Below are 61,593 nucleotides of genomic sequence, written 5' to 3' on the forward strand. Positions count from 1 at the left end.
TCGAGGGAGCGCCCTCTATCGGTGGATAGTATAATTACAATAGGTATGGTTCAAATGTGGTCAAGGGACCTGCTCGCTCCCAACGCTTGTGGAACCAACAATTTATTGATATTTGGAAATTGACCCGCGGGTCGTACTGAGTGAGGACGGGGGCCGAATGCGGCCCGCGGGCCGCCAGTTGATCTCCCTGAGATCTGAAGTCTGGAATCACACAAGCTCTCTTTTTGTTTCTCCACCTCCTGTGTGCTGTCTGATTTGTACGAGGTTGCAGCAAGGAAGGACTCGCACACAGCACAAAAAAAAGGGAATTCAGACTGGAGTCTGGTTTGTAAATATTTCTATTTGTTGCATAGCAGGGCTGTATAGACAGTGGAAAAAATGTGCAAATGTGAATAGAGTGCAAAAGGGCAAACGTTTCAGTCTATGTTAGGCTTTCCTCAGTGCAAGAAGAGCAATGTTGGACTGAATTATATGACATCATCTGAGATTACTATTATTTCTTTCAGGTGCTTAAAGAAAAAAAGACCAGCTCAACCAAAGACACAGGTTGGAAACTAGTTATCCTACTCTTTACTACTATACTATACTATACTATACTATACTATACTATACTATACCATACCACACCACACCACACCATACTATACTATAATATATGCTATACTATACCATACTATGCTATGCTATACATTACATTACACAAAACTGCAATCTAATTCTTTCGGACATAGTTGGTGGTGTTTTGCTCTGGGATTTCTTTTTTTCATTTTGAAAATTTTGCTGTTGCAAAAAAAAAGGTTGGGAAAAACTGCTATACTGTACTTCTTATACCATATTTGCCTGTATTTTGCAATGCTATGCAATATGATGAGATTTGTATCATAAGAGAATAGATTCACATTTAAGGTTTAAACCCTTACTGATGCTTTGGCAATCCAATTTTACAGGGCATGATGTGAATACGTAGAAGGATTTAATTTCTTTATGAAAGTCCTGTGGTCCATTGGGAAATTCATTCTCTGCACTTGACCCATTTATTTATTTATCTAAAAGGGTCCCCATTAGCTGATGCCCATGGCACCAGCTAATCTTCTTGGGATCTGAATCCATTACATCATATTCATCATATACATATTGTAGCGAATTCGGGGGACAACGCAACCACAGGAACTGCCGCGGTCGGGAAGCGAACCCGCATCGCCCGCACCGCAGGAGACATCGCTAACCGCTCGACTAAAGGGTCAGACCCGCCAGCCAGCGGCCAGCGTGTCTACTAATCCATGCACGTTACAATATGCAACATCACATTTGTGTTACCATGTGCACCTCTAATTGTATTACATAAGAAAGAGGTCGTTCGGGCGTCTGAGTAGTGTAGCGGTCTATTCCTTTGCCTGCGGGGATCACCGGTTCGAATCCCCGTGTTACCTCCAGCATGGTCGGGTATCCCTACAGACACAATTGGCCGTGTCTGCAGGTGGGAAGCCGGCTGTGGGTAGATGTCCTGGTCGCTGCACTAGCGCCTCCTCTGGACGGTCAGGGCGCCTGTTCGGGGGGAGCGGGAACTGGGGGAATAGCGTGATCCTCCCATGCGCTACGTCCCCCTGGTGAAACTCCTAATTGTCAGGTGAAAAGGAGCGGCTGGCGACTCCACATGTATCGGAGAAGGCATGTGGTAGTCTGCAGCCCTCCCCGGATTGGCAGAGGGGGTGGAGCAGCGACCGCGACAGCTCGGAAGAGTGGGGTAATTGGCCAAGTACAATTGGGAAGAAAAATTGGAGAAATATGAAAAGAAGTGTTCGTTCAAAATTTCTGAAATATTCATTCCGATGTACATTCATTTGTGACTCTGCTTACGCAGTGAGCAGAAGGTTGGGTAAGAACAAATTAGTCTCAATTAGTCTGATGAATAAATCTCAGGATTAGTCTCATGAATTGGTCGCAGTGGCCCTCACCAGAGAAGAACAAGAAGCTATACATGACCAACACTGGACTATTGATCAGCTGCTTAAGTAATGTATTCTTAAATGGTATTTTTAATGAGGATTTGGTATTAGATTGACATATACAAAGGGGGCAGCTATTCCAATGATTGATGGCCCAGTAAATGGCTGTCTTTTTTTAAGGCACTAGATTTTAGGCAAGGTAACAGGATTTGGCCATCACCTGCTGGTTTAGTGAAATGACTGTGAAAGTTACTACGTTTGATAATTTGACTGTGTAAAAACTCGAGTTTATTAGAATTAATGCTAACGCTGAAGAATGTGACTGTGCTTAAGACAAGCCTTATCTCTAACCATAAGTGTTTACAGTGCATGCTGTCTGTGTTCTTATGGGGCAGTGTAAGACTAGTCTAGCAGCTCTGTTCTGGGCAATTTGTAGTTTCCTCTGTAAACTTTTTGATGCAGATGACCATACAGGTGAGCAATAGTCCAGGTAGCTTAAAATCAAAGATTTAACCACTTGCCCCAGAATGTGTGCTGGAACATACGGGAGGTATTTTCTTGCAGTAAAGATGCTGTTGCCCATTTTCCCAACAATTGTGTCGATGTGTTCTACCCATGACAGTTGACTAGCTATCATTACACCCAGTAATTTAACCTTATCCACCTGTTGTATAAGTTCACCAGATGAGTACAGACTCAGTGTTGGCATTGATGACAATTTATAACTAGATACCAGAATAATGGATTTGGTCTTTGAGATGTTTTATACCAATTTATTTAATTTTATCCAACCAAAGACCAAATTTAGCTAGGAAGATAAATCTTTGTCTAGATCTCCAGTAATATTTGCTGCATAATACAGTGTAGAATCATCAGCGTTCATTTGTATACTTGCTTTTCACAAAGCAGATGGCAGGTAATTTGTACAGATGGAATAAAGCAGTGGTCCAAGACAGCTACCTGTGGCATACCACAGCCCGGCCCTTTAAATTTAGACATGCTGCAATTGTCTTTGTGTTCTGCATGAAAGATAACTCTTCATAAATGAGAAGGCACTTGGTCTAAATCCATAGCATTTTAGTTTTCCAATGAAAAGGTCATGATCTATAACATCAAATTCCATGATAAAATCCAGTAACACTGCACCTGTTATCTTAGAGTTATCCATCTCCTTTAACCAGTCGTCTGTCATTTGTGTAAGGGTGGAACAAGTGGAGTGGTTGTGTCTATAAGCATGTTGAAGTCTTGTATTTAAACCATTACAGTCAAAGTAATCTTGTATTTGCAATGGACTATTCTCTCTATCAGTTTACTGAGTACTGGGAGAATAGTATCCTATCCATCCTATCCATCCACCACAGTTTGGCACCCGGGGACAAACTTCCAAATTTTGTGACCAGAGGCATTGACAGGGGTGCTGTATATCTAACAATATTTATCAATATCTGTTTTTTGTTTTGTTTTTCTTTTATGTGGAGAAAACTGGAGCATCCACAGAAAAAACACAGGAACACAGGGAGGACAAGCCAAGATCCCACAGTGAGGCCACAGGCCAGGACTCAGACCCAGACATTATTTATACAAAGGTGACAGTGCTAACTACACTGCTCTGCCACCCAATCTATATAAATCTATTCAAATCTACTCAGTACTCATGCACTAAACAAACCTTCCATTATGTAAGCATAATAGATGCAATGCTTGTGACCCGATCAAGCAAAGAAACCCCAACAGATGTTTTAAAACATCCTGTGAAACAGGACCTGTCTGCCAGGTTCATTACCTCTAATAGCATAAGCACTCGGGCTTCAGGGCTATATATTTACGAAAGAGGAACAAATATATTTCCTCTCATTGATATGCAAATCCAATCTTGTCATGGCTTTATAAACAGGGCAAACCACACAGGTATATTTCCCGTCATTAGGCAGCCATGATGGACATTGTGATCTGTAGCGAGAGTAGGGTGCAGGTTGAGGAGAGCCTGGAGAGGTGGAGGTATGCACTGGAGAGAAGAGGAATGAAAGTCAGTAGAAGCAAGACGGAATACATATGCGTGAATGAGAGGGAGGACAGTGGAATGGTCAGGATGCAAGGAGTGGAGGTGACAAAGGCATTTGAGTTTAAATACTTGGGGTCAACTGTCCAAAGTAACGGGGAGAGCAGTAAAGAGGTGAAGAAGAGAGTGCAGGCAGGGTGGAGTGGGTGGAGAAGTGTGTCAGGAGTGATTTGCGACAGAAGGGTACCAGCAAGAGTTAAAGGGAAAGTTTACAAGATGGTTGTGAGACCAGCTATGTTATATGGTTTGGAGACAGTGGCACTGATGAAAAGACAGGAGGTGGAGCTGGAGGTGGCAGAGTTGAAGATGCTAAGATTTTCATTGGGAGTAACGAAGAAGGACAGGATTAGGAAGGAGTATATTAGAGGGACCGCTCAGGTTGGACGGTTTGGAGACAAAGCAAGAGAGGCAAGATTGAGATGGCTTGGACATGTGTGGAGGAGAGATGCTGGGTATATTGGGAGAAGGATGCTGAATATGGAGCTGCCACGGAAGAGGAGAAAAGAGGAAGGCCAAAGAGGAGGTTTATGGATGTGGTGAGGGAAGACATGCAGGTGGCTGGTGTGACAGAGGAAGACGCAGAAGACAGGAAGAAATGGAAACAGATGATCCGCTGTGGCGCCCCCTAACGGGAGCAGCCGAAAGTAGTAGTAGTAGTAGGCAGCCATGATGAGCTGAAATCTCCATGTGATTCAACTAATCACGCTTTCATCTCAAAGGTCTTTCTATTACTACTATTTCACCAGAATGAATGCAAGCATAGCGTGGAGTGGGAGAAAGATTGGTTGAGGTAGGTTTGGTGGGGTCAAATGATGTCCATTGCTCAGCATCATAGATGACCAGCAAATAACAGAGGCAAAAGTTAGAAACACAGATTTCTGACTGGGAAGGTATCCATATGAACCTTTTCACAGACTGGGGAATAATCCGGATAAGTGGATGAAGTTACAAAGCCCAGTTTTTCACGGCATTTCCAGTTCACACGTCCTTTGGTTCATTTTCCCCCAGGTCCAAGTGGTTGAGAAACTGCCAGACAAACCAGCACAAGAAATCCACTATGGAGAGATTGACTTCAAGATGAGATCCCAGCCCTCGGACTTGGGGAAAGTCAATGAAGCTGAACAGGACACAGAGTACGCAGAGGTCAATGTGCCACGGCAAGCAAAACGCCCACATGTAACACAGATGGGGGGCATTTATCCAAAAATAAACAACCGCTGAACATATCGACATGTCCCCGCGATTATGCCATCATTATATTTTGTGATATGTATTAAAAAAGAAAAGAAGCTAGGTACCCAGGTTGTTTCACGGCAGTGATGTCCACGGTTGAAAGGAGAGTATTTGGTGGGCCGCCACCCACCCATATCTCATTTTATGATTTTCAATTTATAATCTCAATTCAAAACCTCCCCTTTGTTGTGTCAGCTTGAGCTCTTTGCAGGAAAGTTTTTGACTCGATAAAATCTACCGCAATCATTGTTAGTCTCCACGATATTCAATATAATTCTATTTTGCATTTTCTTCACTCTGTTTTTCCTTTATATTTAATGTCTAAATCCGTCTGTTTTTATCTCTTTAAAATAAGGTTAGGGAAACTTTTTTAAAATCCTCAGTGGTGATTATATCTTCAACCCAAAACTGGGTCCACGTCTTATATATTAAGCGGTTGAGTGACTTCTTGGACAATGTTAGCGTGGGTTTGAGTCCCAGATGTGGAAGGAATACACAAATAGAGTAAAGAAAACACCAGCCGCGGGAGTCCGGGTGGCGTGGTGGTCTAGTCCAGTGTTTCTCAACCGGGGGTCCGCGGACCCCTAGTGGTCCGTGGTGTAATTGCAAGGGGTCCGTGAAAATAAAATATCTTAAAAAAAAGATCCTATGACATTTATAGAAATAGGATTATTTTACTCAAATGTGACTGAGACCTTTATCTACCTAAACTATAAAGGGTAACAGGACTTTTTTCTCTAATTACATCTGTTTCACAAGTGTAATTTGTTGTATTTTAATAAGAGATCTCGCTCCCGTTTGCATTGTTAAAAGTTACTGCATAAAAATTCTGTTGTTACATATATCTGAAAGTTACTGAATACATATTCTGTTTTGTTACATATATCTGAAAGTTACTGAATACATACTGTTTTGTTAACTATATCTAAGTTACAACTGAAAGCTCTTATTTTTGCCCCAAAGAGTGAATAAATGCTATAATGCTATAATGCTATTATAATGCAGTTTCTACTGTTTCTATCAAATTGCAACCCCCCTCCCCCAAGATCAGGTGGAGGGGTCCTCAGGGTAGATCAAAAATACGCAGGGGGTCCAGGACCCCAAAAAGGTTGAGAACCACTGCACTAGTCCCTTTCTTACCAACACAGGGATCGCTGGTTCGAATCCCCGTGTTACCACCGGCTTGGTCGGGCATCTCTACAGACACAGTTGGCCGTGTCTGTGGGTGGGAGGGCGGATGTGGGTATGTGTCCTGGTCGCTGCACTAGCGCCTCTTCTGGTCAGTCGGTCGGGGTGCCTGTTCAGGGGGGACTAGGGGAAATAGTGTGATCCTCCCGCACGCTACGTCCCCCTGGTGAAACTACTCACTGTCAGGTGAAAAGAAGCGGCTGGTGACTCCACATGCATGTGGTAGTCTGCAGCCCTCCCCGGATCGGTAAAGGGGGTGGAGCAGCGACCGGGACGGCTCCGAAGAGTGGGGTAATTGGCCACATACAATTGGGAAGAAAAAAAGGGGGGGCACCAGTGGGGGGGGGGGGTGACACCAGCCGTATATAAAGCATATGGTTTACTTTACTAGGAAAATATCTGTTTTCAGTTAACATCAGGCCTTTCTATTCTTGTCTATAAAGAAAGAATTCCCTGGGGGGGGTTTTGTTGTCTTTTCTAATTTTTATCTGTACACTTTAACTTAATGTAAAGCATGGTGTACCGCTTCGTAACATGAAGCGTGCTATATGAAGTTGGGTTGATTGATGGTGACTGTGAGACTAGATTTATAGTTATTCTTAATTGGTCATGATTGCATCTGCGTAGAAGTTTTCTAAATCAGAAGTGCTTCACAATCAAGGTAGGCAATAGATGAAGCCACAAGGTTATACAAGAAAAAAGTCTGCTGGAATAAACAAGTCATAAAGTTGGGATTAGTTTGGCTCGGGTCTGGTGCATATAAAGTGTAATGTGCTGATGGATCATGGTGGGGGTAGGATACCTGCCCAGGCCGGGGGGAAAGGGGGGGGTGTGGTATTTGACCTCCAGAACATGAAGAGCCGACACCATATCTGAATTTACTGTTATTTATTCATTGCACTGTAATAAAATCCTTTAACACCTCATTTCTAATAATCTGTCTTTCTTATTGGTCCTACATTTTACATTATCACTTGTTTGTAAACATTACCTGAAATTAAACATTGTCATCAGAAAAAAATACAAAAGGAAGTTGCAAAAAAAAGTTGCATATTGAATTTCTAAATTATTGTAATTCAGCGAAAATCTTCAAACTATATAAGTATTCTTACCCGAGCGAATCCTCAAGCAGTGTTTTGGGTGTCAGTAATAATAATAATAATAATAATACAAATGAAACCAAGGGGCATTTCAGAAGTTCATAGTAAATAATCAGTGCTCATATTTAATTAAAACCTTTCTATGGGTAAAATCCTGTGATACAGTTCTTTTGGATAAACATCAGCAGCCTGGACACTATCGACAAATGTCTTCAAGGCTCTACAAAGGCTAAACTGATTGTGCTTTTATCACTTTATTAGGGTTGCATACTTATGCAAATTAGTGGACACTGGTAATGACCGCATTCCTTCTGCAGTCCTACAAGACAACAGGTGTCACATGACATAAATAACGGAAGCTTCATAAAAATCAAGAACTTCAGGTTGAGATGTGTGCAGTCATACTTCCACCTGGAAAAACTGACAACTCTGTGCATGTCACGCTTCCTTCCCGTTTCCCTCCCCCAGCTGTCACGTTTAACCTACTCCCCGACCGTTAGCCCTGCACCACTCTCACAATATTTCAGCATCAAAGTGAAGTAGTGTCCCCTACCCCCCACCCCACCCCAATTTCATTCCTTATTTATCTGCATAACAAATCAGACTCACTGCACTTAAAGGATTCTGTTGCGGAGGTAACTATAGATCAGCTTATGTAGTGATAATTTTCAAGAGTTTGGTTCATGAGAAAAACAACAAAAAGAAAAGAAAAAGTTTTTCATAGATAAAAGAGTTTGGTCACATTAGCTCTGCAAATCCTGCTCTTTGGTATTGACTGTGTACTTTTGAGACTAAACAGCACCTGATATTCTCATGTTGGGCATCCCACAGTTAAAATCAGTCATTGTTGCTGCCATTTGCAGCAAATATGAATTCATATGTCAATCTATATCTTGTACAAAGAGAGCCCACAATAAAATCAGGTTGAATTACCCCTGGGTAAGGCTGTGCCCTAATGGCTGAATCTTGTGTCTACAACGACTTCTTCTCTACTCCCATTACCACCCCCACCCTCCCCCCTTCCCCCTTGGGGGGCGTTTTAATTCTGCACCCTGACCTCCAAAGCCTTAAGCTCGGCCTCCACCTGGGGAGGCAGATCGGCGCCGACCTGCTGGGTGAAGTATGCTCTCAACTCCTGCGTCTCCTTCTGCCAGAAGGGCTTGGGCAGGTCCAACAGGGCACCCATATCCACCTTGCTGCCCAGACCCTTTGTGTCGATAGCGCCATCTTCTGGCAGCCAACCAATGATGCTCCTCTTGGCAGCCTCGTCATCACGTTCCCGGCTGCAGCGCTTGAAGATCCACTCCAGTACGCGGGCGTTCTCACCAAACCCGGGCCAGAGGAAGGAACCTGTGGCAGGGTCCTTTCTGAACCAGTTGACATGGAATATCTTGGGCAGCTGCGTGGGGGCTTTGCGGCTCTCCATGCTCAGCCAGTGTGCGAGGTAGTCACCAAAGTTGTAGCCGAAGAACGGCCGCATGGCAAAAGGGTCGTGCATGATCACCTTGCCTGGTGGGAGAAATTCATTTCACTGAAACAACTCAACGAAGATGGTGCAATGCTATAATCCACAGCATGACAGTGTGGCTCCGTTTACAATCGGTGTACCACTTCATTATCTTCTCACTCCTCTAAACACAGTCAACTTAACCCCAAAGGATGCATTACAAAACAAGCAGACAAATAAAAGAAAGATTTCATTTCATTCCAGGAGTGTGACTCAGTGCAATGTATGTAATAACATTGTTGTCTTTGTACTTTACCATATTTTTGGAAATGACCGGTAGAACATGCAATTTTTTAAGTTTTGTGAGTCGGTACCTTTATGCTCAGCAGCTGCCGTCGACTCTGACCTCATGGCGGCTCCAACGAAGACCCCATGGCGCCAATTAAACGTCTCATACACCAGAGGAACACCTTAGAAATGCACAGAGTTGGGGTTTTAAAGGGTTAAAAACATAACAGAACGGGACTCTTACATGAGGAAACCAACGAAAATTCAAATCCTCTTTATCAAACACATCGCCATTTCTTTCATCAAAATTGTCGCTTGTGATTCAGTTAAAGTATATTTCACTTTTTTAATAGGTGAGTGACTATCTCAGTTGGGGGGGGGGCTTGTATGGCAAATTATAGGTCACAGCAGCACTCACCCTCTGGCCTCCTGCCACCAAAGATAATGGCGTCGATAGGGACCCCCTCCTCACTTTCCCACTTAGGGTCGATGATGGGGCATTGAGAAGCTGGGGTGCAGAAGCGGGAGTTGGGATGGGCGCACAGAGTTGAACTTCCTGTTGATGCAAAGACAACAAAGACATTGTACAGACTGCAATTTCAGTTAAAATGTGCTTCAGTTTCTGCAGTCCTCTCCTTTAGGAACAGCCTGCCAGAGCATATACAGATATTGCTCAGATATTTCTCATTTGCATCTCAAGACTTTTTGGTCTTGATTTTCCTTAAGGAAGCACTCTTTTTTTGGGGGGGGGATAAATTCCCCCCCTTTTCCTCTCCAGTTGTATCAGGCCAATTACCTCACTCTTCCGACCCATCCCCATCCCCATCTCTGCTCCACCCCCTCTGCTGATCTGGGGAGGGCTGCAGACTACCACATGCTTCCTCTGATACATGTGGAGTCGCCAGTCGCTTCTTTTCACCTGACAGTGAAGAATTTTGCCAGGGGGACGTAGCGCATGGGAGGATGACGCTATTCCCCCCCAGTTCCCCCTCCAAACAGGTGCCCCGAGTGACCAGAGGAGGTGCTAGTGCAGTGACCAGGACACATACCCACATCTAGCTTCCCACCCACAGGCACGGCCAATTGTGTCTGTAGGAATGCCCGAACAAGCCGGAGGTAACACGAGGATTCAAACCGTTGATCCCCATGTTGGTACACAATGGAATACACTGCCATGCCACCCGGACACCCAGGAACCACTCTTCTTGTATGCTGTTAAGTGCCAGGAGGATTGTCGTGACTTGTACATCGGGGAAACCAAACAGACGCTGGCCAGGAGGATGGCACAACACAGAAGAACTAACGCGTCAGGCCAGAACTCCACAGTCTACACCCATCTATAGGCCAGTGGCCATCCTTTCAAGGATGAGGATGTGCACATCCTTGATAGGGAGGAACATTGGTTTGAACGGGGAGTCAAAGAGGCCATCTATGTGAAGAGGGAACGACCATCCCTAAACCGGGGGGGGGGGCCTAAGAGTACATCAGTCATCATCTTACAGTGCTGTGATTGTAACTATTCCCCAATCCTCTCGAATAGTACACATGGCCATTGTAACTCTAGTTAATGGGTCACAGCAATTTGCATATGAAACTGATTGTTGGTTCAGTCGTTATGCCACTGCATTGTTTATAAGGGTGGGGATACCTGCAGTCACTTGCAACTGACGAGGTCACGTAGATGAGTGATGAAACGTTTCTCCCACTAAATGTTGTATCCAGATGAACTGATTGAATTTTCTGGGATTTCCTTAACTGGATTACTGAGCATGCATCAATACTTTCTGTCCAAATTCAGGGGTTACCCGGGTTCTACACTGGTCTCGGAGACAGAGACCTCGGGGCTAATAAATTCTATGGGTGTGTATGAACAAATTTGTATGTACGAACGACTGATGAATGAGGCCCATTGTGTTGCAGTCTTGCATAAGTGTGTTTTATGAATAACACTTGTTGTTACTGTTGTTGAGTCATTCTGTTCTATCGCTTGATTTCACTATGGTGTGTAAAAATAGTTTGGTGCAGTTATTGTGATTATACACAAAAAGGTGACTGAAATAGTAGCAATATTTAACAGCGAGTACCAAAAAAGTATCAGCTCAAGAATACTGTATGAGCATCCATGCCCAGCATGGATGACAGGAGGGTATCTCAAGGAAATTCACCTCAGGGTCATATAAAAGAAGCCTATTGGTGTACACCTACTGTGATTATACTCTAATAATAATACATACAATTTTGTTAGTCTGATCAATGCTAAAGTAAGTACCTTCAGTCTTAAAATAGAAAGACATACAGTAGTAACCATTTAAGCACAATGTAGCCTTCTGCACCTTTGTTTCCAGAGGGGCAGTCATCGACAGGACAGATACACCGATCCAAACCAGCAGCACCGTGCCCACTGGCTTCAAGTTCACCCTTGCCATGATAAGCATCAGATTATATTGTAAGAAAGCTTATATATTTGCACCACTTAATATCAGGAAGATTACTGTTGAATGTGCGACATTCATAAGAAGCACTTGTTTGACTTGTAAGTAATTTTATCATATCTAAACACTTTCAGGTCTGTCAAGTTTCGTGAGGAGATGAGTCAAGGCCAAGTTGTCAACTCTGACATTAAGAGGTATGTAAGCTAAAACTGCCAGGTCTCTCTGATGTTGTAGTGAGCGTGCATATGTAGTTATGAGATTCACATGTCACTTTTTTTTTTGTATTTTCCCCCAATTTTATCCGGTCAATTACTCCACTCTTCCGAGCCGTCCTGGTCGCTGCTCCACCCCCTCTGCCGATCCGGGGAGGGCTGCAGACTACCACATGCCTCCTCCGATACATGTGGAGTCACCAGCCGCTTCTTTTCACCCGACAGCAAGGAGTTTCGCCAGGGGGACGTGGGAGGATCACGCTATTCCCCCCAGTTCCCCCTCCCCCCCGAACAGGCGCCCTGACCGACCAGAGGAGGCGCTACTGCAGTAACTAGGACACATACCCACATCCTGCTTCCCACCCGTAGACACGGCCAATTGTGTCTGTAGGTACACCTGACCAAGCCGGAGGCAACACGGGGGTTCGAACCAGGATCCCCGTGTTGGTAGGCAACGGAATAGACCGCCATGCTACCTGGACGCCCCAGTTGTCACCCCTGAAACAGCAGGCAAGGAAATTTCAGACTGAAACAAGGATATCAAATAAAACTGCAGACTGCCGTTCACGCAACTTATAGCCGGAATAAAGTGCCATTCTGTCGCTTTTGAACTATAAAACAGACTAAATTCTACCTTCTTAAAGCAACCTGCTGTCATCGTTGTAAAACAGTTTTTGACTCGTCACTACCTGACTTCCAAGTTTTGCCATGCCAGTCGGTGAGGGTGACACCGGATGCAGGGGGGTCCAGGCCCTCCCACCACACCCCTCCATCACTGGTCTCCCCAACATTTGTAAACACTGTGTTTTTGGAGATAGTAGCCATAGCGTAGGGGTTGGTCTTGGCCGAGGTACCGGGGGCCACGCCGAAGAACCCATTCTCTGGGTTGATGGCCCTTAGTTTACCTGGAGGAAGACAAAAGAAAAAGTCCATCACTATGGGGGGTTTCTTAGGATGAAGGATGAATGTTTCCGTAAAAAGAGAGTTCTCGGTCTCAGAGAGAAGAAAGCTTTACTACCTTAAAAGAGAATATTTGAATTGAATCGAATTGAATTAAAAGAGAATAATGGAAAATATTTCTTACAATCAAGTTTGATGTGAAACGTTACCTAGTGTGGTTGTGATGTAAACAGCGTGAAGCTGCTCGTGGTATTTTGACAACAGCGGACAAGTTAACCCTACAAAATGACCCTGATTAAGATCAGCGTTGCTACTCGGGTCACACGCTGCTCCACCAAGATGTGAAAGTTCAGCGGTAAACTCAACTTGACTTTGTGAGATTGGCATAGCGTAACAATCCTCAGTTGTGTGAGTCGAAAGGATATGAGTGTGTGAGAGGGAGTATAGCCGTGTAAGTGTGTGTGTGTGTGTGTGTGTGTGTGTGTGTGTCTTCCTCTACCCTGGCTGTCAAACTTCATCCATGCAATGTCGTCGCCCACACATTCAACTTTCCAGCCTGGGAGAGCCGGTTTCATCATGGCCAAGTTAGTTTTGCCACAGGCGCTGGGGAAGGCTGCTGCTACGTAGCGCTTTACCCCCTGAGGGTTGGTGATACCGAGGATCTGAGAGAGGCCGAGAGAGAGACAAGCAGAAACAATACGGTGAGCGAGCAGATGAGGTGGTGTGCGACAAATAGCTTGACAATTTCCAACTGTACTTCAACTTCTAAATGATATGAAAAGCTGCAGTGTCCTTCTACATTATTCTAGGGGTGAAAAAAAACATGAAATTTTGTAAGAAAGATGGAAATAGTGTTAAAAAAAAGACATCTCTGGCATAGTGTCCCTTGCTAACCAGCATGTGCTCGGCCAGCCAGCCCTCATCCTTGGCGATGCGGGAGGCGATGCGCAGGGCGAAGCATTTCTTCCCCAGGAGGGAGTTTCCTCCATAACCGCTGCCAAACGACAGGATCTGTCTGGTGTCCGGCAGGTGAGATATCAGCACCTTGTCTGGGTTACAGGGCCACGAGTTGACCAGGGGAGCTGTGAACAGGAGAGAGAGGGAGAGAGGGGGGAGGGGAGAGAGGATGAATAGAGATAAAGACAAGAAAGGTTACAAATGTGGGAGTTAAAGGGAGATGGTGGGAGGGCGACAAAAATAAAGGAGTAGTGGTGTAGTGATGGAAGGAGTGAGATGTGGTGATCAGGAGGAGAAATGAGGAAAATACAGGGTCAGACTCACACGGTGAAAGACAGACGGTGTATGTATGAGCTGGTAAATACACTGAGTTGCACTGAGTCATTATCTACATCCAAATCAATTCATTATCATCATCCATGATCCAAAACACAACTTATCCCCGCTCAATACAGACACATGCACCGACAAAGTTGGCTGCCGCTATGCTGTGTATCTCTATCAGTGAGAAGAATCGTTCAGAAAATGCAGCTGCAGCAGTGCAGGGTTGAGGCCGAGGTGTGAGGACGTATTGACACCACCCTCACAAAGCTTGCTGGACTAGTTTTAAGTATGCAACCACCTTACAGCCCTTGAGATATTTGTACCTTTGAGTGGCTGGGGCCTTCCTACGGAGTGCTGGCAGCGGACAAACTCCACCCCTTCCGCAAGTTTCTGCAGCACAGGTGAGCCCATACGCGTCATGATTCCCATGCTGGCAACCACGTACGGCGAGTCCGTCACCTGGAACGAGGAGACGAAGTCAAGCACCCTTATCTAGGAGGTTAACTCTTTTAATGAGTAATAACAATCATAGAAAACGAAAAACAAGAACTAACTCTGTAACCCTAAATGGGTCTATAGTACAAAAAAACATTGATTCAAATAGTAATGAGTACAGTGAATACCTGGACACCGTATTTGGACAGTGTAGAGCCTACAGGACCCATACTGAAGGGGATCACATACATGGTACGGCCTACAGCGAAGATAAAGGAGAGAGTTTGACATTAGTGGAGGTTCCATCCTAGTTGCTGAGAAACGCTGTATGGATAGAAGAAAGTAAGGCACAGTTAAAATCTGAGGCTTTACAACATGATCGAGAACCTTAATAACAAAAGTTTTAAGAGATGAGTGAATATCAAGTTAAGACACGTTATTGGAAATGCCACTGATTGTCATTTAAAGATTGGCACCAGGGATAAGATTCATGATTTTATTTTGGGCTCACACTGTTTTTAGTTAAGGGGGGGGGGTCATGTTTGAGGGGCCAAATGAAAATAAATGAAATGAAGTAGTCTGAAATGTAGACAGAGATCATACTTTTTTACAGGTAAACTAATATTCACTGGAGGAGGTGATTAGCAACTAATACCAAGTGCACATCAAGGGATTTCAGTCAGGATATTTGAGTCTTAAACACATTTTCAAGATCATGAGGAAACTATAAGATACTTGTGATCCAGTCTTAAAGTAGTCTGGGACTTTTGAGACAATATCAGATTGATTTTATTTTACTTTTTTGTGGCTTTTTCCCCCTTTTTTCTCCCTAATTGTATCCGGTCAATTACCCCACTCTTCCGAGCCATCCCGGTTGCTGCTCCACCCCCTCTTCTGATCCGGGGAGGGCTGCAGACTATCACATGCCTCCTCCGATACATGTGGAGTCACCAGCCGCTTCTTTTCACCCGACAGCGAGGAGTTTCGCCAGGGGGACGTAGCACGTGGGAGGATCACGCTATTCCCCCCAGTTCCCCCTCCAAACAGGTGCCCCGAGTGACCAGAGGAGGTGCTAGTGCAGCGACCAGGACACATACCCACATCCGGCTTCCCACCCACAGACACAGCCAATTGTCTATGGAGGGACGCCCGACCAAGCCGTAGGTAACACGGGGATTCAAATCGGCGATCCCCGTGTCAGTAAGCAAAGGAATAAACCCGATTTTCGTTTACTTTTAGCATCTTAGATCACGCAGTGTTCGCTACACAATGACCATAGACGGCATGGCAATGACGCATCTTTCCACACATGGATCACACATCTTATAATGAGCCATCATCCGTTTTCCCCCTCCTCCTTAGTCACAAAGTGCGTGCATGACTAGGATGAAGAGGAAGTCGTTGAATGGGTGTGATGCTGTCCATTGCGGTGATATTTTGTTTTCCCCCCTTTTTCTCCCCAATTGTACCCGGCCAATTACCCCACTCTTTCGAGCCATCCTAGTCACTGGTGCTAGTGCAGCAACCAGGACACATACCCACACCCGTCTTCCTACCTGCAGACACGGCCAATTGTGTCTGTAGGGACGCCCGACCAAGCCGGAGGTAACACGGGGATTCGAACCGGCGATCCCAATATTGGAAGGCAATGGAATAGCTATGCTACCTGCATGCCCCCCATTGCGGCGATTTTGAAAATCCTTTGGCGTACACTTGGCATGACAATGTCACACTATAAGTCAAAAGTGACTCAAATGAACACCCGACTCGTTCATGATGCGACCGACCTGCCATGCAGCCAGGGAATCGCTCCTCTCTCGCCCTCCGCCAGTCATCCTCACTCATCCAGCTGCCAAGCTGGCTTTTGGCCCCTCCGCTGGGGATGGGGATGGTATCCCTTTGTTTCTTGGTCACAATCACTGTCTTGCTCTCCACTCGTGCCACGTCCTTGGGGTCGGTGCGTGCCAGCCAGCTGCCAAAAAAATAAAGTAGGAAAAATCATAAATGCAGGTCACTGTACAGAACTAAATGAGAGAATACTGCAACACAAATATACAGCAAGTTAAAACACCAAGAGTACACACACGGAGATCTCTTGTAAGACTTCAGTTAAAATAAAAACACTTATTTCAAACATTGATTTCACAGTTTGTTAGCTTGTCGTGACAGCAGTCGTGTAAACTGTATTGAATTTGCTGGTCCTTTATTTTCCGATTTTCCCCCCTTTTTCTCCCCAATTGTATCCGGCCGATTACCCGACTCCTACAAGCTGTCCCAGTCGCCGCTGCACCCCCTCTGCTGATCCGGGGAGGGCTGCAGACGACCACATGCCTCCCCCAATACATATGGAGTCGCCAGCCACTTCTTTTCACCTGACAGAGAGGAGTTTCACCAGGGGGACGTAGCACATGGGAGGATCACGCTATTCCCCCCCCCCGAACAGATGCCCCGACCGACCAGAGGAGGCGCTAGTGTAGCAACCAGGACACATACCCACATCCTGCTTCCCACCCGCAGACATGAACAATTGTGTCTGTAGGGACGCCCGACCAAGCTGGAGGTAACATGGGGATTCGAACCAGCGATCCCCGTGTTGGTAGGTGTAACCAGGTTAAAATTATTGTTTTTATTTTATTTTGTTTGAGTATGAAATATCACCAAATCCTGTCTGTGTGCTGTTATTTGTGTTTACTACATTTTATTTTATGTCATTATTTACTTTTATGTATGTTTTACAACGACCGTCATATACGTGTACTGTCGCTTTAAGAGAGAGGTCTTGTGGGTACACGGAAGAGGGAACGCGGGAGAGGCCATTTTTGTTTTGTGGGAGGAGTCTCAAGCAGCGATCGAGCCGAGCCACGCGTGTTTCTTACCGTAGCACAGTTTTGCTGGTTGAGGAGAACGTAACCTTGAGTATCCCTGTAAGAAGATACTGCAAGCTGTGGGATAAAATACTTGTTTATCCTTTCTTACATCGGAGTCCCGTGGACGGTTTCTCCTTCTAACGCACACGAGTGAAGTCCGGGCAGTGGTTGAACTTCGACCCCCACGTCCGTAAGAAACACCGCTCCCGCTGGAGGACTGGACGTTTGTCGAAGGGTTTGAAACCAAAATAAATGGCAAGGTGGGCCAAATAGAGTCCTGTGTGTCCCCCCTCCTTCCTTGATCATGATGATGATGATGATGATGATGATGATGAGAGACTGAGGGCCCCCCACAACACCTGGGGCCCCACCCAACTAGAACACAACGCAGAGCTAATGATGAGAGTGACGGGCGTGCAGCAGGCTGACCAGCATAGAACAGCATAGGACTGCCCCCGTTACATTGGTGCCGCGACCCGGATGGATCCTGAGAGTGACATCAGTTGCTCGCCGCGGGAGGCTGCTGTCGTCATCAAGCCCCAGACGTCCTCAGGTATTTCTATAGACTGTACGCTCATGTTACAGTGGACTAGAGTTGAGCTGTGTGGACACTGGACAGTCATAGCTGTGGTTACCATGGACTGGGCTTGTGAACAGGACATTTGTATATACTGAAGGAAGAAAAACACACGAAAAAAAAAGGAAAAAAGTTAATGTTGATGTGATTGAAGGACTCGTGTGAATAATCTATTGATGTAAACTACTAGATATGTGCATATGTGATTAATCTATTAGTGAATTTGTTGATTGTATGTGATTGTTTCAATATCTTAGTGCTTTCTAGATTCAATTATTTAAATGAATTGAGCTTTTCACTTTTTTATTTTATTTTTTATTTTATCTGAGTGTTAGAGGTAGGAACATGGCAGAGGGTGGTTCGTACGTAGGTGGGGGTAACATTGCTGATCAGGATCTTTTGGATCGCCAGTGTGCTATGGAGAGGGGGTACCAGTTAGATGTGGGTGGGGGTTTACGGCTAGGTGTAGGTAGGAGCTTCGGGCAGCTCTTAGAGGGCGGGGAACCAGACACCAGAGCACCAGGACCTAGAGACCCGACCACATTTGGCACTCCTCAGTTCACCTCCACACGCTACGTAGAACGGGCCAGGCCAGGTATCAGCGAAGGGGCTGTGCTAGGTAACAGCGAGCAGCCAGTGGGTGAGTTAGCCATGCTCATTACTCGGTTAGCAGAGAAGATAGGAGAGTCAATCACTGCTAAGCTGCAGGAAACACAAGTGCTTAGAAACACACACACAGACAGTGCTAGGTCTGCTGAACAGCGTTCGGAGACAGTGCCTAGTGTTAGAGTAGTAATGCAGACAGACGCTAGGGAGCCTCCTATTTTCAGGGGCGATAGCTCTAATAAGTTTACAGTTCATGAGTGGGAGAGCCTTATGACTTTGTATTTGAGGGAGCGAGCCATTCCAGTTAGTGAGCAGTCACATGAGATTCTAGCTAAGCTTATGGGGAAAGCAGGGGACGTGGTGAGGATAAAGCTGCGCAACACATCTGTCGACCACATAGCGAACCCCCACATTATTTTTGATGTACTGAAGCAACACTCTAGTGACCTCATACTCGAGCATGCCCCTGGCGGACTTTTACAGTACGCTGCCCAAGCCAGGTGAGGACGCTATGGAGTATTGGATTAGGCTTAATAAGACAGTGGAGGTGGCTGACGAATGCTTGAAGTGGCAGGGCCGTAGTATTGAAGAGCCAAGCCACGAGGTAAGCATGATGTTTATCAAACACTGTCCAGATCAGTCTCTTGCCAATGTTTTTAAGTTCAAGTCCGCAGGGAAATGGTCTGCTAGCGAGATCCAGGAGAGGCTTGATGAGCACATGCTGGAGAGGAAGTCCCATGTTGCTGCAGGTGGACAACGTGAAGCAGGCGCGGTAGAGCGTAGGTTCCATTCACAGGTTCATGTCCCTGTAGTCGACATGGCTCCCGACTTGAACACGACCGTGCCCGTGGTGCCATCTCCCGTCCCGGCTCATGCGTCATCTCCTATACCATTTTGTGCAAGGTCTCCTACACCGTCTCCCGCAGCGTCTCCCGCACCTGTCTCTGGCGGTGATGACTATATGAGGAGTTTGGTGAGCTTGCTAGACCGTTTGGTCACAATGTAGACTCAGGTTCCAGTTAGCGCTGCAGTCCGGACACCGACGCTGACTCAACCGCCAGCTAACGCCGTAGGGCGGGTGCCAGACGCACCACAGAGGTTGTGCAGGATTTGTAAGTCTCCGGATCACTCCACATTTTCCCACTGCAGCCGGGAGAACCGATGTATAAACTGTTTGTCTCCTGGTCATTGGAAGAGGGACTGTCCTCACCCTCAGCCGCCCAACCAGCTCCGTTCTCAGCCTGGTGGAAGAGCTGGTCGTCAGTCTCGTCCGTTAAACTACTAAACCCACACCTAGAGAGGGATGGTGTGGGTAAAGTAGATGTATCCCTCACTGATGTCTCCGACCTGGCTCACTTGTATGAAGACAAGTGTGCCAAAGCACCTCAGGGTTCGCGTATGGTCATTCAGGCGACACAGAGGATTCAGGCTTTCAGTGACTTGTTCTATGCTCCTGTTCTTGTCAACCAGAGTGTGCAGCTTAATGGCATGTTGGATACTGGCTCTATGTCATGCAGTATCAGTGAAAATGCAGTAGAGAAGCTCCGCTCTGGGGGTGTTTTACCTAAGAAGCAGCAGCCTGAAGAGAACATTGTCTTGATTGGCTGCGGTGGTCTGGAGACTAAGCCTGATGGTTTTTATGACCTCAACATGCAGCTTTATGGTGTTTCCTTTGTCATACCCACTCTGGTCGTGCCCGGTCAGCATGATGATCTGATAGTCGGCACAAACGTCATTAAACATGTGGCCCATGTACTCAAGAGTGGTACTGAGTACTGGGACATCGCGTCCGGACAGGAACATCCGTCTAGTCCTGACGTTGAACAGTTCTTGTCCATGTTCACGAATGTAGAGCGCTGGAGGGGTGGTGCAGTTCCTGAGAAGATAGGTACTGTTAAGCTCACCCAGGCCGTGACACTCTTACCGAGGCACGAGCACTTAGTCTGGGGCAGACTTCCTGCTAAGGTGCCTATGTCCGCTGGAAGCACTGTTGTTGTGGAGCCGACAGACTCCAAGGCCATGCCACGCAGTGTACTCGTAGGTCGACTTGTCACACCGCTCTGGGGTGATAGGTGGGTACCCATGACTGTTGTCAATCCATCTGACAAAGCCATCACGCTGAAAAGGAACTGCAAGTTGGCTGATGTGTTTCCATGCTTGGCGATTGAGGACTTTAATGTTTTCCAGGGACTGCAATCAGTTGCAGGGAGGCATGAGTCCAACGCCACAGATAGTGCCTGTCCGCCTGTCCAGCCGGCTAGGAGTTTGTCAGAGCTCGGACTCAGTGACATTGACCTCAGCTCCTGTCAGGTTAGTGAGGCATGCAAGTCCCAGCTCACTCAGCTGCTCACCGAGTACCATGACATCTTCTCCAGGGACTCTCTGGACTGTGGCGAGGTCACAGGATACACACATCGCATCCATCTGGTGGATGAGCGCCCCTTTCGCTTGCCCTACAGGAGGGTTCCCCCAGCCCACTATCAGAAGTTGAGACAGGTTCTCACTGATATGGAGGAGAAAGGGATTATCCGGAAGTCCTCGAGCACATACGCTTCACCGCTGGTTATGGTGTGGAAGAAGGATGGCGGGCTTCGGATCTGCACTGATTTCAGATGGCTGAATGCTCGGACCTTGAAAGACGCTCATCCCTTGCTACACCAGTCGGACTGTCTTGCCGCGCTGGGTGGTAACTGCCTCTTTAGTACGATGGACCTCACCTCTGGCTTCTTCAACATCCCAATGCTTGAAGATGACAAGAAGTACACTGCTTTCACGACTCCCCTTGGGTTGCATGAATACAATCGCATGCCACAGGGCCTTTGTAATAGCCCTGCAGCCTTCATGAGAATGATGATTGGGATCTTTGGGGATCTGAACTTCACGAAGCTTTTGTGCTATCTTGATGATCTTCTTGTCTTCGCGCCGTCAGAGGTTGAGGCTCTGTCGAGGCTCCGCACTGTGTTTCAGAGGTTGAGGGAGAACAACTTGAAACTGGCTCCGAAAAAGTGTCATCTGCTGCAGAAGCGGGTGCGGTTTTTGGGCCACGTGGTTGATGGCGGAGGTGTGTCTGTCGATCCCTCCAAAGTAGAGGTCATCTCCAACATGACAGTGCAGGATCTCATGGAAGGTGATGGGTGCACGCCTTCTGTTCGTAGGATCAAATCTTTCCTTGGTATGGTATTTTACTACCAGCATTTCCTCCCGAACTGCTCCTCCGTGGCTAAGCCCCTGTTCACCCTTACAGCTGGACAAAAGAGGAGGGGGAGGTCAGCTAAGGATAAGAAGCCCCATGGCAGCTTCCGTAAGCTTACCTCCGCAGACTGGACGGTGGAATGTGGGGAAGCATTTGATCTGTTGAAGACGATGTTACTGGAGTGTGTGGTGCTTGCCCATCCAGACTTTGAGGTGCCTTTCATTTTGTCGGTCGATGCGTCTTTGGACGGACTCGGCGCGGTGCTGTCTCAAGTGCCCCGAGGAGAGTCCAAGGCCAGACCTGTTGGTTTTGCAAGCAAGTCCCTCAGTGCCTCACAGCGGAAGTATCCAGCTCATAGACTGGAGTTCATGGCGCTGAAGTGGAGTGTTTGTGAAAAGTTCAGCCACTGGCTGAAGGGTCAAAGCTTCACCGTTTGGACAGATAATAATCCGCTGACTTATCTCCTAACTAAGCCGAAGCTTGACGCGTGTGAGATCCGCTGGGTGTCTAAGTTGGCGTCTTACACTTTCGATCTCAAACACCTGCCAGGGAAGAAAAACGTGGTGGCGGATGCCTTGAGTCGCGACCCTTTTTCCAAGCCCGTCAGTCAGAGGCTACTTAGGGAGCCCTACCCGGCCCTTGTTCAGGAAGCCGACGGGGTTGAGGGGGACTCTGTGCAGGATGTTTTCAGACTCAGTTGCCAGTCCCAAACAGTGATTAGTGTGCGATCTGGGTTTGCTTGTGATGCAGCTGAGGTCAGGGCTTTTTGTCAAGCCAAATGTGACTGGCCTGATGCATCAGTATTCATAGCACTCAGTTTGGTCCAGCACGTTCAGCATCTGTCGGGTGGTCAGGATACACTGCCAATGTTATCCACCGAGGAGCTCAGGTTGAGTCAGGAGCAGGACCCCTGCATCTCCAAGGTGTTGCCCTTTGTCGCTGTTCGGAAGCGGCCATCGAGACGTGAGAGGCATGGTGCTGACCAGAAGGTCCTCAGGCTGCTGAAACAGTGGGAGAAGTTGGAAGTCAATGATGGTGTCTTGTACAGGGTGACAAAGGACCCAGTGTCCAAGCAGAGGAGGTCTCAGTATGTTTTACCTCTGAGTCTGAAAGACAAGGCACTGTCTGGCATCCACGATCACGCTGGTCATCAGGGCCAGGACCGTACTCTCTCTCTTGCAAGGCAGCGTTTTTATTGGCCTGACATGGAGAGGGATATCAGAGCATATGTCAGATGCTGTCGGAGATGTGTGTTTGGGAAGACCCCAGAGCCAGCTGCTTGCGCGCCCCTGGAGAGCATTAAAACCTCCGCACCGATGCAGCTTGTGTGTATGGATTTCTGGTCCGCTGAGGACAGTAAGCAGCGGTCGGTCGATGTCCTAGTGGTTACTGACCACTTCACTAAGCTTGCTCACGCGTTCCCCTGCGCCAATCAGACAGCGAAGCAGGTCGCCAAGAAACTCTGGGATCATGTATTCTGTGTTTACGGGTTTCCGGAGAGAATACATTCTGACCAGGGCACAAACTTTGAGAGCAACCTGATTGCAGAGCTTCTCAGGTTGGCGGGTGTGGCGAAGTCCCACACGACGGCCTACCATCCTATGGGTAATGGCGGGACAGAGCGGTTTAATCGCACGATGGGGAATATGCTCTGTTCCCTTCCGCTTCAGCAGAAGCAACAGTGGCCTCAGCAGATCCATTCTCTCACGCTCGCGTACAATGCCACTGTTCACGAGACCACGGGTTACGCGCCTTTCTTCCTGATGTATGGGCGTGTCCCAAGACTGCCGGTGGATGTTATGTTCAGGCAGGTTTTGCATGACCCTCACGTTGTTGATTATGACTCTTATGCTCAGTCTCTGCTTTCCTGTCTAAGGAGTGCAATGGAGATCGCTCAGAAGCACTCCACGGCTGAGCAGCAGCATCAGGCGCGACAGTACAACAGACATGCCAAGGGCACTGTCCTGTCTGTCGGGGATCGTGTTTTGGTTGCGAACCAGAGTGAGCGAGGGAAGAGAAAGTTGGCTGACAAATGGGAGAACGGAGTGTACACGGTTGTCAGTGTCAACCCCAATATCCACGTCTACAAGATTCAGGATGCAGAGGGGCACACCAGGGTGGTGCACAGGAACCGTTTGTTGGAGGTCAACTTCTTGCCCCTTCCTGAGTTAGATCAGGGTGAGGAGTCCAGTACAACCAGTCAGTTGTTTGACTGCGCAGAGTCCGATGAGGAGGACAGTGCAGATGGCCTGACGGTCTCAGGGGATGCAGTGGGGCTAGCAGTCTCATCACTTGGAGACTCACCTAGATCTGAGTGGGCAGAAGCGGAAGAGTTCATTCCGTCTAGTCTGGTAGTCAGTCCTGTGGGGGCCACTGCTCAGTCTCCACCCAACACACACGCACCACACATCACACATGCACCACACATAGAGGCATCACACTCACTCGATGTAGGTGTTATATCTCACACTGATTCGCACACAGGGGCACCACCCTCACTCGATACAGATGTTGCAGCTCGCACTGTCTCACGCACACAAGTAGAGAGCGATGGTCGGGTTAGGACACGCACAGGGAGGGTGGTGAGGTCAGTGAACAGGTTAATAGAATCTATGGCTCAGATGCCATTTCTACGGAGTGTGAGGGTTTGAACTTTGATGGAGGTTGGAGTCATTCAAACTAGTTTAATGTGAGTTATTAGGTGTCTATCAGACAGGGTTGTTTTGGGCCAAGTGCATGGTGTGGCGTATCAGGCGTCACATTGATCTAAGGGAATTCTGAGACTTGATCAACCTCATTATTTTCTGGACCTCGTAACCGAGGTAGCTCCTAAGTTGACTGGAGGACTAGGTCCTTCTTTTCACTTGTAACAGTCAGTGATGGGCTTTTCCTTTCCTCTTTCTCTTTTTATCCTGCTGTCAGGATGTTGGTGAATTTCAGGAGGGGTGAATGTAACCAGGTTAAAATTGATGTTTTTATTTTATTTTGTTTGAGTATGAAATATCACCAAATCCTGTCTGTGTGCTGTTATTTGTGTTTACTACATTTTATTTTATGTCATTATTTACTTTTATGTATGTTTTACAACGACCGTCATATACGTGTACTGTCGCTTTAAGAGAGAGGTCTTGTGGGTACACGGAAGAGGGAACACGGGAGAGGCCATTTTTGTTTTGTGGGAGGAGTCTCAAGCAGCGATCGAGCCGAGCCACGCGTGTTTCTTACCGTAGCACAGTTTTGCTGGTTGAGGAGAACGTAACCTTGAGTATCCCTGTAAGAAGATACTGCAAGCTGTGGGATAAAATACTTGTTTATCCTTTCTTACATCGGAGTCCCGTGGACGGTTTCTCCTTCTAACGCATACGAGTGAAGTCCGGGGAGTGGTTGAACTTCGACCCCCACGTCCGTAAGAAACACCGCTCCCGCTGGAGGACTGGACGTTTGTCAAAGGGTTTGAAACCAAAATAAATGGCAAGGTGGGCCAAATAGAGTCCTGTGTGTCCCCCCTCCTTCCTTGATCATGATGATGATGATGATGAGAGACTGAGGGCCCCCCACAACACCTGGGGCCCCACCCAACTAGAACACAACGCAGAGCTAATGATGAGAGTGACGGGCGTGCAGCAGGCTGACCAGCATAGAACAGCATAGGACTGCCCCCGTTACATAGGGAACGGAATAGACCGCTGCTACTCTACCCAGACGCCCCTTGCTGGTCTTTTTTGTCCACAGGCTGAAAGCGGTGCAACTGTATTACGCTATAATACAAGCTACTATTACCATAACTTGTGACTTAGCTTTACCCTGCAAGTACCTAGGTGGGCCGGTGTTGCCCTAAACCCCAGTTTATTCCCAGAGGGCTCTACAATCACAGTTTACAGTGAGAACAGCACACAACACCAACATTGCAATATCGATCGGCCACAAATGTAAGATGGGTGGACTTTGTCACATGAACGCTACCTCATCTCACCTAGGTTGTTCGTCAGGACGCCCCATGACGTCACATGAGCACTAATATACAGATAAAACATACAAGTCGAGCTTTTTATCATAGGTACTGTGAGTACTACTCCTGCATCGTCTCCTTCAGAGGGAACTGAGTATTAAGTATCACTCAGTTTTCCCCTCAAGAAGTGTATTATCTGCCCAACTTGAGTCAAAGGTTTAGTTCATCCGGCTACACGGGGCACAACATGCAAATAAGTTATTCAGACAACCACTGCAACAAGTTTGCACCAGAAGACCAGGTTAAAGTCCCGGTGTATTTACTGGACATTGATGAAAATAACTAACTGAGAAAGCAGCAGCTACAATACTAATGCAGGGAAACTCCCATAATGGTGGATTTCCACATCACTATAAGCCTGGAGCCATAAATTGTAGGGAGCGAGATGTGATTTATGAAGGCAAACAATAAAAGGCTGCCGCACTGACAGCCAAGAATAGCATTTCATTGTCCATCAGCAGTGATGAAAGTTCATTAGTAATGTACCTTTAGCCGTTTTATCTAGTTTTATGACAGAGGGGGGTGGTGTCTGTGCGTCTGGCAGGTCCACGCGTGAGAAACGTGACTGGTGGCCAGTTTGGTCTTCATATCATAAGAGTGCTTTGATGAAATAATGTAATGAGTGTTGGGTAAGCAGTGATGGATTAAGACCCTGCTGCACTGGTTAGCGTCTCACATGACATTCAGTTTACTTGAATAGCTCCTTCTCTGGTTTATTATGAAAGCCTTAATCTATAATTAGCCCCAAGACCATCTGTTGATTTTTTTTCGGGGGGGGGCGGGGTTCTAGTGCTGGTATTGTTACTTTTATTTTAGAAGTGCTTTGACAAAACTTGTCATTGTACTGCAGACAGCCATTGTCTGTCGTCTGTATACTCCTTGCTAATCGGGGCGGGTGAAGTGCGTACCAGTTCTCATATTTGGGAAGCTTCTTGACCATCCCTTCCTTCTCCAGGCCCGCCAGGATGTTGGCGCTTTCCTCCGGCGTCCCCGTCACCACATGCACACTGGCGGGCTTGCACTCCTCCACTGCCCCCTTGACAAACTCGGCCACAGCCGAGGGGAGCGAGGGCATGGAGGCAAGGGATCGAACCCCGACACTTGCCCCGACGCCACCCGGCCTGAAAGAGAGAGGAATGGGTTGATTCATTAGTATAGTGATAGAGACAGATAGACGGATGGATATACATACTACACAGTTTCTCACACAGGGAAAAATAATAATGGTTTGTATCTAGTCCGGATCGAGATGTAGTGTTGAGTCACAGAAACATGTAAATATGTCCCCAATTCTTCTAGAAGAAGAAGAAGACACTTTATTTGTCATTGTACATACATACAACAAAATTTGTTCTCTGCATTTAACCCATCCTGTTGTATAGCAGCAGTGGGCGGCTGCAGTGCCCGGGGACCAACTCCAGTTCTTCTTTCCATTGCCTTGCTCATGGGCACAGACAGGAGTATTAACCCTAACATGCATGTCTTTTTGTTGGTGGGAGGAAACCGTAGCACCCGGAGGAGACCCATGCAGACAAGGGGAGAACATTCAAACTCCACACAGAAAGGACCTGGGACAGCCTGGGGTTCAAACCCAGGACCTTCTTGCTGTGATGCAACAGTGCTAACCACTGCACCACCGTGCCACCCAAATGGTAGCTGGATGAAATGAAAGCAAATGGTAGCTGGATGAAAGAGATCGGTTAGTCCATTTTTATTTATGTGGTTTATTTCATATAATGAAAATACGTTCCCACTAGAGACCCAAATTCAACTCTCAGGAGCTCTACGTTGATGCCATTTTTCAAAATGTCATCACGGCTCAACATGGAGCAGCAGGAATGGATGGAGTGAACGAGAACAGGCGAGATGGATGGGGGAATGGGGGAAACTGAGAGAAAGGAATGTACACCCAACCACAATGAAATTTTTGTTTGTTTTCATGGCTTGGTTATTTTGGGCACTCTGTTGACAATAAGGGGAATGAGAATGAAAATCATAACAATGGTCAAAGTAAAAGAGAGTAGAGGCCGAGGAACCAGGACAACAAAATGCATTTGGCTTTGCTGCCATAGAATCAAGCGTACCGGTATCAGTTTTCTTGGCAACCTTAATCTGCCCCAAGTCTTACACAAAACTATTTGATGGCAACTGTGATGATGAATAGAGAAAAAAGAAGAGAGATTATACTTATTGTCAAAAAGGAAGGGTGAAGAGAGGGACAAATTGTTGAATTTCAGCCAATGGCAAGAGGCCAATTACAGTACATTGACATTGACCTCCAGCTGAGTTGAGATTAACTCTATACAATAGAAACTGGCTTGGCAGCCAACACGTTTATAATGCATGATGCAACGCGACTCTAATCTACTAATGCAGCGTCCTTCCCAATACCCAGCGCTCACTCCGATGCCCTGCAGCCTCTGAGGATGTTTTTTACATGCAACATCTGATAGGGAAACAGGTTCACTAACTGGGAAGAACACGGTTACAAAGGAGGATGGAAGACTTAGATTAAGATCATGCAATTTTTCTTTCACTTTTCCCTGCTTACAACCCTACACACGCCTTCCACCCCACCTGCAACCTGTCACCTCATTCAGCCCTTCATGCGACGCTGCTATCATTGTTGTTTAGCAGAATGGCATGAACCAACCCTGGCAATACTGTATGGCTGCAGCCAGAGTCAACTCACTTACCTTGATGGACTTATTCAACTTATATTGCCAGGTTTATTTCCCCCAGGGTATGCATTTAAAATAATATTAATAGCAAATAAATGCTGTCTTCTCAAATCATTCAACTGGCGTAACCTGAGGATAGGGGGTTAATTGTTGTCAACTGTATTGACCCGGATGTAAAGCCCTCTGAGACTGGGACTGTTTTTGAGTTATGCAAATGAATTTTAAATGATTTCTTGAAAAACATCTCACACACAGGCTATAATACATGAGCGACTTTGCTCATCTTACACACTAGAACACACACACACACACACCCACCCAAGCAGGGAGTGGTGGCTGAAGACATATCCCTTCTGCATTTTTCCCATCATGCTGTCCTGTCTCCAGGAGCAGTGGGCAGCCATTTCCTTCAGCACCTGAGGACCAGTTCCAGGTGGACATCCATGCCATGGCCAGGGACAGGACAGGAGAGTGCTCTGCATGTTTTGTTTGTTTTTTTCTAAATTAGAGTTTATTTTGATGTTGGAGGAAACCCACCTGAGCACAGGGAGAATGTGCAGCATACACACAGACAGCCACTGCACACCAACAGGCCCGAGGAGAGCATGCAATCCCCACCCCCCCATGTTAACACAACCCCAGGTGGGAATCGAACCCAGGACCTTCTTGCTGTGAGGCAGCAATGCAAGCACTGCACTACCATGCCACATAATAATGACATCTTACCCATTTTCCTAAAATACATTTGTCCAAACCAGTTTATTATTCCCAACTGGCACTTTAGTGTTTGTCTAATTGAATTTAATATTTAAGAGTGCTTAACGCCTCTTAAATGTGCTATAGTAAATATCAAGTTCCTTTCTTTGTGTGCAACTTAAACATCAAAATGTCATAACTTTGTAAGCATGTAGAGCTCTTTTTTCAGGCACTGACGATAAAGTGGGTGCTTTTCCTGTTCATTTTGGAAACCAGTGGGTTTCCATGTAGGTTTTGAACGGGAAGGGTTAGGAGACGTACATGGCACTGAGAAGAACCACTGAATCTTTCAGTGTAAGTTAAAAGACGATTTGATCATTGGGTTAGCAATGCTGAGATGCCAACTGCTGCCCCAGGGCAGTTAGTGCAACCAGAGACCCCCAGTATCTCGCTGTGACACAGGATGGCAGTGGCACGTGGGGGGGGGGTGCCTATTGTTTTTAACCAGCATGGTATTCACCAACACAAGCCGCTGTCAGGCTGCAGTGACCGAACTGTTTAAGCAGTATACAAGTTTGTAGGTCCTTTCCCCCTTACTTTCTCTTGGCGACGTCGCTTTACACTGTCTCGATATGGCGTATGTGAGCTGTGTGATCCGTCCTTTCCCAATATCACCCAAATGAACTGGCCAGCTAAGTTCTGGCACGCTGTTCTCAATTGGCAGCGTTAAGGATGTCATCTCACCACACACACACACACACACACACACACACACACACACACACACACACACAGAGGGTACAAAGGGCATGTGCAGCAGACAAGCCTGTATAAGCAAAGGGGGGATGTGTAAGTTGATGGCGAGGGCAAGGTGCCAAGAGCAACCCATTCCCCAGACTCCATTCCCCAGACACCATTCCCCAGAATGTGTGCTTTGACACGTCAGTTTGTTTAACCACTGATATGTTGTTTTTAATCACGAACAATCTCAAATTTATGCCAGCAATGGATGTTTAACATACGATGAGAAACACATTGTGACAGTCGGCAAAAGATAACCTTTTTCCCCCCCTCATCACTTTAGCAAAAAAACAAAAATGATGGGAAACGATGTTTAACATCAATTTAACTTTAAAGGATTGTTTTGAAGCAAGCATACAGACTTTCGGTGGACCTTCTTTGGAGTCCACATTCAAACATGGCCCAGACAAAAGGTCAACCTGAGCTGACCGTTCCAATGGTTTGCTTTTTAACTTTATGTGGACCTCGAACCTGACATGTGGAAGGAAGTCTGCGCAGTAGATTTGACAGATGTGCGGGGGGCTCTACAGTATCGATGACTGTTAAACAGCCAGAGCTAGTGCCGTTCTGTCCTTTGGCTTTTCCCCATAAGGATTCTGTGATGTTCAGACATTAATAGAGAATACCTCTTTAAGAGAAGCAAGGGGTTATGGGGCGAGTACGGAAGTAGGAGGGGGAACAAGCATGTATACGGGACACACGGCATGGATGTATGAATGACAGAACGAGAGGGATAAAATAAAGCCCCAAGTTATTCGCTCACACAGTCGTGCCGTGTATTTGTGGACATTACAGATTTTTCATTGATTTTAAGTCGAACACCCTCTCCCATCTACTTTGCATTCAAATAATACTCAAGATACACCGCTTGAGTGATGGACAAAACCAAATCCTCTCACAAAAGCAACCATGAGCATTTTGAAAAGAGATGATAACTTAAATTCAAATGAATATAGAAGGCTTAGGTGTGGCCTAGTGACTCTCGTTTTGCCACAGAAAATCAATTAGGTCTCCACTAACCCAGCCACATGCTCAGTCATGCTACCAATTAAAATAACCATGTGTAGGGTGCCTAGAATTAGGCAAAATTGAATTAAAAAGGAGGGGAACAAATGGTGTTGCAATTAGCTCCATGCCCCATTATCTTTTAGAAGACCTCAACGGCTTCTGTTGACCTTTACCCTATCGCCCACTCACTTACACCCACCCCTCCGTCCCAGCTACCCCTCCACTCTTTCCTAACCTATCCCCGATACCAGTCAAACCACTTTGCAAGCCAAGCATGGTTCTGTTCAACCAAAATGACAGTGATTTATCAAGGTCAGATTTTTTCCTATTCACAGAAGTCTGCGGAAGCGTTCTACATGCTTGTACATAACACCGTGTGAAGTAGTACCCTGCAGCATTTATGGTGGACAACTTTCCATATGGAATAAGTTATCTAAGGTAAGTGGATTTTGACACCAAGAGGAGAGAGATGTTTTGTAACCAGGGATAATATCCACTACGGGACACATGAGTGAGGCATGACAGGAACCGATAAGCCTGAGAAGAGATCAGCTAACAACCTTAAATCCTATTTTTGATCCCAGCTGTGAGAAGAGCACAGTGCATTTTTCTCCAGAAACATGAAACACACCACCAAATCAGCAGGCCAATCCACATGCTCTATAAACAAGTTATACCCCCTCTGCGCGCGCACGCGCACACACACACACACACACACACACACACACACAATCCTGGTCAATAGTATCAAGGGGCATAGTCTACACATTGGTCAGGAGCAAGCAAGCAAGAACAGCACGTACTGTGCATAGTGCATGCAAGCAATATGATTTCCACATTAGCGTTTTACATGCTTTGGTGAGTGCCAGGGTAAAGGAAATACATGGGAAGTTTTTCTGAAGCATTTGGAAACACATGGTCACATAATGGTCCTTACTATCTCACCAAACAGAGTGTAAATAGTTAAATTTGGGTAACACAGAAACTAATACTGTCTATTATGACCCATGCACTCTCCATGGGATCAGTCGCACTCCAATTGGAAAGCAAACACACAATTTGGTGTGTATAATGACGTCTGTGATCTCTTACTCATCTTGTCACTAAAATCAGGTAGGTCAGGTTTTTAGTTTTTGTTTTTTTTAACCACCAAACATCATGAAAACTGAAAGATATACACCGGGTACATTTTACAAGGCTTCCTGGTGGTACCCCTTTAAAAAAAAAAAAGAAAAAAAGGAAAAAAAGAGAGGACCTTTGCAGCCATTCTGCTCAATTAACTTCATAGAGACTGAAGGATGTGACTCCAGTGCAATAAAAGCACACGAGATGTCTGGAAATAGTGCGAAAAGCCATATTCAAAGAGGGTTTAAGAGGGTTACCTTGTGTTACCATAAAGTCTTAAAGGTGATAACAGGGAAAACGTTGCTAATATCTGCATGGCAAGCTGTGATAGGCGGGAGGGGGAACACCACCTACTGTCAACAGAGGAACACAAAAACACAAGATATGATAATAGTGGTAATTAAAGTCAAGATCACTCACCTGCGCATTACTTTCAGCAAGAGGCACGACATCTTTGTTAGAGTTTTTAAAAAAACTAGCTGATGAAATAGAAAACTATATATAAATAAGCAGCTCTGGAGAGGTAACAAAACCAGATGTGGCTAGAGTTGATCACAACTCATATCTGATTGGTCTGCAGTGGTGAGTTTGCAGTATTGAGGTAGGCGAACCTTGCACTTTTGTAACACGTGTGCCTTTCTGTAGAAAAAAAAGGGGGGGGAAAGAAGAAGAAGAGGCATCCAGTTTATACCGCACTCCTGTAAGGAAGGCTCCACGACGATCGCATAGACGACGATCCCGGTGCCATACGGCGGCGGCTTCTTCTTCTTCTTCTTCTTCTTCTTCTTCTTTTTCTGTCGTTTTAAAGTTTCTTACGCCTTGTCTTCCGTCGTTCGGAGCAATGCAAAGCATCAAAGCCGGTTCAATAAACCACCCTGAAGTGTGTCTCTGGAGAAACGGGACATCGGACCAGTGTCCGGGATTATCGCACATCGGCTGCGTGTAGAATTGATCCAATCCGTGCGAGATCACGTCAACCGTCCATATCCCTTCCAGCAGGATGCACCGGTGCTGTTGTACGTCCAATGTATTTAAAAAAAAAAAACAACCCCCAGTCAAACAGACCTCCTCCACTGGCTGATGCAAGTTCCCCAAGTTACTGCATGCTGCACATTATAGCTGTGACAAACGTCGAACAGCACATTCACAACATACCGTATCCTCCCCGCACACAGCGCAGAGAAACAACAACATGACTGAAAGGCTTTTTTCTTTTCTTTTTACTGCCGTTAAGCGTCAACACACATCTAGCTAAATCTCAGGGAAACAAACTAGGACAGCGGAAGGATATGGCTTGTCTTTGCAGCGATGCAGACAGTCAAGTTTGGGAGTTAGACTCTAGTGAGATTTATAACTTTGGGGACAGTTCGCAAACCTTGCGGGGGGGGGGGGGATATTGACGCGACAGCAGAATTCATAACAAGTACATGTCGATATGTTGTATTACGAGTCGTCCCGGCAGTCAATCAACAGACCGCCCCTTCAGTTGAGGGGTTTTCGCCAGTCAATAAAAACGATGTAATGGTGATGGGCGGCTGTTGGTAAATTGTGCATTTCCTGTTAATGTGTCTGCGTTGGGAACTGGGTGAAGGGTCACGCGCCCAACAATATGTACGCACGCGCACGCGCACGCACGCGCGTACATAGTCGACCATGAGCCGTGAAAGGAGGAGAAACAAACGGGTTGCTGTGGGGAGGAGAGGACGGAGGGGGTATCATGAGCAGAACCGGCGCGCGATCTGGGCCAAGTGTGCGACAGCACGGGGCCTTGTGCCTGTTGAATCGTAACATACTGTTAAACCTCAACAAGCCAAAATAAGGTGACTGCTGAGCCGGCTTGATTTAAAGCTAATACTGTTACAGTTGATTTTTTCTTTTTTCCTTTGGAAGACTATAATAGTGTAACGTGCATGGGTAAGCGGACCCTTTAGTCGACTGGTTAACGTTGTCGCTTGCGGAGTGGGAGACATGGGTTCGCGTGCCGGCTGTGGCGGTTCCCGGACTGCCCCCCCCCCGGGAATTCGCTACATTGGTGTCAAGAGTGGGACAAAAACCTCATAGATGAGACTATATGCATGATGACGCTGTATTATTCTACTTGTTAAAAATGTATTGCACCGAGATTATGCGTACAGTAGAACTACAATAGCTACGTGCGTGTGACCGTGATTCATGCGCATGCACGTCAAGTTCGCGCAAGGCCTCGCGCTCCCGTGCGACGGCCCTGATCACGAGTGAACGTAATAGACAGATTATGAAGGAAAAATAAGAATTCAGTTCACATTTACTGCCATCCATTATCCAAGCCGCTTATCCCAATGGGGGGCGTGGGATGCTGGAGCCTCTCCCAGCAGTCTTTGGGCGGCAGGCGGGGAGACACCCTGGACAGGCTGCCAGTCCATCACAGGGCCAACACATTCACACGTAGGGACAATTCAGTATGGCCGGTTCACATTTACTGCCATTTTCAACAAAAACCAAAATTGGGATCGGGGTGTGCAGTGTTAAAGTGGAAGCTAGGACGTTCATGAAATTCACCATACAGGCATTGCACCCAAAACAAGTACATATGAAAAAGCAGCAATTGCCTTTATGTGCCGAAAATGTCTCTGCTAAATCTCAGCCCTGATGCTCTGATCTTAGAGGGGGCCTGCAGGCCCTACATGCAGGTTTGACAGCACACATAATGAATGTAAGCACACATTAATAGTCTGTGGTTATCAAAAGAAACATTCAGACAGATTGCAATGGGGGGGGGGGATTTACTGTGAGAGGTTGTGACAGTCTCCACTTTAACCGTATGTCTGTATAAGGAGTCCTTGAAGTTGCATTTGTGATAGTTGACGTGTACTGTTATCTGGGTGTTTTGCCCATGCGGGAGTCAACAGTATCCCCTATGAAAATAGACTGTAGTAAAACTATAGAAATGACCTGACAGCCAGATGTATTTTTTCCCCTCATCACATTACTGTACAAACACAATGGTATTTATATACTGTGGAAAGTCACAGAAAGTTGAATCAGTTCATCATGGACACAATGTTTATTGAGAGAAATGTTTCATCACTCATCTAAGTGACCTTTTCAGTCAACTGACTGCAGGTATCCCCACCCTTATTTACAATACAGTGGCATAATGACTGAAAACAATGACCAGTTTCATATGCAAATAGGCGTGACCATCAACTAGAGTTACAATGGCCATGTGTGCTGTTCACAGAGGATTGGGGACTAGTTGCAATCACAGCACTGTAAGATGGTGACAGATGTACTCTTAGCCCCCCCCCACCTCACCCCCAGTTCAGGGATGGTCATTCCCTCATCACATAGATGGCCTCTTTGTCCCCCGTTCAAACTAGCGTTCCTCTCTATCAAGGATGTGCACATCCTCATCCTTGAAAGGGTGCCCACTGGCCTGTAGATGGATGTAGACTGCGGAGTCCTGGCCTGACACGTTAGCTCTTCTGTATTGTGCCATCCTCTTGCCCAGCATCTGTTTGGTTTCCGCGATGTACAAATCACGGTAGTCCTCCTGGCACTTAACAGCGTGGAAAGTGTTCCTAAAGCATTCTATAGAAATCCGGTTAATGTAGAAAGGCTGTAGTACATGGCTATCATGTTAGTACAGTGAAATGACCAAAAAGTAATTTTCTAGTTGTCATTTTCTAGAGTTTTACTAAAGCCCATATGTCTTATCTTCACTTTTTTTGAAATGTCATATACACCGTTCAGCCAAAACATTAAAACTACTACTAGCCCGTCTGGTCCGATCCCACAGAAGAGCTACTGCAGCTCAAATTGATGAAAAAGTTAATGCTGGCTATGATAAACAGGTGTCAGAACACACAGTGCATCGCTGCTTGCTGTATATGGGGCTGCGTAGCTGCAGACCGGTCAGAGTGCCCATGATGACCCCTGTACACCACCGAAAGCTCTTATAATGGGCATGTGAGCGTCAGAACTGGACCACGGAGCAATGGAAGAAGGTGGCCTGGCCTGATGAATCACGTTTTCTTTTATATTGTAACGTGCATGGATAAGTAGACACGCTGGCCGCTGGCTGGCGGGTCTGACCCTTTAGTCGAGCGGTTAGCGATGTCTCCTGCGGTGCGGGCGATACGGGTTTGCTCCCCGGCCGCGGCAGTTCCTGTGGTTGCGTTGTCCCCCGAATTCGCTACAATATCATGTGGACGGCTAGGTGTGTGTGCGTCATTTACCTGGGGAAGAGATGGTACAAGGATGCACTATGGGAAGAAGGCGAGCCAATGGAGGCGGTGTGATGTTCTGGCCAATGTTCTGCTGGAAAACCCTGGGTTCTGGCATTCGTGTGGATGTTACTTTGACACATACCACCTACCTAAACATCGTTTCAGACAAAGTACATCCCTTCATGGCAACGGTATTCCCTCTCAGCAGGATAATGCTCCCCGCCACATGGCAAAGATTGTTCAGGAATGGTTTGAGGAACATGACAGAGTTCAAGGTGTTCCCTTGGCCTCCAAATTCCCTAGCTCTAATCCAATCGAGCATTTGTGGGATGTGCTGGAAAAATAAGTCCGATCCATGGAGACACCTCCTCGCAACTTACAGGACTTAAAGGATCTGCTGCCAACGTCTTGGTGCCAGATACCAGAGAACACCTTCAGAGGTCTTGTGGAGTCTATGCCTCAATGGGTCAGAGGTGTTCTGGCAGCACGAGGGGGACTTACACAATATTAGGCAGGTGGTTTTAATGTTTTGGCTGATCAGTGTAATCAAGAGAGAGGACTGACAAGTCTCAAACAAGTTACACAGCAAGTCTTTAAAAGAATGTCACTATAGTCTAACCGCTGCAGTGTAGAGGTTAATAATAGTTGCCGGAGGTGCTTCGTGAGCTGTTCATGAAACGAGGATTTCCCGAATATCTTGTAGGTAAAATCAGGATTTCATCTTCTAAGCCCCCCACACAAACACACACATGCTTCGCTGTGTGCCGTTTGATAAAGCAACAAAATAAATGGTGTTACTTATTAAAAAAAAAAAAGAAAAAAGAAAAGAAACACGGCATCCCAAATGAAATGTAAGCCAGAAGATCGTGGGTCTTAGCTCAGCATGTTAGCATACCGTGAGACACGTGATGCTCTTGGCCCCAGGCCCACCGTGTCACAAGAATGTCCCGTTGTTCTGTTTCATGCACAAGGTAACCGGAAACGAAGCTAGAGCAAAGCGGACACACTGCGAGGGATTTCAGGCCTGAACCCGTCCCAAAATATTTCTGACAGCTCCAGACCTGTATTACGCTGTCACATAGTCAGTCAAATAACCCTGACCTTGTTTTGCACAGAGCCCAAGTGATGCTCGTTACTATGAAATTGCATAATGAAGCACTCCTACATCTTAATCATTCTCCTTGTTGGAGCGACATATTTAAGCTATCACATTACTTACCTTGAAATCGTGTTGTGTTTTTATTTGTCCTACCATCTACTGCCTAAATAGCTAAGCTGCATATCAGAATGAGGAATAAAGTATTCATTTGAGAGGGACTTTACTTCTTGGTTTTGCTTTTACTAATAGTTATCTCTTTGAGAGTTTTACAATGGATGGATCAAGAAAATAAAAAACCAAAATATAAATGACTTTTTCCGGATCACCTGGGGGAAAAAAACAACAAAAAAACCCAACATTGAATTGAACAACAGTGCAGGACTTTCAGATATAGTAACACGTGAGGGAAGCGGTACTGCAGTAGTTGCTGTGCTGCACCCACAGCACCCTGCACCTATGCAATCTGACATTACACTGATGATGCTGTATATAAATATGTTTTTTTATTATTGCAAATACATTTTAGTGGTTTCGTCAGCATGCAAAAGTCTTACAAAGGTGCAACAGGGTCACCTTTTACAGACTTTTGTAGTATTCATCTAAAACCGTTATCTTGACATTTGGGTTTTTGCAATGTTTTCTTTGCCATACTTTCCTAAAAAAAATGGCTTTCTTGCCTTAAATTTAATAACAACGCTATAGATGACCAAAAGTAAAAATGGATCGCATAAGATTAAAGTGTAAATGGCCTTGTTGCCTAGTATAGCTTTTTCCCACATCCTGTATGACTGTGCACACAGCAGTGAAACAGTTGATGGGTGGGTGTGGCTGTTTGAATAGGTGTACAGTTTAATGCGGCAGTAGAAAAACATTAGAAACCCCCGTGTCAAAACAAAATGCCTTATCTGGTCTTCTACTGCAGTGAGCGAGCAGATAGTGTGAAGTGACCAGCTTTTCAGTTCGGTCTCTTTTTCCACTCTTGTGGGCCTTGTTGGTGTTTTCCCTTGAAATTAAATATTAAACCATGGTTTAGCCTTGTTGACAACTGCTATGGTTTTCTCATGCAGACAAGCTTTCTCACCGAAGACAAGTAAAGGACCGGACAATGTCTTTCCCTCAACGCCTCCATATTTAATAGAGGGTTGCAAGCTGTACAAACATGCTCTATCAACTCTATCAGTGCAAAATGTAGTTATTCACTCGGTCATTCTTTTATTATCATCCTTCTCTTCTGCGATCTAATTTCTCTCTCTGTCTTTTTCTCCTTGTCCCCTCACCCCTTTCTCCTCTCCCTCCCACTGTCCTGTGCTCAGTTGAGCGATGTGACCTTTGCCCGCTGTATTTCACAACAGCCAACCTGAGAAGAACAACATATAGCTTGGATCACGCACCACACTGCTGAATGCAACCTTGAGCTTTGGATCAAACAATGAAAAAACAAAAAAAGAAAAAGAAAGTCTGGAGCGTCACCCTGTTTGACTCAGTGCTTGCACACACTCCAGTGTCAAATACCTAAACCGGACTGATAAAGGTGGTTCCCTGAATAACCAGTTACTATTACGAGAAATGTTACATTTTCAATATATGTTGGCAGTTTAAGGAGACTTGCACAGTGACACGACCCCGCAAACAATTCTTTTTTTTCATGTATTTATTAAAGATATGGTTAAAACTTACATTTAAATAGATATTTGATGTTAATTGTTTTGCAGCCGTTGTGGCAGGTCACATTGCTTGATGCACCATCCTAGAACAAGTCACTGGATGAGTTGTTGTCAGCTGTTAATAATGAGGGGTTGAGTATGACCGTCCTCCCTCTGGGTCCTCAGGTGGGCATAGAGGCCGATCCTGGAGCCGCATAATGGGAGGATTGCCTGCGCGTGACAGCTTTATACGTGGAGTGGCTGATGCGCCTGCAGCCACCACACAGTCCTTGGCAGGGGATGGCCAGAGTCCCATGGCATGGAGAACCAAGATGATTGGGGACCACCGCTCTCGCAGCCTTCATCCGTCTTCACTGCCATTGTGACCTGGAGACATCTTCCACCAGTTCCACTGTTAAGGTCCTTGTTGAATCGTACTTCATCTGGAACCTCCCCCTTGACCAATCCACCTTGGGTGACCACCTTGGGTGACCCTCAGGGAAGGCCAGAGGTATTTAAAAGTTTTTCTAGTAAAGGGTCAAGTAGACAAGTAGTGGTTTAGAAGCTGACACAAGCTTAGTCAAAGTATCAAGACAGAAAGTCTCAAAAGCTATAATAACAGGGACTCTTGGTGACTCGTTGTACAGATATGGATTTAGTAAGACAGGATCTGCAGGAGTAGCTGGAGTTGAAGAACTATTTTTTTTATGATCTCATAAACCTTATTGCAGAAAAAGTTTAAAAACTCATGACCCATGAATGGTGAGCAGCTAATAGATGGCTTCTTTTTGCACCAAGTACAATCGGAGCAGAATGTACAAAAATAGCAAAATATTCAAAACTCACACACACACACACACACATAGAATTTAGCCATAGGCTGTTTTAAAAAGTAAGGTATTTGGTGTGTGAACTATACCATAGCTTTCAGGAGCTCACTTTTTTTTACGGGTGGGGGTTGCTTTCGCGTGCCTCAAAGAAAGGGTCGACTGTGACTCTTGCTGCAAAGAAACACTTATAGCTGCAAGCATGTAGGCCTACTTGCTTTACGTCAGCACATCTGATAGGAAATGTGAAGGTACGTCACCCGCGTTGTATGTTGCGACAGGGGCGCCATCTTGTTAGGAATGTGCTCTGTTAGGCATGTAAAAACATTTTTAACAGGAGCCTTAACAAAGCAATCTATGAGCGATCTGATCATTGAAAACACTCAAAATAGATTTATTTTGACTCGTGTAATGTGGCCTGGCTTTATTGTCTTGTAGCTCCATATCGTCTGGATAAGGTGACCTGTGAATTCAACAACAGCAACATAATATAACATAACCAGTTAATGACCACATCAAACCTCCACACGGGTATCAAAACCAAACATCACAGTATGCTACAATAAGGCCAACTAAAGCAGGGCACGGTATGCTCTGCATAGTTTCTCGACACAAATAAGACAGAGATGGGTCAAATAGCAAAACAGCTTATAAACACACAAATATATGAGAGTTAAATCAAAAACAGAGCATGCCTGCCTGCCTACAAGGGATTGAGTCCTCATCAGGAACCTTTATTTTTCATTTCATTCCATGCACCTGCACACATGAAATAAAATGAAATATCGTTTCCCCCAGCCCACAGCACAACGCAAAGACAAAAACACGTATCCAAACTACAAAAAACTACAAAAACTGCAAAAAGACATCCATCCATTATCCGAACCGCTTATCCTGCTCTCAGGGTCATGGGGATGCTGGAGCCTATCCCAGCAGTCATTGAGCAGCAGGGGGGGGGGGACACCCTGGATAGGCTGCCATGCCAACACACACACACACACACACACACACACACACACACACACACACACACACACACACACACACACACACACACACACACACACACATTCATACCTAGGGACAAATTTAGTATGGCCGATTCACCTGACATACATGTCTTTGGACTGTGGGAGGAAACCGGAGCCCCCAGAGGACACCCACGCAGACACGGGGAGAACATGCAAACTCCACACAGAGGATGAACCGGGACGACCCCCAAGGTTGGACTACAGCGGGGCTCGAACCCAGGACCTTCTTGCTGTAAGGCCACTGCGCCACCGTGCCGCCCACAAAAAGACATACATCCAAAAAAAAATTCACTGTCCAAGAGAGCGAACACCAGGATGACTGTCAGAACTGCCGGTCTGCATGGGCTAGCAGTTAGCTTAACCTGCCCCGCTTTCGTGTCCTGTCAGACCACCCTCGGTGTTTCCTCCTCGGGCACAGCTCCAGGTAAGGCCGTGGTCTCTGAGTCCACTGGATGCAGCAGACCAAGCTCTCCCAGCCATCAAACGAAGACACAAAACTTAGACACAGACGTTGGACAAAAACACTGCATGGATGGTACTGGGTGAGGCCGCTGCAGATGTAAGTTTGCGCCGCCATCTTCCCACACCGATACTGGGGAGGCCGCTCCAAACGTAAATTCACGCAGCCATCTTCCCACACCGGACACGGATCAACAACAGTTAAGAGTTACCCATCACATACAGATGAGCACAATAATTTCTCTGTACAATTAAGACATCAAATGCGAGGGTCACATATCACCAAACCAGCCTATAACAACACACACATGCATGGGCATTGTAAATACCAACATAAATACCCCAGGCTGCCTACAAGGGATCCAGTCCTCATCAACACCCATCACATACAATACAGTGCTAACAGTGAATAATACAGTTAATTGGGAATAGCCTTTACCTTATAAAACAGAAGCGACCACAGAGGTGTGGGGTCAGCTGCTTTTACTGTTCGTCCAGAAGCCCATGATGTGGACTGGCGATGACCTGATTTAATCCAACATGGGATAAAGGGCGTTGGGTCGAATCTCTCCAAAGGGGGTCCATTAAGAGCCACAAAAAGAAGTGATGAGAGGCTTTTTTCATGCAACCTATTGTGGGTCTTGCTATCAGTATTATTAACTGCAGTAAACCCCCTCTCACACTCAGATGAGGTGGGAAAGTATGTCCTGCTTACTGTACAAAGCGTTTCCAGCGTTTTGCCTGGTGTCTTATCTTGTAACTTCCAGTCGCAGAACTCCTCAACCGCCTCTCTGGCTGGTTCGCCAAGTGTCTGTACCTCGTTTTCTCCATACAGGATCAATGCATTGTGGTCCTGTGGCCAAAAGTGCTTATCCAGAGTTTTCAGCATCTGGACAAGGTCTGATTCTGGCATTCGCTTTGTGAGACTATCAATCACAGATTGGTAAAACTGACTCCAGTTAATCTTGCCCCCACTCTCAAGGAGTTCAACGTCTTTAAACAGGCCCAGGGATGAGCGCTGTTTGGCCTTCAGTGTGGATTTACCTCCACTCGCTTTCATGGCTGTCAGTATATCAATCGTCTGCTGAATGTGGCGACTGTAGGCTGCATAACATTACCCTACAACAGCGACTGGCATCAACTAGTCTCTTTGCTGAAGTTTCAGTGAGAGGCCCTGCAGCTCATGGAGTATGGCTTTCATGCAAGCCAGATCCAGTAAAAACCCAGAGTTTGTGAGGTGTTTGTGTATCTCCAGGAATTTCTTCCTCTCAGTATCACTGCGAGATGCGTCCTTGCTTGCTGTTTTGAAGCGGCGCACTAAAGCAGGGTAGTTATTCCAGACTGCTTTTACAGTATTAAAACTACTCGCCACCCACCTGATGTTGAATATCTGTCCCATTCTCAAAATTTGCATATTTAGATCTGCAGCTGCTTCCTCGAGCAGGACTGGCGGTACGGAGAGTACAGCTTGGAGATATAAAACTCGAAGTGGTTACATCCAGCAACCTCTTTGAGAGAGTCAAGGACTGCCAATTCAAGGCGGTGGGCCAGGCAATGTATGAACTGAATGCTTGGGAAATCGCATTTAAGCCTTGCAATCACTCCAGTGGTTTTGCCAGTGAGAACTGAAGCCCCATCTGTGGCGATGCTGATGAGGTGTTTCCCCAAAAACTCATCATCTAATCCCGTGTGGTGAAAGCTCTGTCTCAAGCTGTGGTAAATTGATACTGCATCTGTGCCCTGTGTCAGTTCTGCAATATGTAAAAATACATTGTCCACATCTCCTTTCCCACTCATCACATCTCACGTATATAATGAGATAAGCACGCCCGGGTACTGTGCTTCCATCAATGGTGTTGCTGATTTTTGAATTGATCTCTTTGTGAGACTATATTTGAAACAAATTCTTCCGCATTTGCTGTGCAGTACGGCCTACAATTTCAGCACACGAGTGATCTGACTTGTGTACAGTGCCTACTTTTGCGCCATTGGGCTCCTGAAGCTTCATCAAAGGAGGGGGCTTTTTATAAGCCAGCCTTTCCTTGGGCACTATAGGCAGATCTGAATGAAGTTGCTCTTTCTTCCAATAACGTGGAATTGATCTCGAGTACCTTGTTTGGCAAAATCTCCTCTTGCTTGGCTGCTGCGACTTCAACGGCCCTTTTGTGTGCTATGCTGTCACGATGTTTGTAGATTTTTTTTGTGCAACTGGTTCTGTGCACGGCTGCTTACATCCACTCTTTCACAAATCATGTTTTCAGGGCATCTCATGTTTTATTAAGGCTTATTAAGGCTCCCCCATAGTTTTAAATGTGTCCAGTGTGGGGGCCTCTCTCAGGTCCTCAGGCAGGGCATTTATGGGTAACTTGATACGAGAAATTAGCCACTAAACACATTGCATCCACCTGATAACAAAGGAAACAACCACAGTAATGTACATATTATGGGGTCCCCATTGAAACATAATTTGAGCTCTCACCCTAACCCCTGATCTATTTCATTCCTGAATGTTGTTTACAATGAGTAGGTCAAAGGGCATTTGTATACTCAGGACCCTGTGCTGCATTTGGCTTTGGCTTTGAACCTAATAGGTCAAGCTAAGCTCTCTTCATTTAAACTGTGAATCAAAGGTTCTTGTGACATCGAGCTGTTGTGTGTGGTGACAAATCCCTGCCATTGTTATTGCAATATTAGAGATACTCTGACTTTGTTTTTTGAGATAAGCAATAGACAGTAGGATTATTGAAATGACAGATAGTGAGTTTAGATTGGTCTTTTTAGCTGGTGTGGCTGTTTCTGTATGTCATGTGGCGGCAAAATCCCATAGCCCATAGTCCAAAAACTGGCAGTCTATTTTGGGCTATATTTCTTTTTTAAAATAAAATCATATTACATTGAAGAGTGAATAGAAAAGGGCTATTCTCTCTGTCTATGTTTACTGCCACAGTACTAATAATTTTGAGTGTGTGTGTATATATACATATATATTATAGCCTTTTTTTTCGAAAACCATCAATGATGTTATTAAAAGTGCTCAACAAATGAGGAGCGGAATATTAGATGTATTATGTATTAACGTTTTTTCCTGCATCTATCTTTAACACACACACCCACACACACACACACATATCATAAACATATATATAACATGGATGGACTAGCGGTATATGTAAGATAGTTGATTATTCTTACATTGATACCTTCTGTAACCATAAAGCACCATAACAGCCCGAGTTTTCACAACTATCCTGAACGGACTTATTTACAAGATAATCTTTATAGGGACTATGGGTTTGCTTTTATAAAAAAGAAAAAGAAAAAAAGGACAAATGCATTGTATGATATACAACTTCCCAGACCTCTTTTATTGTATATTCTTTGTTAACATTTATTGTTAATCCTGGTACTCAGAAGGCCAATGCAAAAAAAAAAATCCTTCGAGTGCTTTTTCTTTACTGAACAGCAGCATCTACTGGATATAGTTAAAACTGCAACACATCAATTAATGTACATATAAACCTGACACACACACACACACACACACATACACACACACACACACACATACACACACACATACACACACACACACACACACACACACACACACACACACACACATATATATATATATATATATGACAGCTGATGATTGCGTATAGCATGAAACAGGCTTGTACTGTCTCATAGAGAATTTACTTGACTAACTGGATATATATATATATATATATATATATATATATATATATACACCTTTGACGGCAGACAACATAGATAATTACATACATACATACATACTTATTTAAAAAGACGAGGGAAGCTGCATTGTTAAAGCAGACCAGCACAAATCAACAGAGCACAGTGCCGAAGCAATACGGTGTAAATCAATTAGCAACTGAATAGCGAAGAATTAGAGAAAACAACTAAAACTGTGAAAAAATATAGACACACAACGTAAAGATTAAAATAGAAATAAAAGAAGCTATAATGATAATCATCATCATCATCATCATGATTACAGTTATATAGCGTGAAAAATAGGTGTATAGTATATAGGTACATTAGTAAAGGAAAAGGTAGTAAATACAATGAAGGGTACACGAAAGACTGACATTATTGATTATTGTATTGATGATGATGATGATGATGATGATGATGGTGATGATGACAATACCAATGGCGCACAGTTGGTTGTCTGCTGTTGAACCATCGCGGTAGTTAATTTATTTTTTCAAAGCTAATTTGTTTGCAGTCTACATGTTTCACAAGGAAGTGAAAATTAAGATACTTTTAAAACGATAATTAAATGTCCAGATCAATTATTATGAGTTTGTTTTTGTTTTTTTGGTTGTTTTTTGGACGGAATCACAAACTCCAAGTCCCACAATGCACCCGACGTCACGCGTGCCTCACTGGAAAGCACGGAACTGTTTGAAATGTTGCCTCTCTACTTTCATTTTCAGTTTTTATGCTGACTAGCCGTGGGTGGCCTTCGGTTGTGCATGCTATACGCCTGCTATTTGACAGCGACACACGTTTCTTTTCTGCACCACATACGTGTGGCGATAAAATTAGGTCCGCATCTGAATCATAACCACATCTTCGCCAAAAGACGCGATGGCTTCTCTGGACATCCTCCCCGAGGCGAAGGAACAGGTAAACTCCTCCGTGCACGTGCGCGCGCGGTGTATTTGCCCGAAAACGAGGCGCGGGGTGAGGCGCGGGGTGAGGCGTGTGAATCCAGTTTGCCTTCACATCTCTTCAAAGTGTGTTTGATAGCCGAGCTTATTCACGCATTTGTATGATAGCCGAGTTTATGCCCTGGTAAATTGAGGTTTGGCTATGGGGTCATATCCGGTGACCAGGTGGCTGAACTTGACCCGGTTCTTAGGCGCTCGGTTGGAAAAAGGCCTGGAAACTCAGTAAGTTCGGGATCAGGTTTTTCTCTGTGGGGAAACTAAAACCAAAACCAAGCTGCTGCGTGAGACGATGGTTGCATGCTTGTGTGAACAATAACGTGTTGTTATTGGCTGTTAAAATATGTAAAAATCCCCCCTCTCCCCCCAGGTGGACGTCTTCTGCCAGCAGCTCACAGTTGAGGTAATTCATTTTCAAGTTTATTTTATTCGACTTTATTGTTATTGCTCAAAGTACGTGTACAACAAACAACAAAACCTAGATTTGCGCACTCAGGGTGGTGCACATTTTGGTCTTTTAAGTGAAAAACAAAAGGCACGAGGAGGCATGACGTGTTACTAATGCTGTCACCAATACTAGGGATTTTGTCACTAGTAATCAACTGAATAATCCGAAATCTTCTCCAACTACAAACATCAGTTTTATAAATTGAGTCCGAGCCTTTGTGTACTTCTGTTTACATGATTATTCTGTGTGTGTGTGTGTGTGTGTGTGTGTGTGTGTGTGTGTGTGTGTGTGTGTGTGTGTGTGTAGGCAGAAGCCCTGGTCTCGCAGTTTTTCCCTAAGAAGATTGTGGAGCTGGAGGTGCTATTAAAGGTAATCAGTTTTGCATTACACTGTGTTGCCTACTTGTTCCTACAAAACCGGGCCATTAATAGGAAACCACTGTATGACAGGTGATGTGACCATTTTTCTTTATCTGACAGCTGATACCCCCCCCTCCCCCAGCGTGAACAGAGCAAATCAGATGATCCCTGAATCTCGCTAAATTCAAGATAATGTGTCATAAAATGTCTAAATGTGTGGGCATAGCTGGGGAAAATCAACCAGTTTTGACCAGTTTCTGATCTGAGATATTAAAAACAAGAATTAAGACGTGTACAGAAAACTGATGACTTTTGCTCATTGTCAGACGTCCCTCGTCGTTGATGACCTGACATCTCTGAAGGCTCCGCTAGACATCCCAATACCGGACCGAGCCAAAGAGGAGGCCAAAGAGGAGGCCAAACGCAAGAAGAAGGAGGAAGTAGGTCTCTTTTTGTTTTTGGTAATCTTTAATTTGACCCAACATACTGAATTTGCATTTTATATAATGATCATAGGCAATGTACTTCCATTATATAAATGACATCAAGGACATTGATATTGATAATGCACTAACTCGGATTTTATTCTCATATACTCAAATCCTCATCTGTAGTCGAAACACGGATGATGCACAGGAAACGAGCCATAATAAGGAAACCCCAACGCAGTGCGTTTTTAGGGTGCCGAGTCTTTGTAGGGTGTCAGGTCTCCATGGATTGCCTGAACAGCTTTGGTGTCTCCAAGTGTCTAAGTGTCTCTAGATGGTGGATAGACCATCTAGAGACACTTAGACACACCTTTGCCTGCCTGTTTTCTGCATTTAAGAGTATTCTCAGCTGTTTAATTTCCCTTACTTTAGGGATTTGCCCATTAGTGTCACATAAAGCTTCTCAAATGAAGTCCTCAGTCAAAGGTTTGTACTTTTGTGTTTCACAGTATTTTCAATTAGAGGCCTTGGTTTCTATGACGACTGCTATATTCAGTGAGCAATGTCCATGGAGAGTTTTGGTTGCTGCAGAGTCTGGCTCATTCTGCCTCATCTCAAAAATAAGCATCCACACTTCAGTTTACCGGGCATTATACATTTATTTGGCTTTAAATGATGTAGTTGGTTTTTGTTGCTAAGTCTGCTTTGACTAAACAAAACGGTGGTCAGTCAGCTGTGTCAAATGACGGGCTCCCAGACAGCCAACAATAGCTTGGCAGAGAATAGTGTCGCTGTTTAGAAAATTGACCATCTAGCAGACTGTTAACACTAGCAGCTACTAGCTGCCTTGAAACCCCCCTACACAGAAAGCCCCTGTTTCTTTGGACAGCATCTCAAATTACCTCCAGAATCACTTGGAGGACCACTAAGAAAACCTTAGATTTAAGGAATAAAATTTTCTAAAACTTCCACTTGACGCAATCTGTATATGTTATGGTGAGGTAGTTTCCATACCTGCAAAACAGACGCAGCAAAACATAGTTTTTATGCAATTTAAGATTAAGGAGTTAAACTTGTTTATGTTTTTCATATAGCCAATTTTTTTCATCATTTGTCCTATTCTCTCATGTATTTGGGGTTTTTGACAGCTGTGATTTTCAGGGTTTTATTCCGGATGCATCAGAGATGTAAGAATCTCTGAGATCAAGTTTCAAGTTCAACTTTATTGTCGTGTGTATTAGAATACAATTAAATTCTTGTGCTCTGGGTCTCCCTGCCTTAACATAAAGGACACAAGGACACAAGGACAAAGGACTCACCATCCCAAAAAAAAAAGAGACAACACTACAGACCTACATAGACTATGTAGACATGAACACATACATTATATATACAATATAGAAAAGTACATGATAACACAGGTACATATGGGTGCATCAGCTGTTCAGCAATCTGACTGACTGCCTGCCTGTGGCAAGAAACTATTACTGAGACGGGTGGTGTGTGATTTGATGCTCCGCTAATGTTTTTTTAGATGGACCGAGTGAGAACAGAACATGGGCATGGTGGCTGGTGTCCTTAATGATGTTTTGGGCTTTTCTTTTGCAACGAGTGGTGTAAATATTCACACAGCAATTCCTTAAAGCAAATATAAGTATAAAGCTACTGGAATGCATTCTGATGCCCTCCATCAGAAAGAGGGAGTACTCGATCATTTTCAATAATTCCTGCAGAGGAAATATACACCTTATTCTGACTATGTCAAAGATTTCATATCACCATTTAGATGTCATGGAGGGGGGGGACTCATTAGGCAATCAAGTCTGTGATCTAATGCCTTTTGTTCCTGTGTTGCAGAAAGAGGCAAAGGAAGGCAAGAAAGATGAGGACAAGGAGAGTGATAAAAAGGATGAAGATGCAGGTGAATCAAGAGACATGCTACCACAGATAAAGAGACCTACTGTCCTGCCTTATGAAAGATGCAGGGGTTATAAATATCTCATGTGGTGGTCGTAACACTGTGCATGACAGTCACTTCATTAACTCAAACAAGGACGTCCCTGTTTTTTTGACCATGTGATTTTCTGCAAAAGTGTGCTGTGGGGTGAGGGTGATTGGTTTTTGTCTTTGGATAGGATCAGCACAAAGCTGGGTTTTTCTTAAAGTTAATAGGCTAAAAGGTATTGCACAAAGTATAACTGCAAATTTCTTATTCTGTGGTATATGTAAACTGTTTAAGAATAATTCTTAAGATTGATTCTTCATTGTAAGTGCTCTCAATGAAAAATGCGCATCTTTGTTAGGCAATTGAAGGGTTCCCAAGAAAGGGGGGGGGTGGACCCCATTTAAGCTGTAAACATTTTGCAGGGGAAGAAGGTGGAGCCATCCATAGCTAGAGGTTATTTCTTCCTTGCCATTTCATAACAACCGTTTCATAATTCCATCAAAGATTTCTGAGAATGCAAAGCCCAAACAATTGTGCTTTGGTAAGTTGTTGCAAAGCTAATTTGGGTCAATCAGTTTTACCGTCTTGACAGATTTGCCTTCTTCAGTACATATATTTTACATCTAAAAAGAAAACCATAGAGAGAGAGCACGCCTGCGTTGTAATATAAACCACACAAAATGAAAACATGCCACTGTAGTAGTTCTGGACACATCACTGTTGCGCCTTCAATCCCAGTTAAAGGGAAGTTGTGCCAGCATTATTGTAGATGTTAAGTCAAACTTGAATTTGTAGAAGGGAAGGAAAAAAAAGAATTCAAAGACACTAAATGTTGGCCGTCTTCTGCTTATTGCCTAGTTGGCTGACCGTATTGAGCCGTTTCAACAATTCCCCAAATTCATTGTGAACTTTGATCTCTACTATCCAAATTCCAAATGCAGACCAAAACTGTCATGATTTGTTAAATGCACTGGCTCTCCCTCTGGATTTTCATCCAACAGAAATTTCCCTTGATGAAATTCCAGGCAGCATAGGGAGGAACTGTATTTAAGTAGGCATCACTGAACAGTTTGTACAAGTACACCACCAGTCACTGTAAGCTACTGCTATAACACTGGTGGCTGGGCATCCAGGTGGCGTGGCGGTCTATTCTGGTGCCTACCAACACAGGGATCGACGGTTTGAATCCCGGTGTTACCTCCGGCTTGGTCAGGCGTTCCTATAGACACAATTGGCCGTGTCTGCGGGTGGGAAGCCGGATGTGAGTATGTGTCCTGGCCGCTGCACTAGTGCCTCCTCTGGTCATTCGGGGTGCCTGTTTGGGGGGGAGGGGAATAGCATGATCCTCCCACGGGCTACGCCCCCCTGGTGAAACTCCTCACTGTCAAGTGAAAAGAAGCGGCTGGCGACACCACATGTATTGGAGGAGGCATGTGGTAGTCTGCAGCCCTCCCCATATCGGCAGAGGGGGTGTAGCAGCAACCGGGACGGCTTGGAAGAGTGGGGTAATTGGCCAGATACAATTGGGGAGAAAAAGAGGGGGAAATTTAAAAAAAGAAAGAAAAACACTGGCGGGTGCTGTTCCTGTCGCTCCATTTCATGTAACTCCTTTTCAGTGTAGTCCGACACACACATTTTTTTTGTTTTTTGCTTTCCAGGTCCACCTTGCGGTCCTATCTGCTGCAACAATCGCGTAGAGAGCCTGCTGAATGACATCAAGCCACAGATCCAAACACTGAAGGAGAAACTCAACACGGTTAGTCAGCTCTGTTGTCTCGGGGGTCCCCTGTGGATCTCACCAACTTCATCTGGATAGGAAATCAGTTTCCCTTTGCGGGGATGATCTTTTGTTTATGCGTAATGTGTGAGAAGTTTGGCTTGGCACATGTATGGTTCTAACAAGACTCATAGTAAGACATAAGGGAAACTATAGTTTTCAAATATGACATACCATATTCGAAGTGTAAATGGTTGGGGAAAAAAATCAATTTTCAAATGGAGCCCTTTTACAACTGTATATAATATAGTGTTTTAAACAAGGTCCGTTCCCTTTCTACATGGAATTGATATGTTATTTATTTGCACAAGGATTTTTTTAAAACTTATATTTATTGGATTTTGCATTTTACTAATCACAGAATCAATCCTGAAATAAATGCAGTATAATTCCCATCCCTCCCCTGCTCCCTAACATGCCCCCCCCAACATCTTCCAAAATGACATCAAGTACAAATAAATTTGTGACTGATATACAATGACCTCATTCACATAAATACAGACAAGGGAGGAAATAAAAAAATAAAATGAATAAAAAATAAAAATTAATTAATAATTAAAAAATACACTAATTTTTATCTTTTTAAACTAATTCTTTGCACCAGGATTTTGATACGAAGTACAACTGGGACCAATACACTTGATTATCTCATATCTCTGATCATCTTTTGTCTTTGTTTTTTTTTTGCACAGGTGTCTATGTGGGTGCAACTCCAAATTCCCAAAATTGAAGATGGTAATAACTTTGGAGTGGCTGTTCAGGTTAGTTAGAAAATGATTTGGAGGAAGCTCATTACTCCCTCCAATGATAGTTTTGTATCTTCTGATAGATTTTCATCCCTGCACGTTTACCTTCTGGTCTTAAATCCATGTAATGCGCTGTACATGATTCAGCAGCATTTTCCCAGTACTTGGCAGCTCATGTAACTATCTTTTTGCGTATGTTGACAGGAGAAAGTGTTTGAGCTGCTCACCAACACACGCACTAAAATTGAGGAATTCCAAACTCAGATTTCAAAGTAAGAAGTCAGACGTGGGATTATTAAAGGAAGATTTTTTTATTTATTGTTTGAATGATTGATAATAAACAGTGACGAGTAATGGATATTTGTTTGATATACCAGATACTACAGTGAAAGAGGTGACGCTGTGGCCAAAGCCTCCAAGCAGTCACATGTGGTCAGTATCTCAGTGTGTGTGTGTGTGTGTGTGTGTTTTTGTTTGTCGGGACTTAATAAGGTTGTACTTGGCAGTAATTATATCTTCCATGATCGCATGTCTGTTGGCGTGTGTGCATGCTGTCAGCCAGCTACTGCATCTGAAAGTACATGGGGTAAAAGGAAAATTTCGGTTTTATACAACTTGGATCATATTTTTTAGTTTTTGCCATCATGCATATGTGTTTATTGTTTATGATATCATTTTACTCACCAGCCTCTTTTTTTTAATTTTTTTTTATTTTGGACATGGGACTACTACTTGAAACAGTTTTACAGTGACATCTTACAGGCCATTAGAACATGATCCTTAAACCTGTTCTTTCAAAAACATCATTAAAAAAAACAACCCTAGTGCCTTAATAAGACAGTGTACGTGATTTCTCCTTATCAATGACTTCTCAGTTGCAATGAATGGGTAGTTTATTTTTGGTTACCTCTAGCAACCAAAAAAAGCACATGTAAGATAGTCAAGTTGAACCAGGAAGTAAGCTCAGCAACATGATGGACCAGTGTTGATAACATTGGACATTTCAAGTAATAACATTTTAATTTGCACTTTCACATGGTTTAGATCAGGGGCGGCTAACCATGTGCCGTGGAGAGCCATGTGTATGCAGGTTTTCATTCCAGCCGGACTCCACACCGGGTGATTTCACTGATAAGCAACCCTTCAACCGAAGAGGAAGAATGTATCGGTGAAATCACGTGGTGTGGCGTCGGATTGGAATGAAAACCTGCATACACATGGCTCTCTGTGGCACATGGTTAGCCACCTCTGGTTTAGATAATTGGGTTACATTCAACTTTTTGAAAAATGTCCGATGCTTGTGTTGTGCTGCTCATGTAAAGCTGTGTGCAGCGGTGGTCCCATATCCAAAATCTCTGCAATAAAGCCGATGAGTGAAATTATATTATAACTGATATGCACACGCGAAACATGCAAATAAAACCAGGTTGTAAAAATGCAGAATTATCCTTTAAGTAGCGTGTTCACTGATACCTGACAGGCATGGCAGATATGGGGCCTTGAACCTGGGTCCTCTGATTTGGGAACAACATAACTACCCATAAGGTCCTCCTGTCCCCAAAGAGGCAAATAGGTGATCAGGTGCACATAGTGGAGGCGGGGTTTTGTGGGGGGAGGATATGATGTAGTGGAAGTCAAACACAGGATAGTTTAATGTATACGTACATGCTGGCTCTTCATGTTTTTCCCATCTACAGCCCAGAAACTACCACTGTATCTAATGTTTCTGTTGCAGGGAGACTACAGACAGCTGGTTCATGAGCTGGATCAGTACCAGTTCCGTGAGCTTCGCCTTGTGGTCCTGGAGATCCGTAACACATATGTAAGATACTCAATGTACTATTTATATAGTAGGACTTATAATGTATTAACTTTTTTTTTGTGTGTGTGTGTGCTTTTACCAATATACATGCAAATGAATCAAGTGTCAAACACTAAAGGCCTTTGCACACCAAGTCTGATTTACCATATGCGGAGGTTTATTTATCTGTCATTGCTTTCCAACAACTCTCAAAAAATCCCTGAGAGCTTATTGGCAGATAAGATAGTCAGAAAATTTAAATTATTCAGACATTTATGTTGGACGACATTTTCAGAGTCGGTGTGTAAATTACAGGACAAAACATGAGGTTGTATTTATTTTCGAGCGTTCAAAATCTTCGGACAAAGAATCTGGACATGGTGTGCAAAAGGCTTGCATTTGAGGAATACACACAGCACTGACCTTGCCATTCTCCCATTATGTGTTAAAGAAAACATGTTCTTTGGCATGATATTAAAAATCCACCAGAGGACATGTAATCATCTGGTAGATTGCATGCATTTTAAATCCTATAATCCATTTTATCTATAAAATGTTAAGACTGGCCAAACAAGCACTCTGAGTAGATCATGCTTAAGCTGAACCCATTGTGTCTGACTAGCCAGGTAATTTCACTAAGTGTCGTGCTGTGATTCATTTATGCTGCCTCTTTTGTTCATTTATCAATATTTGTGTCCTTCATCTCGCTATTGTCGTGCTGTGTTTGATGGTGGTAATGAACAGAGCCATACAAGCTCTGATGAAAGGAACTGTTTTACACAATTATGGCTCCCTTCCTGTGCCTCTCTCCTCTCTTTCTAATTAAGTCTCTCTTGCATCTCTTTCTCCATCTCTACTTTTTTTTTTTAAATCTCTGGTTTGGTTCATCCGTATCAATTACTCTGTTTCTCTGTATCCACCGACGTCACCATCCCACCGCTCTTCTCTCCGCAGGCTGTCCTGTTTGACATCATTAACAAGAACTATGACAAGATTAAGAAGCCAAGAGGAGACTGCAAAGCTCTCATCTACTGAGACTGACTTCTGCCTGTGTCGGACACACCCTTCATACAGACACCTTTTCAACCAACAAATAGTATCGTGTGACACTCTTAACAAGTAATAGTATGCCTGCTCTGTCAGCAATGTTTGCATTTTCAAATGTTCACTCACTCTGTGACCAGTAGCATTTTTGTTCAAATTGCACAATAAAGCAGTATCATTGCCATAATATTGTCTCCAAGTATTTTCTTCTCGAATAAGAGTTTCAAAAAAGTTCTCTGCCAAACCAGCAGTCAAGGCATTTAGCCAACAAATGTGCAAAATTACTGTTTCTCACCTTACTGTCCCACAAATGACAGCAGTTTTTCCAAAATTGGCTCTTTTGATGTAATGATGGCAGGGATGTGTTCATCATTTTGCAGGGACAGAGTTATGCAATGTTTAATCTTTCATAATCACTGCAAGGGTCTTGGTCAACCATAATTCTTGCAATCTGTTAACCAATGCACTGGAGCGACAACTTCACTTGGAAGTGTTTATCTGACTTGTACCCCACTTTATTCGCTCTGGAGCAATATATCCCAAAATAAGCCAGAGATTTGGGGACTCCTGCACACACACACATACCTCTCACCCATCAACAGCCTCAGTATTCTGTGGCAAGAATTTGACTCCTTTAAGCAACTACCCTGGTATTATTTCCCAGTGCTTGTAATGAGGCATATAGAGAGAATGGGGTAAATAGAGGTGTGGTCTGCTTAACACAGGGGTCGTAAAGGAGATTTATGGGGTACACAGTGTGTGCCCAACTATTTCTCTTGGCTCAGAGCAAATATGTGAGGTACAGTGGGATAGGCTCCGGCATCCTTGCGACCCTGAGAGTAGGATAAGTGGATTGGATAATGGATGGATGGAAATTGTTTTATTAACTTTTGTATTACTGTTGATACACATGATGGAATCAGGGTTTGTGTACCATGATCTTAGTAATATCACAGAAAGCTGAATCAGTTCATCTGGACACGTTTAGTAGGAGAAACGTTTCATCAGTTATCGAAGTGACCTCCTCAGTCTCAACTGATTGCAGGTAGCCCCCCTTATAAACAATACAGTGCCATAGCGACTGAAAACAATGATCAGTTTCATATGCAAATTACCATGACCATTAGCTAGAGTTACAACAGCCATGTGGACTATTCACAGAGGATTTGGGAATAGTTGCAATCACAGCGTTGTCAGATGGTGACAGATCTTATCCCCGTTCAAACCAGCGTTCCTCCCTATCAAGGATGTGCACATCCTCATCATTGAAAGGAGTGGCAACTGGCCTGTAGATGGATGTAGACTGTAGAGTCCTGGCCTGACGCCTTAGCTCTTCTGTATTGTGCCAACCTCTTAGCCAGCGTCTGTTTGGTTTCCCCAATGTACAAGTCACGGCAATCCTCCTGGCACTGAACACCGTGGAAAGTGTTCCTAAAGTGTTCTGTAGAAATGCTGTAGTACATGGCTATCGTGTTTGTACAGTGAAATGACCAAAAAGTAATTTTCAGTGGCCACAGGCTAGTGGCCACTCTTTCAAGGATGAAGATGTGCACATCCTTGATAGGGAGAAACGCTGTTTTGAACGGGGAGTCAAAGAGGCCATCTATGTGAAGAGGGAACGACCATCCCTGAACCAATGGGGGGGGGGGGGGGCTAAGAGTACATTTGTTGCCATTTTACAATGCTGTGATTGCAAACATTCCCAAATCCTCTGCGGATTGTACATGTCTAGTTAATGGTCACGGTGATTTGCATATGAAACTGATCATTGGTCGTTATGCCACTGTATGGTTTATAAGGGTTGGGGATACCTGCAGTCAGTTGAGACTGAAGATGGCGCTCAGATGAGTGATGAAACGTATCTGTCTAATAAATGTTGTGTCCAGATGAACTGATTCAATTTTCTGGGATTTTCTTACCTGGATTATTGAGCAATCATTAATACATTTTTAGTAATATTCAGGTTGAGATCCTCCTAGCTATTCTAAAGGCTAGGTTGAAGACAAAAGGGGACCAAGTGTTTGTCATTGGGGCCCCTAAACTTTGGAAAGACCTGCCAAGCCAGATTAGGCTGGCAAAGTCATTTCCGTCTTTTAAAGGACTTTTAACGACTGGCTTTCATCTAATGGCGCCTGTTGATTTGTTTTCCATTTTTAATTTTCATTCGTCCATATTACTTTAGTCCAATCGACTACATTTCATTTTCTGTGTCTTGTTTTTAGCTTAATTTGCTCCTTTTAATGTTTGCCTTTATTACATTTTTTTAACTTTTGTAATCTTATTTGCTTTTGTATCTTATTTACTTTTACCTTGTTTGCAAAGCGCTTTGTAAACCTTGTTTTCGGAGGATGTATGAATAAAATTATCATTACTGTATGCATGCCCCTCAGTCAACTCTATCCCACTCCTACTGTGTTTGTGTGTGCTACCCTTTTTCACTGCAAACAGGAAGTCCCTCTCTTGACACAATTAGCCTATTAGATGCATTTATGCTGTTGTCAGCGTATTACTGTTATTAATGAACATCCATGTCTGTGTTGGTTGGAAGTCCCTCTCCAGGTGAACCAGGACAGCCCCAGTGAGGTCTGAATTTGAACCATCCCTGATAAAGCACTCTCCATCCAAGGTAACCCAAAGCCCCCCCTAGCAGCTGGGAGGGGAACTGTGGAAAGTAGGTGAGCTGACACAACAGCAGGAACATCCACAGAGCCAGAAGGAGCACGCAGAGGAGGAAGATGGTCCTCAGGGGGGCTTCTGAGAACCTCTGCGGGGCCTTCACTCGGGCCAGGCGAGGGCAAAAAACAGACATTTCTTCAACGAGCAAGAGGCAACACAAGCAGAGGATGAGGGTGTCCTGCGATACCTCATAGCCACGCCACACCATTCCTGCTCTGAGACAGGAGGTCTTGGTCTGGTCCTCGTGAAGAAGCAGCAGGGGCTGTCCTGTGGAGCCGGAGCCCTGGATCGGACCGCCTTCCTGGGCCGCTGCCACAGGTTCGTAGCAGGTCCCTGCTGCGTTCTCCAGCAGGGTCAGCAGGTGCCGACAGCACCGCCACAGCCCGCCGACAGCCAATATCCGAGAGAGGTGGCGGAGGGAGAGAGAGAGGGAGCGACAGGCTGAGAAAGAGAAGAGGAAGACAAAGGATCCGGTGAAGATGCACGTCCAGCCCCAGGCTGACAGCAGGAACTTCCTGGAAGAGTTTTGAAGCATATCAGTGCTATGCAAATGGTCAAAAGATTACTTATTCTGCAAAGTATTCAAAAAGCCCTTCAAAATCAAATAACCCAAAATACAAAAAATGCAATGTAAAATCAGTCTGTACTGTATTGAGATTCAAACGTTACTTCCAATTTAATCAAACCCCTAAAAGTTGGTTGCCAGCGGGTGTTGCCAAATACTTAGCTCTATTTACATATCCATTCGCGCGCGTGAACACACACACACACACACACACACACACACACACACACACACACACACACACACACACACACACACACACACACACACACACTTGGACTTCAGACTGTTTGCGCTTTTGAGCATATTTGCAATTTCAAGTAGAATGCCAACCTCTTTGTCTGCACACACTAGACTGCAAACACTTCATGACCCAGTTTCAACATACACACAAACATGGTGGGGGTCACAATATGTCAACCCTCCTCATATCTTTGAGCAGAGATATGAAAAGACATTGTTCAGACCTCTAACCTGTACAGGTAGTTGTTCCTGTTAGCGAAGATACTGTATTTGGATGCCCAGAAACTCAGCACAGGCCCGAACAGAACCAAAGCAGATAGCAGAAGGTGGAGATGGTGCTTGACAAGCCTGCTCCCTAAAATTCTTGCCAGCAGGCTTGTCAAAAACAGCAGAGCAACGTTCAGCAGTCTGAGTACGAGCCGTCCTGGCAGCTCTGCGGCTATCTTGTGTAGTTTCTCCAAGTTGATCTCTGGTACGGAGCCATTTGATGAGGTTTCGGTTTTCATATCCGTGTTTTGTGGTTTCTTTTCTTTTCAAAATGCTCAATTAATTCTTTCTCCTCATTTACGGTTGTTCATTTCATTTCCTTCTCAGCCTCATCTCCAACCTGCGAGAGCCCAGTGACAGCTCTATGGTGGAGATCTTATTGTGTCGTCTGTGTAGAGTGGAAGGCACTCCAGTCCTCTCTGGAAAACTCTTCCTACAGGCCTGTACTAGAAGACACGCTTCACAAAAATACTACCCTGCTCTCATCTGTTCCCCATGCAGGCCCCCCCACCCCTCCCACATAGGAAACTCGGGCAGATTGCAGACGGCTGCATGAACAACGAAGTACAATACTAATCTCAAATTTGAACCTGTTTGACAGATAAAACGTACAAACAAACTGCGGTTTAGCAGAGCAACCCCACTGTTTATGACAGGCGAAAACAGAATACTACAGTTGCATTTTTACTGACTTTGTGTTTACTGGTGTAATGCATCGCTATTCATTCAACGGCATTTTGCATTAACAGCTATGAGTTGGTCTACAAACAAAACAATCATTCTCATATGAAGTGTGTGATTGGCTCCTTATTTAGCAATGACTGGCTTTTTTTTTCTTTTCCCCCTTGGTTCTCTTTTGGTCTCTCCATTCTTAGAATCAGCTGTAGATGCCAAACTAATTTAAGTCATTAACCGTTGCCAGTCTGCATTTGGCAGCAGAAACAGCTGCCTTTCTCACAGCCCATTCAGTCACCGTTAAAAGCCCAGGCACTCAGTTTAGGGTCTCTTGAGATTTTTTTTTTTTCAGGCCCTGAAGCCAAACTGAGTAAATTTAGTCTTGCCTCTGGGCTTTTGCTCAATACAAAATACCCTGTCAGTCCAAAACTTTAAGAAAAAAAAATGATGTTATAAATCACCCGTGCAAGTATAAACGAGAACGAGGCTTTGGTTTACCTCAATTTAAATCATACTGCCGGGCGGCCGACCCTAAATGTATTATCCTTATGGCGCAACTGTTTGCCTACAAGTGAAACTCAAGTGAACAGACCCCACATGGCTTCAGATTGAATTAGCTTCATGTGGTAGCATGTTTCTCCCAGCACTTCCAAAATACCAACCCATTCATCTGTCCTTCACTCCCTTAAAATTTGGAAACAAATACAGGCATTTCCTAATTTGCCCAAGGTATACACGGACAGCCCAATTTGCCATTTGAAAGACCAAAACATTGCTACTATCAAGGATTTGTACCCTAAGGACAAACCCGGTGTCTTTCCAACAACCATAGCAGGGGTATGGTTTACCATTGACACATTTCCACACACATACCTCCAAATCAGGAATTAGAACCCACATCCCGCAATACGAACAGAAACCTGTGGATGCAACACTTGACAACGTCCTCAGACATGAACCTGGCGCTAAAGGATCAGTTTCTCCCTTACAGCTTTTCCCACAGTCCCACATAATAATGTCTGATGACAAATTGAAAACTCAGCGGGCACTAGGACTTGACATTGTAATCCTGGCAGAAGGGTGGGAATGGACAGTGTTGTATTATCTATAACAAATATATGCACATGATACAACTGTTAACTAAATATCAACACTTCATTTTAGCTTAGCAGCAACATGACCATAGCGTGGTGCAACCTGACTTCCTGCCCCGTATATCCTAACCTTGTTCCGATCGGTCCATATCACATAAGGATATCCATCAATATATTATGTACTAATGTACAATAATACCACGTCTCCCCTGTCTAGAGAACAAAGGGTAGACTGCCTTTGTCTCATTGTCTCATCAGACCTTAGAGGATTATTCTGCCTCTTTTGTTGAAAGGTCTGCCCCTATCTAAATCCTGTCAAGAAAAACAGCGTTAACCCTCCCACGCGCTACGTTTCCCTGGCGAAACTCCTCACTGTCAGGCGAAAAGAAGTGGCTGGCGACCCCACATGTATAGGGGGAGGCATGTCTGCAGGGCTCCCTACCCGGATCGGCAGAGGGGGTGGAGCATTGCCCGGGACGGCTTGGAAGAGTGGGGTAATTGGTCGGATACAATTGGGGAGGAAAAAAAAGGGTGGGTGGGAAGAGAATCCTTGAAAATATCCACCGCAGTTCCATAAATGCTAGGCACGTCTTAATACAATCCAAGCTGGTACACAGACACCACTATGCAAAAGCTACCTTATGACATAGTATATGAACAAACGTAAACAAGAGGCCGGGACACTTATTTATCAGTTTTGGTTCTGCCCTAAGTTAGCCTCCTTCTGGTGCCTTGTATTCGACTGTACATCAAAAGCATTCAGTAGAACTATAGCTCCAGACCCACTTCTTGCCATCCTTGGTCGGGTAGTGTAATAGAGATAAATCCGTCGATTGCTAAGTATTCAAGGGCAAGCCATTTCCCTATAGACATTGTTGGCTTAATGCCATATTTCACAATTTTGGAAGTCAGAGGTTAGTCCTATGTTCTAGAAATGGCTCATGTATACTACATTTGGAGAGATTGTGCTACGAACTGGCCAACACAGATAATACCTCCTTGAAGATATGGCAACCCGTCCTTGATAAATGCACCACTACCTTCTCTAGAGCTCTCTCTCTCTCTGTGCACTTGAAAATAGGAGACAACTGCATCCTAAATATCGGTTCTTCCAATTACACTGTATGTAAATAGAGCTGTCATTGACCAAACCTTGTAATACGCATGGTGTACATTAATAACTAGGGGTTTTTTGTGTATATATATATATATATATATATATATATATATATATATATATATATATATATATATATACACTCTTCTGTCTCACTTGGATGTCCATTTTACCTTTGCTGCCTTTGTTACATCTGTTGTGATGAAAATATCAAAATTATCCTTGCACATCTATGTTTTATTTGTATTTTATTATTTCTATTTCATGTTATTTGTTCACATTATTCGTGTCTCATGTTATTTTGCTTCATTTCGCTTATTCTTGAAAAATGCTAGCTCAGTGACTGATCACTTCGCTTTG

The 61,593-nt window shown here is 44.7% G+C and overlaps 4 protein-coding genes across 4 annotated transcripts in view; 2 read left to right on the forward strand and 2 right to left on the reverse strand.

The window, feature by feature from the left end:
• Positions 1-5,469, forward strand: part of si:dkeyp-28d2.4 (sialoadhesin) — a 20,275-nt gene extending 14,806 nt beyond the window's left edge. Inside the window, exons 6-7 of the mRNA XM_056299208.1 lie at positions 5,014-5,181; positions 5,434-5,469. Of these exons, the coding sequence (XP_056155183.1) occupies positions 5,014-5,181; positions 5,434-5,469 (204 nt within the window). The remainder of the gene's footprint in view (positions 1-5,013; positions 5,182-5,433) is intronic.
• Positions 5,470-8,108: 2,639 nt separating this feature from the next.
• Positions 8,109-32,861, reverse strand: pck2 (phosphoenolpyruvate carboxykinase 2 (mitochondrial)). The gene is made up of 11 exons (XM_056299474.1): positions 32,505-32,861; positions 26,682-26,894; positions 16,309-16,493; positions 14,710-14,780; positions 14,410-14,545; positions 13,700-13,887; positions 13,305-13,467; positions 12,595-12,810; positions 9,680-9,817; positions 9,348-9,443; positions 8,109-9,035 (listed from the first exon to the last, which is right to left on the reverse strand). Exons 1-11 carry the CDS (start codon positions 32,534-32,536, stop codon positions 8,566-8,568), a joined length of 1,908 nt encoding a protein of 635 aa, XP_056155449.1. The 5' UTR covers positions 32,537-32,861; the 3' UTR covers positions 8,109-8,565.
• A 12,897-nt stretch (positions 32,862-45,758) lies between these two features.
• psme1 (proteasome activator subunit 1) lies at positions 45,759-54,777 on the forward strand. The gene is made up of 11 exons (XM_056299333.1): positions 45,759-46,007; positions 46,419-46,451; positions 46,803-46,865; positions 47,182-47,295; positions 49,141-49,204; positions 50,887-50,984; positions 51,698-51,766; positions 51,956-52,023; positions 52,129-52,183; positions 53,487-53,573; positions 54,507-54,777. The coding sequence occupies exons 1-11, from the start codon at positions 45,969-45,971 to the stop codon at positions 54,585-54,587; spliced, it is 771 nt and encodes a 256-aa protein (XP_056155308.1). The 5' UTR covers positions 45,759-45,968; the 3' UTR covers positions 54,588-54,777.
• A 2,334-nt stretch (positions 54,778-57,111) lies between these two features.
• Positions 57,112-58,586, reverse strand: LOC130129615 (fat storage-inducing transmembrane protein 1). The gene is made up of 2 exons (XM_056299209.1): positions 58,312-58,586; positions 57,112-57,787 (listed from the first exon to the last, which is right to left on the reverse strand). The coding sequence occupies exons 1-2, from the start codon at positions 58,584-58,586 to the stop codon at positions 57,112-57,114; spliced, it is 951 nt and encodes a 316-aa protein (XP_056155184.1).
• Positions 58,587-61,593: the final 3,007 nt, after the last annotated feature.

This window comes from Lampris incognitus, chromosome 19, assembly GCF_029633865.1.
Source record: "Lampris incognitus isolate fLamInc1 chromosome 19, fLamInc1.hap2, whole genome shotgun sequence".
Lineage (NCBI taxonomy): Eukaryota > Metazoa > Chordata > Actinopteri > Lampriformes > Lampridae > Lampris > Lampris incognitus.

Bases quoted from the DNA above. Each gene is read 5' to 3' on its own strand.
- pck2 (XM_056299474.1), bottom strand. From the start codon at position 32,536: ATGTCGTGCCTCTTGCTGAAAGTAATGCGCAG. The intron at 26,895-32,504 runs GTGAGTGATCTT...TCTCTCTTTCAG, and splicing joins TTGCTGAAAGTAATGCGCAG to GCCGGGTGGCGTCGGGGCAA. The intron at 9,444-9,679 runs GTGAGTGCTGCT...TGCATTTCTAAG, and splicing joins TGGTGGCAGGAGGCCAGAGG to GTGTTCCTCTGGTGTATGAG.
- LOC130129615 (XM_056299209.1), bottom strand. From the start codon at position 58,586: ATGAAAACCGAAACCTCATCAAATGGCTCCGTACCAGAGATCAACTTG. The intron at 57,788-58,311 runs GTTAGAGGTCTG...AAACTCTTCCAG, and splicing joins AGGAACAACTACCTGTACAG to GAAGTTCCTGCTGTCAGCCT.
- psme1 (XM_056299333.1), top strand. From the start codon at position 45,969: ATGGCTTCTCTGGACATCCTCCCCGAGGCGAAGGAACAG. The intron at 46,008-46,418 runs GTAAACTCCTCC...CTCTCCCCCCAG, and splicing joins TCCCCGAGGCGAAGGAACAG to GTGGACGTCTTCTGCCAGCA. The intron at 46,866-47,181 runs GTAATCAGTTTT...GCTCATTGTCAG, and splicing joins AGCTGGAGGTGCTATTAAAG to ACGTCCCTCGTCGTTGATGA.